This window comes from Raphanus sativus, chromosome 1, assembly GCF_000801105.2.
Source record: "Raphanus sativus cultivar WK10039 chromosome 1, ASM80110v3, whole genome shotgun sequence".
Lineage (NCBI taxonomy): Eukaryota > Viridiplantae > Streptophyta > Magnoliopsida > Brassicales > Brassicaceae > Raphanus > Raphanus sativus.
Genome location: NC_079511.1, coordinates 16447252 through 16517440, shown reverse-complemented (window position 1 = coordinate 16517440; position 70189 = coordinate 16447252). Strand labels below are relative to the sequence as shown.

The window sequence follows — 70189 nt, the reverse complement described above, 5'->3', positions numbered from 1 at the left end:
CAGTAACGGCAAGTGCAGCGAATTTGATCGGTGACGATGAAGGGGAATAGTCGGAAAAGAACAAAACTGTACACGTTAGACAATTAAAAGGCAAATTTGGGTTCAACTGGGCCATATGAAAATGTAAAAAGAGCCCAACATGAAAGATCAGTTTCGGCAGAGATGACATGGCAGTAAAATGATCTATGATTGGGTGGGATTTCTAAGCCTACGTGGACAGTCTCTTCTTTGCTCATATTCTCTTTTAATTATTGTTTGGTAACTAAATTGTCACGAACACATAAATCAAAATAATCACTCTTTTTATTTGCAATCTTTTTATGATAAATAAATCAAAACAATCATATTTACCTATTTTCATTGGTATATAGTTAAATTTAAATGATACTAACATACATATTATTATACTTTTTAATATGTTTATCTATTAAATAATAATTTATACTTATATTATTTTATGATCATTTGTATTTCTTATAACAAAAAAAATTTTAACTGCTGAAAATAAAAAAATTAAACTGCTAAAAACAAAAATTTCAAAGTGGAATTTTAATAATTTTAGTAATTTATAATCATATTTTAAAATTAATGCAAATTTCAAAATTAAAAATTAAGTTTTCAATACTTGTTAATGAAAATTTAGGAACTAAAATATTTATTTTTATAAGGTATATAGTTTAATTTAATTTATTCAGTATTATTATATATTAATATATAATTTTAATATGAATTTTATTAAATGAGAATTTTATTCGTATAACTTTATAATCATTTGTATTTTGTTATAACAAATTTATAAATTTAAAGTATTTTTTATAAATTCAAAATCTAACATAACGAAAATTTAAATTTTTATAGGGTGAATATGATAGTTTAGTTTATTTGATAATATAAAATTAAACAAAAATGATGAAGGATATAAAAATTGTTACCAAATCTTTATTATTAAAGAATAATTAATTTCAATATATATTTTAATCATATTAGGTAATTTCATAGGTTTTATTTAAGAGAAAAAAAAGAAAATATATTTTCTATATATTAATAATTAATTAATTTAATAAACACTATAAAATATGTTTAGATGAACAAACTTAATTCTCTAATGATTCTAAAAATCATTGTAATGATGACATGTGTCATAGATAAAAAGTTGTAATATTTCTCTTTTAATATATAAGGGATTATAAATTCTGCCAATGAATATATATCAATGACCAACATATAATATAATGTCAGCAGCAATATAATGAAAGTGATATTAATTCATTTCTTTTGCATACCAATATACTGAATGTTTATAAAAAATTTACCACATATTGCCTAGAAACGGTCGTTTACGGAAGTCAACAGCTTTCATATGCTGATTATTCTGTCTTACTAAATTGAGAACATAAGCTCGAGTTCAGTAGGTTATAGTTGTTGCAAAATAACTTCGTGATAGACTCATGTGGGAGTCTACTGTTTACCCTTTGCACTATATCTAAAAAATATCATGAGATTGTACTCAAGAGATTTCATATATATGTTGTTGTTAAACACCAGCTAATGCATTTGTAGAAGAGATTGGCTCATAGGGGGCTCACGTGACACTGGTTAAGTTCATATAAAAGCAAGTTTCGTAATGAATAACAGAAAATGCCTCTGGTAATTTGGTTCATTACTCCTTCCATGACACCCCTAACATGAGTTCGAGGCTTCATTATGCCTCAATTTTTAAACAAAAATTCCTTAAATTTATCTTTGTGCTGTGCTAAAGTTCATTTGATGGCTCCACCACTTTTAAATAAACATGGATCCGCCAATGGGTAGGTTTAGTATTGTATATTTAAAATTTTAATCTTTTATTTGATATTAATTTTTTGTATGTTGTATATTGTCTAAATATATAGATATACTTAAAATATATTGTATATTTCATATATTTTTCTATATGTATATAGATGTTGTATATGTATATATATTTTAACGTGTTTAATAACCTAGAATATATAAAAATTCAAATATCCCGCCAGGAATTTTCTATACCATGTTTTGTGCACTAGCTAATTCGAATTATCTATTGATATACTGGATTTTACCCGTTTTCTACCATGGTATACTAGTATTTTATTATATATTTAATCTGTTTTCTAGTCTGTTAGGTATGTTTTCAGGTTCATGAGCGTTTTGTGATAAAGTGAAGTTTTGGAGCATTTTGGAGTACAAGAGATGATACACCCGAGTTGACCATTCAAGACCAAGTCGGAAGTCAACATTGCGATAAGAATCGATCGATACTCATCCAGAGTTGTCGATCGATGTAGCTGAGAAGATTCGCGTACTAGAAGATTATAATCGATCGATGAACATCCAGTGTTGTCGATCGATATCGAGGACGAAATAGTTTAGCCGACTACTTCACCAAGACTTCACCAAATTACGAGATTGCCCCTGACGAGTTTTTAACCTAATGGAAATGCTTAAATATTCCTGCTAAGTGTTTTTGACGGCAACCTTCGAGAGAAGCAAGTTTCAAAGTTACCACAAAGCAGAGAGTGTGAGAGAGAGACTAGAGTTTTACATGTTTTGAGAGATTGGAGAGATTTGTTATCTCCATTTGTTATTCTACTTTATTCTATCTATGCAATTCTTTCATCTATCTATTGTTATGAATTGCTTAGCTATGACTGAATAGTCTACTTGTTAGATTTAGGGTTTAAATAGGTTTGTGGGATTAGCCCCAAACTATAATTGCTAAGTTGTGATATTCATCAAATAGATTGCACCCTAAGCTTGTTCTAGAGTAGCTAACTATAATATAGATCACTAGGATCTCTGATATCTTGAATTATCTGTTTGAACTAGTATCTCCTTGGAGAAGAGCTAACCGCCCTCCTTGAGATCTAGTGTTCATTATCGGCTCGCGCCTAGGCATATCTAGAAGCCGTCGATCGATATCCCGACAGGTGAATCGATCGCCGAGCGAAAGGTGTATCGATCGATATCTCTAAAGGATATTGATCGACTCTTTTTCTGTGTCAACATACGACAGTTGAGGCCAGAGATCTAGATTATTTAACCAGTGAGACATCACTAAGAGTTAAGCGACTGAGTTCTATAGTATCATGCAAACAACTTGTTAGGCATTTATAGACATTATAATCTCCATTCCTGAATAAAAACCCTAAGTCTAGCACTCTTCATTTCATTGAAACACCCATCATATTGTTAGTTAGAGCAACTACCTTGCTCATTTTAGGATTTGTTATATTCACATTTTCTTCATTAAAACCAACTTCACCTAGGATTGATTAACTGATTGGATTTAATTGGTTCCCTAACTCCTCGTGATTCGATCTCTAATTACTACAGTTGTACCTCTTATTTGAGAGAGTAAGCTCTACTGGGTAATTTGAGCACTATCATCCATCAATTATGGTTGTGTGATATATTTCACATAAAAATCTTCCACATTTGTCACAATAAATATATTCAATTATATGGCTATCCAAGTAATTCCTAGAGATTCAAATAAAATTATGATGAATATTCTATATACACCTCATAGAGATTGCATATCAAGTAATTCCTTTAATTACTCTTCAATTTGTTGCAACTTAATTAAAATTTCATATCTTTAATATACGTCACTTAAACCTATTATAAAAATTAAATATTCTGTCATTTACTACCCGCTGTAAAACTATATAATAAGTGAAATCCATATTCAATTCCTTCATACCAACACACCAGAGAAATTCTAAATATTTTCCTCTCTTGACTTTGCAAATGGCTTCTTTATTTCGCTTTCTAATGTAAAAAATCACAAAATCATACGCCTCTGGAAAAAGTATTCGGCAGCTGGTGGTTTCACTATTGAGATGATCATAATCGATTCAAAATTAGTACTTTGTGTGATTTTGTTGTTGATGTGTGTCCTATGTTTGCTATTTTTATTTTAAAGTAAATTTATGCTTTGTTTATCATCATATCAAGATGATGATTCATGATACAGTGAAAATGGATTTGGTGCATCTATATCTTAATAAGTATGTTATAACATGCATATGATTTATAATATTTTCCAAAGACTCCCATCTGCCTATTGTTCTGTGGAGACTATTTGCAATTGATGTTAATGAAGCTATTCGATTGCGGGGTGAGGGTCCAATATTATGTGTCTTAAGATTTGGCAATATAAAAAATTCTAATTCATATTCCACATTTGCCAAGATGAGGTTTGTTAATATAAAATATATGATTTGTTATTTGGATAAGAATTATTATAGAACACCCATTTCAAATTATTCTCGTTTCAGGTTACTTACAAATGAGGTTTCTTTAACAATTGTTGAATCCAAACCTATGAACCTGGCTAATAAGGATAAGTGTTTGGTGCACACTCCTAAAAAAAATCGCTTCGATGGTTGAATGTAAGCAGTTTATGCTACTTCTTTTTCTAAAGGCCTTTTATTGTTTACATCTTTGTTTGATTGAGAAGCATTATTTCAGGGTTTTTTTTAATTTGATTGTTATAGGTTGAAAAGGGTATGGGGATGGGCACAATTGCAGGAATAGATTATGATATATGATGATATTATCTTAGTGGTAAATTGTGTTCAAAGAAGGTTTAAACTGTTCAATATGAAAATCTAGATGATAAAGAAGACAAGAACGACTTTGAACACACTTACTAGTATGTAAAATGCAAAGTTACCAACCAAAACTTCTAACTAGATTTTTCACTCATTATATATAATTAGAATATCTATTTTATATATTAGAAAAATTTGACAATAACTATGGGTTTTTGTGTTATGTGCATATATTTAGGTAAAATTTCCATTTAGTTGTTCTTGATAATACATGCAATTCTAAGTGTCTCCCTTTTATAATATTGTATTCTAAATCCTTCATCAGCCCTGCATTTACATATGCTGACCGAAATGGAGTATTGAGCTATGTGGGGCGAATACGAATGCAGTTATTTACTATAATGTTTTTCAAGTTTCATAATTTTGTTCGTGTGAGATAATACTATATTAAAGTGTACTTCCTTTATATTTGTAAATTCAACAACAAGATGTCGTACCTTTTGCTCTATTCAAGATTGGTATTGCGAAGGATATTTTTTTCTACAAGTATGAGACATACAAAGAAATTATAAACAAGAAACTAAAAGTTATCATGCGGTATATATGTTATATTCAACTCCTTGTATATGATATAGTTTTCATTCTATTACATGAAATTTAATTACTTTTAGAGTACAATTGGTTCACTACATACTATATGAAGCGTCCGAGGTTAGTCTTAATTTTGGCAAATGAATGTTAGCTATTGAAGTTTATAGTCAGTTTAAGTTATAGATGTGATGCATATCTTCTGCAATTGGGTTCGCTAATTCTATCTGGAGGATCTTCACAACCAATTGAATCACCTAATTTCACTCAAACCAAACACCGAGAAATACTTGTGATAAACTTGGAGCAAGAATTTGAGCAAAATTCAATCACAAGAACCATGCACCATTAGAATCAAGAAGGAGAAGATGCAAAAAGTGGCTAACTCACGTTCTTAAGATATTGTGGCTCATAAAGGCTTTCAATTTCCACTTTATTATTTTATGTGGGTTTTAAGCTGTTTTAACTATTTTTGATGTTTGTCTGAAACTTGGACTTATGTTTTTCTATATCTCAGTCATTCTATTGAAATCTTCTATTTTATTCTTCGTTATATGGGTTATATTATTTATATTTTTTTATATTTTATGCCTAATTCCATGAGAACTGTAAAAACAATTATTTGAAGGTTACTTTTAATAGTCATGTACCTAATTTTGATGTTTCTACAATGATATATGTAGTGGCACATGTGATTATTTAACAGTTAAATTTTAGAACCAACTTGAAAGAAGATGATAGCATCAGCCTATTCTTGCAAGACAATATATGTGCTCACACACCATGTCAAAATAATAACTGAAATGATATAACATAACAAGTCTGAGTATTTACATAACGATCAACCAATTAAAAAAAGTTACATGTTTATAATATGCTCATATAAAACATTCAATATAACATGTTGATGTTATCATCTTCCGTGCATGTTGACTAAAAATAACCAAATTAATATCAGAGTCTTTGTTTACATCGACATGCCAAACCATTTTAATCATAACCATGACATCAAATAATAAATCGTTAATTTTTATTGAATCAAGCATCCAAGAAAAACCAATTATATATTACATGACCCCTAAAATATTAGACTTAGGGATCTTATTTTCATTTTCAATAAAATATAAATGATTATGATATTTCATGTTTGGAAAGAAATTAATGTTGCTAAAAATAATCAATCAAGAAATAAAATTGCACCAACAACTTGAAATACTCATACTTGTAGATTAACAAAACGGATAGAAACTTGAGACATCATGAATTAAAAAAAAACAGAAGGTTTGGAGAAGACAATTATGCAGATCATTGGTATCCTAAAAGACACAAACAAGGTGTTATAATACTCTCTTTGCTTCTCTAAAATAACTGGTTTTCTATGAGATCATATTCTGCATAAAATTTTATGTTCTTTTGTTATTGCAGATATCAATAAAAAATATCAACATATCTGTTAATCTTCAACCCATTAATATGGTTCAACACTTGACAGTGAACCAGTCCAATGTATTTGGAGACTTAACAAATAGATAAAATATACTGCAAAGAGAAGCAATAATATAAAGAATAAACATTTTATGAAACGAAAGGAAGTTCATTTGACCGCTTCTATTGACCCCAAATAAATTCAGCGGATCAACCGTTACAGAGAAAATATATTTCACAAAATAGAGCACTAATATAAGCAACACTGTCAACTCAAGGTAAGTCTATTGTCTATTCACGTAAAAGTTTTTAATTCAAAATGACCTCACAAGTTTTCTATGCATTTGATTTCTTTTAGAGAGTACAATTACAAATTTTCAACTAATTGGATTCTATCCTACTAAGAGCATCTCCAATGTACAACTCTATAGTTTCCTCGTAAAATAGAGAACTTTATTTTAGAAGTGATTTTGCTCTAATGTAGGTCTCTATAATATAGTTCTTCTATTTTGTGAAAAAAAATATAGAGAAATGTCATTTTCCTCTATATTTACAGATGAAAATAGCAATTGTACTTACTCTTGTAGGAGTCGTAACGTCCAGATTTGACAATCATATAATATTAGGTGGTTATATTGTTTTGTTAGAAACCTCTTATAATCTTTGGATTGAAAATTCATCACTAATATCTTATGATCCTACAGGGTCACACACCTAAACAAATGAGATCAATGATAACTAGAGTTATAAGGTATCTTTTATATGTATTTGTTATATGAGATATATCAAATTTCATATAGGTGTAATATCAGTGAATAATATTATATATATATGTATTGTTATATATGATAACACAAGTACACGAAGTGGAAAAATTGTTTTTACTTCTGATGAGGGCTTAGACCATTGAATGTTATGTTACATGTATCATTAAGTATAATTAATGATGAAACCAATTGGTTACGCCAAACCCTAAATACAAAGTGAGTCAAAAACAGTTTTACGTCACTTGTGAGATTTGATATCTATGGCACTAGCATCCTGTTTCGGTCTAGTTTGTGTGCATGTAGATATCGGTTAGAAGCACAACATTTGAAGTGCTAAAAAATCTTGATTTGATTTATTCATATTTCCACTGAAAATAATTAGGTATACTCAAAAATCTAAGATCTAGATTTATTTCATTATTTTCATTAGATTCTATGAAACTATATTTATTATTATTTTTATAAATCATTATAAACCGGTATGAACTTCTACAGTTGTATCAGAGCCTAATTGTTTAAAACTGAAATTGGATCTTTTTTGAACTTGATATGATAGCATGTTTATAGAAATTATAATTTGATTATGGTATACTACGGTATAAAGATATTGATATTTATAACTAGAATGGGCATGTCAGTTTAAAAAAATTAGAACATCCGAACGTCCATATGAGACATAAAATTTGGGTTGAGGTGAATTTAAAACTAATGTGCAATTCAGAATAAGATTATACAGACATTGTGATTATTGTAATCAAATACTTTTAACATGCTTTTGTTTCGTAGTGCATTTATGCATGTTTCGTATATGTAAGATACATGAATTCTATTATTTAGCAAATGTATATAGAAATAACTGATTGCTTGTGTAAATAAATACATGTATTTAAAACATCCAGATTACATCAAAGAGTTGATAATTAAAGATTTTGATATGACCGATTTGGTTAAATCAAATTTAAAGGAAAACATGTTTTGATAGTTTAGTTATATTTATATTTATATTTATATTAGATATAAATTTAAATATAAATTAAAATTGTTACTCAATTAATTTCAAATACTTTTTATGTCTACCTAATCTTATCATCTATCAAGATTCGTTTTGCTTAAGATGAGTATGCCAAAGTAAAATGCCTCAATTACATGAGTGAGGTGGATAGTAACAGTTACCATATGAAATAAGATCGGTTTACTTTGACTAAGTTATCAACAAAATTTTAGGCTTAGGTAGAGAGGTTGGATAAGACAATAAGATGTCATCTCACAACTAACAATTATATTTTATATAAATGGAAAAGTGTTATTTACCTAAATAGTTAGACATTAGTGCGTGAACCAAAACTTACTCGAATTTTGGTGAAATATAGATCTTGGATCATTATATTCAATTTGATGAAAATGTGTTGAATAAAATATAAATTTTCTTAATTGTTGAAATAACTTTGACTTGATGAGAAAATAAAATTTGAACAAAAACCTAGTGGATGCTTTTACTAAATTTAAGCTTTGATCTCTAATTCATTAATTTAAATCAGATTAATCAAAGGAGATACAAACTTTTAAAATTCTTCATACGGTAAAAGAAAAAGTAAGCTAAATATATTGCTACTTGATGCGAGAATAAAAATAAGGTGTTATTTGTGAAATAACCAAAATAAAAGTAAATTAGTTTTGTAGAAAGAAGGTAGAGAGAGAAGAGAGATAGGAAGAGAAAAGAGGAGAGAGTGTGGAATTGGTTAGTTAATTTTGAGTAATTCTTGGATTCACTCCCTAGGGTGAACCTCTAGGTTCACCCACCAATAGGAGTTCACCATTTTGTATTCAAAAAAGGAAACAAAATATTGTCATATTTTTAAAATTAAAAGATAAGAATAAATAAAAAATAATATTAGTTGGAAACAAAAAAAAAATTTTAAAATAATTTTAATGCCATCGACAAAACACTAAACCCTAAATACTAAACCCTAAATGCTATATCCTAAACCCTTGGGTAAATCTTAAACCCTTGGATAAATCTTAAATTCTAAGGTTTATGATTTATCCAAGGGTTTAAGATTTATCCAGGGGTTTAGGGTATAGTATTTAGGGCTTAGGGTTTAGGGTTTAGTGTTTTGCTGAAGGTACTAATTAAAATTATTTTTAAAAGATCAAAAATTTAGAATTTGTCCAAAGGTTTAGAGTTTACCCAATGGTTTATGGTTTATGATTTACCTAATGGTTTAGGGTTTAGGATTAATGGTTTAGGATTTAGCATTTTGCTGATGGTATTAAAAAAGTTTTTTTTTTCAACTACTATTATTTTTTATTTTAATTTTTGTGCTTTTATTTTTTAATTAAATAATAATAATATAACTTGACAATATTTTATTTTCATTTTAAAAGATATTAAATATAAAATGATGAACTCCTATTGGTGGGTGAACCTAGGTTCACCCTAGGAAGTGAACCCAAGAATTATTAACGGGTTTTTGTTTGGTTATTGAATGCAAATTCCCTAAAATATCTATGCTACTTGATGCGAGAAGAAAAAAAAACATCTTGCAGTCCGGAAAAAAACAGGCCAAAACCTTTGACTTTGCGTCAAGCATCTGATTCGGTCGTGTCATGACGCGCATTGAAAAGGCCTTACTAGTTGTAGGATAGCCCATATCGTAATAAAAAATTTCCAACAAAATTGTACAAAAATACTTGTAGATAGTTTTGCCGATATTTTTCACATACACAAGAAAAAGGATAAACGGCAGAGATTCAAGCCCTAGATGGTACGTGATAGTATTTTCCTCTGCAAGTGCATCTGTAGATGACGCTGCATGATTCGGCGACGGAACACTGAAAGCTGACCATCACGCGTTTACACGGCGAGCATGCGCCACATGCGTAGGAACAGTCCGGCAAACTCGATCCTGTCGGATACATTTCCATTTCGACCCCTCTTTTTTCCTTTATTTCCTTTTCCGCCATAAAATAATTACAGTAATAAGTTCCAAAGTCAAATAGTTAAGAGGTCAAAGAGTTTATTTTGGTTTAAATGTTAAAAAGAGATCAAAGTGTTGAGCACAAGAAAGAGGACAAAAGTATATATCTGAAATATGATATTTAAACTATTAAACCACAGATTTAATATCAAAAACTTGTGGGAACAAGCAAATAAAAATCAAAAGGAGCCATTGAGAAAAAGGCTAAAAATGTTTAAAAGTAAGATAAAAATTAAGTTTTAAAGGTCTATAATTTAAAGAAGCGTCTAAGTTCTTTAACTTTATGAAAAAAACAATTATGAATTTCAATTGACGTTTTAGAGAATTTATAGTCTGTTATTTGCTGGTTATGGCTTTAAATTTTTGGGTTTCAGGGTTTAGTTTTAGATAACTTAATTAACTTTTTAAAAACAACTATGACATATTTCGTTAAACAATCCAAAATTACATTTTGTTTTTATCATATACATGTATTTCAAGAAATGATATATTACTAGAAAAAAGTTTGAGGGTAGTCAAAGAAAAATGAGAGTAGTGCACCGTGCGAGACTTGACCAACCTTGTGGTGCGTTTGAGTTCGTCCCATCTCGGAGTTTTTATTCTCTCCGCCATTGACCGTAGTTTCTATAAAGGCATAAAATGAAGTGCTAGTTATATTATATGAGCTCTGACCCCCAAAAAGGTTACTTTATTGTAGGAACAAATTATTAACCAATAAATATATATAAAAAGAAAAGAAAAGGGTGAGATATTGATGTGACGGACTTAGTGGCGGCGTGCGAATGCAGTTAACGACCAAAGAACACGCGGCGAAGACTAGGACGAGGCCAAATACTAACGTGCGGAGAAATTTCTTCATGTTTTTTTTTGTCTCCACAAGATTGAATTTGGATAAAACAGAGGTTTTAAAGAGAATCTTCAAAAGATGAAAGCAGAAGACAGTACAACGTGCGTAGTGTAATGAAGGATGAATAATCTAAGTGCAAGTGATATATGTCTATGAAGTCTATTTATATAGTTGGGGGAAAGATGAGAAATTTTGGTATTTGTTACAGCAATAAATGAAAAGGACGTACGTGCACCTGATGGAGGTCACATGATTCTCGTCGATTTTATGATACTTTTCTACTAAAAAAAAGTTTATTCGTGTAGTAATGTCGACGAATCTGTTCGCTATCATTTGCATTCAATTTGCTTATTTGAATTTGCTTGTATCAAAGAACGTTGAAATGTAGCAAAAGTCCTGAGATATGGTTGTGCACTTATTTCATTTTATAGTATAATTAATATTACATGGTTTTAAAACCTAGAAAGATTGCAGGATCCGGTCCGAAACTTCTCGAATATCAAAAAGACTTGATGATAACTCTGAAATATTCATATTACTGCGTCGGGTGGATTTCAGAATCATATTATAAGCCATGGATGAACATGTATAATTACAAATTAGAACTTAGAAGCATTGATTGTAGGTATGCATAGAGAGATAAATTTATGCGTATAGATAAGGTATATATGACGTGGGACCAAAAAAGGAGTTACGAAGGAGAATGGTTAATAATTGCAGTCATAAGATTCACAATGGGAGAGAATGCACAGAAACAGCCAAAAGTATTCAGAGATCTTGGAAAATAACCTGTCAAGCAAGCGTGAACCGTGCCTTTGGTTTAAATGACCTTTTACCAAAGACCAGAGATGAGCTTGTTGTGTTCATATGTTTTTCATTGTCTTTTGGTAACTTAGAAGCTCTTAGAGATTTGCTAACAGGTTAAATTAGTTTCCCCTACTCATTTCTCGTTTATATCCAACACTTATGATGATTAATAATGTGCTCTTGTCAAGAAATGTTAAGAAAGCTAAAAGAAAACATAAACTAGTACTCAAGGCTATTTCCGATCTTTAAAAAAAAAATCTGTTGATAATTAAATGTGTTCGTATTAATCATTTTAGGATATTTAATGTCATCTTTTAATTATCTGTTTATATGTAGGGTCCGATTGATGTAAAATCATTTCATTAACCTATTATCATTTTATTTTAATTTTTCAAAATTTAAAGAAGATGAATAGTGCATTTTCAAATTTGATAGTATATTTGATAAACTTCATTTATTAAATATATTTATCAAATGATTTTTTTATTTCATTGACATTTTATCAATTATATTTATAAAACTTGTTTTTAAACTTACGGGATTGTGTTCATCTTTGGTTCGGACCAGTTTTTTCATATTTAATATCATTATAAATTTGCGTTGTAGAGATTGTGAGATATTGCATTGTTTTTATGTACAATGATAGTGTGGGTTTATTGTATTAATCCAAATTTTAGAACTATTAATTTTTAATGTCTAAGTTATTGTTCATTGGTATTATTCTAAATTTGAATTTAATTTTCTATATAGTACTATTTAACCAAGAGCTAACATATTTAGTTTAAATTATGAAAACAAATTTAAATTCGGTTGAGCTTTCCGTAGTTTTTAGAGACTCACAACTAAAGACTAATATATATATATAGGTGCTCTAACAATAATTAACTTTTTATAAACCATTTGATTTATGGATGTAATAACCGGCTGGTTTGGTTTAATTTAGCCGGCTTAGATGTTTTCTATATTAGTTTTGGAGTAGTTTTCATTTTTTCTTTATATTTAGGATTTGTACTATTTTCATATTATTATGACAGTGTAAATTCCTATATAAAGGGATCTTTTTTTTTTGGTCGACATAAAGGGATCTTATGTTATGAATAAAGTAATACTTTTTCCCTTTATTTTACAACACGTTATCAGCACGATAGCCTCTAGCCCTAAGCCCCACGAAATATTCTTCAATTTACCCAAAAATTATTAAACCCTAAACAAAAAAGAAATCACATTGGAACTACAAAGAGGTCGTTCTCTCAAACCGTGAGAACCCAAAAAATGATCAAGATATCAAATTGAAGCCCTCGCCGAGACAAATCCGTCAGTGCAAACCTCTTGTCGATCTGACCACCGACGGGCCCTCACGCACATATACAGTGCGCATTGATTTGCTTTGGAAACCAAATCCGATTCCCTTCGCGACCGACGATCTCAAGCTCGTTCCAGCTCGCGACTTCAGCCACAATCAACTCGCGGTTCTTCTCTTTCGGTGGTCCATTCAACCCTACTTGAGGTTAAGGTAATTCAAAATCCTAAAAGAGAACCTACATCGAATACAATTGCTTGATAAGGATTTGAACCATAAAAATCATGAATTGATAAACCCTAATCTAGGATAATAGATCAAATCCCCATTGAGTAAATCAAAGCTCATATTATTTCGATCAAACCCTAATTAATAAGGAACTAGGTTTTGGATTAGATCGATTGCTTATTTAGGTTGATAGATCAATGGTTGCTAAGTTGCTATAAGCATGAATTCTTCTTTCCTAAATCGAGATTGATTTGATCAATTAAAATCAACCCTAATCGGTTTTTGCTCAAAACCTATGATCCAATGATCATATTGTGTGCTTAAAACTCCCTTGATCTATAATCACATCAAAATCCCTAAAACATCAAACCCTAAAACCACATATATGCAATCCGCATATCATGTAAAACTGATTCTAAAACCCTAAAATAAAAAAATTGTTTTGCATCTGTTTGAAATTGTTTGATTGTTTTGATTCGGTCATATTGAAAAGATTAAGTTGATAGATTGATTGATTATCAATTGTTTAGAAACCAATTTGAATTAGAATTGATAAAATCGCATACTTGAAAATTGAAACCGATTAAATCCGATTGCTAAGATTGATATTTCGAGTTCATATTGTTTTTATAAATTCAATCAACTTGTTAAAATCTTTGAAAAGAAATCTCGATAAATCACATTATTAGGTTGATTAGAATTGATTGAGTATCTAGGATTGTTAGCATTGCTTTATACATGGTCGATAGTTATAAGGGTATGGGTCGATTGAGTTTTATGATCATTGCCTAAACTTACTTGAAAACAGAAACCTTTGATCACCCATTCGGACATATGGTCCGGATGCAAAATTCAACTAAGCCAAAATGGCTCGACCGGTCTTGTTTCTAACAACCAGACACACTCCCTAAATTACTCAATCCATCATCCGGTTCTAACCCTATCTCTTATACCCTAAGAGCCGGATGTATACCCTTATACACGTCCGGGTCCATGTTCTAAGAACCGGACACAATGCTAACCATTCGTACAAGATGTCCGGATGCACCACTCGACCATTAACCGACCTGATGAATTTCTGGACAATCTAAAACTTGTTCCTCAGAACATCTTCCAAAGATCTAACTTGTAAAAAACATGTTTTCAGATGTCGAATATAAATAATCAATATCTAACCGTTGATCCCTTAGAGCTTTGGAAAGAGCTAAATATTAGATCTGATCACCAAAGAATGGTGATGCTTCCAAAGGCTCTATATGATTGGAGGAATCTCAGAATCCATGACTATAAGTCTGTGGACGAGTATAACTCGGCCCTACCTAAGATAGTTTTTCGAAATGAAACTATGTGGTGAGGAAGTGAATGATAAAGATATGTTGGAGAAGACATTCTCCACCTTTCACTCCACCAATATGTTGTTACAACAACGATACTGTGAAAAGGGCTTCACTATTTATGCATCTCTCATATCATGTTTATTGCAAGCTGAGGAAAACGATGAGTTGCTAATAAAAGATAGTGAAATGAGATCTCCGGGATCAACTCCATTACCTAATACACACCTAGCCAAAAAGGCAATAAAGAAACCAACCATGTCCATGATAGCCAAAGAAGTTATGAACGTGGCAGATGGCATGGACAAGGCCGTGGTAGAAGAAACCATGGCCGGGGTTCAAGATGGAACCCTTATGGACGTGACCATCAGTCCAATTCTGGACTTAGAAGAGGCACATCCAAGTCAGTGTGCTATACGTGTGGAACGAGTAGCCATTGGGCTAAGACATGTAGAACTCCCAATCATCTAATTGAGCTCTATCAAGAAAGTCTAAAAGAAAAAAGGGTCATATGGTTTATAAAAATGATCTTATGGATCAAGACAAAGATGATTGGATGGATCATAAGAAAAAAAAAATGATCCAATGGAGTATGAAAAGAAAAACGATCTTATGGAGTTTGAAACTTCAGATTGCCTAATGAGTCGAGTTGATTCGACATCAAAACACTTTGTATCTTTACTTAGTTTTCATGATCTCTCGTTTTCCTTTTGAACTTGTTTCATTTCCTTGTTTGCTATCTTTGAATGAATGAAAGATTTTATCTCTAAAACAAAACGTCCATTTTTGTGAATATCATTATGGTGTATAGTGGATCAAGCCACAACATCTTAAGAAAAAATGCCACGGCCAAACTTATATCCTATGGGCTCAAAGATACACATCTAGAAATAGATGGTGCATTGTATCCTTAATAGAAGCTGTGTGCATTGTATTCACATAGAGGCCGTGTACCATCAGAGACTGTGGTACAATACTCATTTGTCTAAATAAAATAATGGATGGTTTCATATTGAAACCGTGGGCAAAAGAGAACAACGAATTTCTTTAAGAGAAATCGCCCAAAGAAATAAAAAAGTGGCAAATACAACATGTCTTGATAAAAGCTAATGAGTTCACATCCAAGCGTTCGATAAATATGATATGTCCATAGGGGTAAGTGTTAAGCACTCCATGACACATGGACATACACAATATGGATGTGTCAATGAGTCCACAAGAAATAAAGATAGACAATCCTCATCCGGATGAAACAAGAGGCAAAAGAAATATGTTACTTCAAAACGTCCAAATGACTATATGTCAAAGAGTTCACGTACCAAATGTTTAATAACCACTACATGTCCATGGGGGTAAGTATAAAAACATCCAATGGCAGAAATATGGACGTGGACATACACAAATAATGGACAAAGACAGAAGTAAACATAGATGAAACTAATGGCAAAGGAAAAGAGTTCCTTTAAATCGCCTAAAAGACTATATGTCTTGATATGTTCACATCCCAGATCATTTATTAAGTATGGTATGTCCATGGGGGTAAGTATAAAACACTCCTTGGCACATGGACATACACAAGGATCTAAGTGAACATAGATACCCCATCCCAAGTACTAACGGGTCAAGAGCCAGACATAACATATCCCATCTTAACATATATGGATGTGCCGTTTATGAATCCAATATCTCCACCACAGAGATATAAGATGGGAGGATGTGAATATATGTTGGATATGACTTAATATGATTTCCCCACGTTTCTAAGTACCTTGAGCAAACCACAGATGATTTGATTTAAAGGCCAGGTACACAGATAGTCACTTCAGTGAATCCGAACATCCAACATTAAGGGGAGAAAAGAATTAGCTGGGTAAAAGAAAATTACATGGAATCAAATATGCTTATATTGGCAAGATCCTCGGACTCTAGAGTGAGATCTAGAAGTCCAAAAAGATTATACAAAAGCTAGCTTAAACAAATTTCCAGATTCCAATGCAGACCCAAATATAATGACTAAGTCATCTATACCAGCTATGAATGTACCAAATTCGAATTGATGTTCAAGAGAACACAATCAAGTTGTACTGAGTCTAAGATATGATAGACCAATGAGTTCTGAAGATAAGATCCCTCGGATATTAAAGAAAGGTGCTAATCCGTGGATGAGGGACTCCTAGACATAACCAATCATAAGATGTACAAACTTAAAAGCCATGGCCATGAGGTTGTACCTAAGGTGCCTAGAATGATGCTTGGGACGCCTAGCATCAGAGTACTGAAGGTCATAATGAAACCTCAATAAGTTAAGTCATGTCTAGGACACAATGGAATAAAAGAGTACTCGACATCAATGATATACTAATACTATGCATGAAATGTACCACTTGAGATTATGAAATGAATGAGGATCATGAACCCACGTCTATATATGAGTGCACTCAACAATAAGAATAAGATCATATGGAAAGAAGACGTGGAGTTAAACTTATTAAGAAAAGAGAGGATTGGTCCCATAAGTTCGGACACCTCTAGATGTTAAACCAGTTGGACAGAAATAAATCTTTGTGAAAGAAATGAAAATGGCGAGATATGCTTGATATAAGGCACGACCATATGCATGATATAAGGCTGGTCATATGCACAAGGATTCTCACAAAGATCAGGAATCAATTATAAGGAGATATGCTCCTTGTGGTGGATGCAACAAACATTGAGATTCCTAGATAAGTCTGGCACATAAGAAAGAAACTTATACTTGCGGTTCATGGATGTAAAAACCGCCTACTTATATAAGTCCACTGGATAATGAATATATATATATATATATATGAAAGTCCCAGAGGGTATTGAGTTTCCAAATGCAACAAGTTCTCGAGAACTAAAAAGTACAAGTATATGTTAATGATCTAAAATATCCTAGGAACCTCTCGAGAGATATCTAAAGAAAGAATGAAAAATTCGGGACAAACAAAGTTTTGTTTAGGCTACAAATTGAACATCTTAAAAGGGATGGAATCCTTGTGCATCTAAAGGTCCTAAAATGTTTTAGCATGGACCATTAAGTAGTCCCACGTCTCATAAAGTCCCTTGGTCCGGACATAGACCCATTTGGTCGAAAGAAGGACAAGAAAGTTGTTCCATGGTCCGGACACAAACCCATTGTAAGTCCCATGGTCGTGAGGTCTTGTTGGCTTGGACTCAGACCCATCTGGTCCTAAGAAGGACATGGAAGATGTCCTTGGTCACAGATCCTTTGGTCCCAAGTAGGACAAAGAAGATGTCCTTGGTCCGGGAAAGGCCTCGCTTAAGTGCCATTAGAGCATTGCACGTCCGGACATACCTTTGTCATGTCATACACGTCTTGACATGAGTCTAGTTGTAATCCACTGTCTAAAGTTCAGTTTAATCCGACCATGAGGCACTAGAATGATGTTAAAACACATCCTATGTTACCTTCAAAAGGAACTAAATGTTTGAGATTGATTTATACTAACCAAACCCAAAAAGAAGTTTGTTTGGTTTTGATAAATAATGCAGGTTATAACATTTGATCCATACAAGATCTCAAACAAGTTATACACGTTTGGAAAATGATGAATAAGCTCAAAGTACTACAAGTTCAGTCATATGATATGTCAGCCGACTTTTTCACCATGTCTACACCAACTCCACGTCCATGAAACTTATATATCAGTTTGGGACGTGCCAATTAAAGGACCAATTCAAGACTTGGCGCCCATGAAGCTAAACTATCAGATCGTCCATACGCCAACTTGAAGAACATGCACGGAGGTACAAATCAGGGGGAGTGATACATGTTGTACTCTTTTTCCATCACCTGGTTTTGTCCCAATTGAGTTTTACTGGTAATGTTTTAATGAGGCAACACTAATATTGGTAAAATGTATAGCTCTAGATAGTTATGACATCCAAGAGAGAGTGTTATAAACCATTTGATTTATGGATGTAATAACCGGCTGGTTTGGTTTAGTCTAGCCGGCTTAGATGTTTTCCATATTAGTCTTGGAGTAGTTTTCTTTTTTCCTTTATACTTAGAATTTGTACTATTTCTATATTACTATGACAGTGTAATTGCCTATATAAAGGGATCTTATGTTATGAATAAAATAATCCTTTTCCCCTTTATTTTACAACATAACTCTTAGTTTGTCTAATGTTTATCGAAGTCCAATTAGGTGTCGAATACAAATTCTCTTTTATATACCACTAGGTAGTAACCTGCGCTGTGCGCAGAATGAAATAGTGGGATTGTTTGTTTCTCCATACAAATGAGCCATTTGGATGGAAATAAGAGTTTTGTTCATTTAGACGGAAAAAATACAACTCATTCAAATGGATCAGTTGGATGACTTTTGAAAATTTAGGTTTAATTTTAAAAACCAGTCGACTGAGCCGAACCGAATCATCTGGCTGGAGCAGGTTCAGTTAAAATGATAAAATGTCGATATTACCTTTTATGGTTTTCAAATATTACAAACCTAAATCATCTGGCTGGAGCAACTCTCTCGATCTTTGTGTCACTCTCGAAACTCATTTCTCTCTCGCCATGAAAGGAGCTTGAAGCTCTCCCTCGCCGTATCTCTCGCCGTCTCTTCCTCATCGTCTCTCTCGCCCTGAAATGAGCTTGAAGCTCTCTCTCACCGTATCGCCCTCGCCGTCTCATCTATAAATCTCTGATTCACTTGGGTTTATGCTTGTATTCATCTCTGATCTTTTCTAGAATTGTTAAGCTTTGTTTCTTAAATAATTGCTTGAGGAGTCAAATGTAACATCCCTATCCCTGATCCAAATTTTTCTTATGAGAATGGGCTTCTCTACGGCCCGTTTGTGAAAAACCTAGGACTCTCTGCAGTTTCTTATAAATAGAACTACAGCCCCCTTCTCTTCTCCCCATCAGAAATAGAAGCGAAGCTCTGCAGAGATTCCCGGAGACTGGAAGCCCTAGCCGTCAAGCTCTCTCCCCCTGCGCCGCCATCTCTCTCTTCTCTCCTCTCTCTCTCTCCCTCTCTTCGCGATCTCTTCTCTCTCTCACCTTGGCGCTCTCTCTCCTTGCCGGCGGCGGATTGGTGGTGGTGGTGGTGATCGCCGTGTGGTGTGGTGGTGTGGTGGTGACCGGATCAGATCTCGGTTCCCCTTTTGCCTCTTGTTCCAGATCCATATACAGATCTAGGTTAAGGTGAGGTGATCCGAACCCAGTCTCTCTCAAGTTCTTTATATTTTTGTTGGATCTTGAGAAAGTTGTATGATGTTTTCAAAAACCACCCACTATATCTATACTTCTATTATGGTTCTTATCGGATCTTTACTTGCAGGATGTCTTCGCCAGCCAGTGGTGACCATGGTGACAGCCGTGAGCGTAGTGGACAAGAAAAGCCGACCCAGTTCGACCCCTGGACTCTGCGCATCGTAGCGGGAAGAATGGTACCTAGGTGGGGGCCTCCAATGCGGACGTTCGAGCGCCGGACTCTGCAGTGTGAATGGGTGGAGGATCTGATGCGTGGGGATATTCGGTATGCTCGAGCATCGACTGAGTACCAGTCGGGGGAAATTTCGGGTAAGCGAGGACGGGGTCGGCCAAGGAAAGAAAAACCAGTGTCAGATATGGAGTGGGTTCCTGAGCCGCTTGTTGAGGAGCCTTCTAAGAAGAAGCGGGGACATCCGCGCAAGTTCTCAGCCCCGAAGAGAGACGCCTTCGAAGAAAGTCAGGAACCTGGTAGTTGTGATGTACCAGTCCAGATGGAAAAGAAACCACGCACTGTAAGAAATTACCTGAAGGAGTTCATGGATACGGCCAAGAAGTGCAAGTCGAAGCCAGCCGAGGAGTGGTGCCAGTTGTTCATGGCAGGGCTCCGTAAGGACATTTGGGACGAGGTTGAGGGTGCCATGACCCCGTTAGAACTCGCACTAGTAAAAAATGGTAGCAGGGCAAGCAATAGCCGCAGAGGAGTGCTTCGCAAAGATGGGCAAAGAGGACCAAAGTACACGCTTCTTCGAGTCAGATGAGGACGCATAGACGGACGACGACCCTGTGCCTGCAGCTAGGAGTGCCAGCGCGGTTGGTCCTGGATCCGAGGCCGACCGTGCTTCTCACATCATGGTGGCTTGCTGAGGCCATTTGATCATTTCGTAGGAGTAGGACTCGCGGTTTTGTTTGATTGAGTTATTTGTTATTGTTGGCTTTGGTGTTTTCCATTTCTATGGGCATTCTGTATTTGTACAGATGCCTTGAGCTTTCCTACACTATTGTAGTCCTACTCCATTCCATTTATCAAATTCGTTCTTAGGTTTTACAGACCCTGAGCTAAGTGTTAGTGACTGGTTTGTTTTCCGGGGGTGATGTGTGATTATGTGGGTGTATTCCTGATCCGGACGAATGAGTTTAAGCCTGGAATTCGACCAGTCATGGGGAAACAAGGTGTTACCTTTAGTGTTCTGATGTAGATTCTGAGTTGAAGCATGTTAGTCGAGGACGATTTTATTAGTGAATCTGTATGGAGTTGCCACAAAAGTTATATGTACCATATGGAAATGGAATTGTCAAGACGGACGGACCGACCTGAGTAGCAAGCTTATTTGCTGGAATAGGAAGAAGGTGGAGGGTACATATACCGCTGAGGAATGCTTGCGCAATCTTACAACCTATTGGACTTCTGGAGGTACTTGTACAAGGAACATATGAGAGATCGTTTAAGAACCTTGTATGCTTGATCGAAGTGGGGGAGAACTAAAGACAAAGCAAAGAAGACCTATGAAACCTTCGAAGCAAGTAGTTACGCCTGAAGCGACCTGGGAGTAGTATAAAGACGCAGCGAGATAGTACCGAGGGATATCGTGGATTGCAGAAACCGTTGGAAGATAACGTTGCGTAGTTTACCACTTGGGTAAAGGATGTTAAGAAATGGGAGACCCGCACGCGGAATTCAAGGACGAATTCCATTTAAGTGGGGGAGTTTGTAACATCCCTATCCCTGACCCAAATTTTTCTTATGAGAATGGGCTTCTCTACGGCCCGTTTGTGAAAAACCTAGGGTTCTCTGCAGTTTCTTATAAATAGAACTGCAGCCCCCTTCTCTTCTCCCCATCAGAAACAGAAGCGAAGCTCTGCAGAGACTCCCCTGCGCCACCGTCTCTCTCTTCTCTCCTCTCTCTCTCCCTCTCTTCGTGATCTCACCTCTCTCTCACTTCGGCGCTCTCTCTCTCTCCTTGCCGGCGGCGGATTGGTGGTGGTGGTGGTGGTGATCGCCGTGTGGTGTGGTGATGTGGTGGGGACCGGATCAGATCTCGTTTCCCCCTTTGCCTCTTGTTCCAAATCCAGATACAGATCTAGGTTAAGGTGAGGTGATCCGAACCCAACCTCTCTCAAGTTCTTTATATTCTTGTTGGATCTAGATCTGGATAGTCCTTGTTTGTGAGTTAAGTTAGTAGATCATGATAGATACTAGGTTGTTAGATGCATGAATCATATTGCATAAGAACCTTCACACTGCTTAAAAGGGACATTAATGGACTGCCTTGTGTTGATGTGGCTATTATTGTGATGACTGAGTGTATGCTTGTTTGGTCCCATGTGTTGGTATTGATTCCTTAGCATTTTGTCTAGTGGTTGTTCATATTACTCTTGTGCTAAGTGACTTGTGTGGGACATCGATAACGGGTGGCTTCTTGAGTAAGAGTAAGAGTCTCAGTGTAAGTGAATGTATAAGTGAAAGAGGAAGTGTAAGTATGAGTAAGAGAATGAGAAAGAGAAAGTGGAAGTGTCAATGAACCTTATCTGTAGTCCCGCTTGGACCACCGAGAACGGGTGGGCGTCTAGAGTCTAGGATGTGATGCGTTGCGAAGTGAAACGTACCGCGCGAGGGCAGAATATAAATAAGCAAGAAAGGTACCGTGCGAGGGCGGGATATAAATAAGCAAGTAAGTTTAGAGGCGCCTTAGGATCGAGTCAAGCCGAGTAGTGGTTGTGCAAGGCTATGAATGGCCGGGGGGCAAATAGAGCCGGTAGGCACCCGTGCTGCAATCCGGGTAGCCTCTAGGAAGCTGGGCGGCACGGATGCTCGAAAGAGGCGCCGCCCAAGATAAGCCGGAACGCGTAGGGACATCCGTAAACGGTCATAGGTCCATTTCTTGAGGGTGAGTCAGTTATGTTTGTCGAGTCGGTCTAATCTATTATTGAGTGCTGTGTAGCAGTGACTGCGTTCATTGTATTGATTGAACGCTAGGTTGCTAGAAATGATGTTGTTATGAAATGATTATGATGAATTGTTTGATTGTAGTGGCTAGTCAGTCCTGGTTCCCGCATAGAGTAATGTAGAGTGTCTTGCGGGCAGGCTCGTCTTGAGTCACTTCACTGAGTAACCCAATACTCAGACCCTCCTTTTTCATTTTTCCTGTGCGCAAGACTGTAAGTAGAAGTGTATGGATACGGGTGGATCGGAATTTCAAAGAAAGCAACGCGATCGTCGATTCTTTGGACCAGTAACAGACACGGCGGGTTGCCTATAAGGATATACGCGTGTCTATAACTCCCTTTCGATAACCCCGGTCGGAATCGGGGGAAAGCGGATGTTACATCAAAGCTCAAGCAAGCGCATATAATCAAGTCTTCGTTACTTGTGGTCTGTTCATATTAGTTTCTGTTGATTGCCTTTTAGTATCTCTGTTTAGTTTGTACATTCTTATATCTCTTTACAACTGATAGATCCTTATTGCTGACGTGGACAAGAATTAAAGGGGAGAGTCTCTGGTTGATATGGAAGCTTTGCAGTTGGGATAGCTGAAGCAAATAGAAGTATAAATACAGAGTTTGATCGAAGAAGAAAGGTATGCTTTGTATGTTGTTGTTCGTAGACGCCATGGGTCTCGGCACGGTCGCCATGAGATCGTCGTGATCAGTCATCTTCGCCATGAGAAGGTGATTGTGATCGGAATCTGCAAAGCTATCTTCTATTTCATCTTGTAGTCTCTGTTATATCTTGTACTTGGTGTATTGAGTGATCAATAAGAAGAGTTCATAGAGTTCCACATATCAATACTCTATCATTGGTGCGGTGATACTGGTTTGGATTTATCGCGACGTTGCGGAATGGAGGAAACGATGATCGGAGGTGGATCGGAGCTGACGCCGAGCTCGGGGAGTAATTACGAGGCAACGGCGAAGCAATTCGATTTTGTGGCGACGCAGATCGTGACGATCGGAATGGCAGAGAAACTGGAGGATTCAAGTCCCGTCAATGGAATCATTACGGTTCCAGTGTTTCCGGATGTAGGCTTGAGGCAGTGGATTTCGTGGATGGAGCATTACTTTGCTCGGAAAGGACTCACTGACTTTGAGAAGTTATACATGGCGTATGGATTCATGTGGATGAACCTGAGAGGTACATCAATGATATCGATTCATTGATGCCTATTAGAAGCTGGCAAGATATGAAGGAAACGTTGCTGCTGAGGTTTGGTGCTGATGATGATCCAGAGAAGATTATACTGAAAGCTCGGTATGCTAGAAGCCACGAAGCTTTCTTGACTTGGGAAGCAGAGAAGCGTCGAGATTCCGACTTGTGTTCAGAATTGGTGAAGAAGAAGATCATATCACCAGTTGTGGTAGAGGTTAATGAAGAAAAAGTAGAGATTCAGAAGGACTCACTGCCGGATAGGGAGCAACAAGATGGTGTTCCATGTGAGATATCAGTCAGTTCTTGTGTGAAACAGACTGTAAAAGTTGCAGACGTTTCTAGGCGCTTTGAAACAATGCTCAAGAAAGATGTACTTGCTGAGACTGTTCTAGAGACGGACGTAAGTTGTGAAATAGCGTCAAGTCATCATTTGGAGAAGAATGATTTGTTCAAGACAGAAGAGTATAGGAAAGAAGTGGCTCTTGAAATTATGCAAAAGACTGCAGTATTACTTCAAGACTCACTATCTGCGAATGATCAAGAGCCAGAGTTGCATTGTGAGACTAGTCTTATTGCGGGTTGTTCTGCTTTAACAGTGCATTTAAAAGTGGAATCAACTTGGAGCAATGGAGTTGTTCTTGAGACAGCAGTGGTGAAAAATACTGCATCACAAACTGTGGAGGAAGTTCCTGTGTGCTTTGGTGACTGTCGAGCCCTTGGTTGCTCTTCACCAGAGCTACTGCTCAATCAAGATTTATTTCTTACTGCTGTTCAAGAACGTGAAGTAATACACCAGCATGACTCACTTCATAAGTATGATCAAAAGACTAGTTTGAGATGTCATATTGCAGCCATTGAGGGTGTTCCAAGCGGTTCTTTGATTGAAGAGAATTTGATAGAGGGATTGAATTCAAGCAGAGAATCTGTTTCTGAGACAGAGTTGGTGCAGGAATCAATTTTACAATCTCATGATGTGCACCAAACGTTTGCTCAGTGTCCTGTGTTTAAAAGAATGACAGGTACGTTGAAGAAAGACAAGTATCCTAAAGCTTGGAGGTTTAAGTTCAAAGACAGGAACTCTATGAGACTCATGCTTAGAAGATTGGTCGACATAAAACCAGTTTCAGATGATCTGTTTGATGAGGTTTTCAGAGATTCAGAGCATCAGTCGTCGAGCTTAAGACTTTTCCAATCTACAACTGCAGTTGTAGTGTCACGAAGCTTGATACAAATTCTTCTTGGTGATGTCAATTTTCATCTGAAGCACAACTGGCCATTTATATCGGTTTCGGTTTTGGCGTGTGTGTTGGAGCATGTGCTTGTAGAGAAATTTTCTGCAGTATCTGATGTTAACAAGGAGTTCACGTCAATGAGGGATCCTGATATCTTACATATTTGCATGATTCTAGCCATTCATTCTTGTACATTTTGATCATATAGATTAAGAATTAGGCATCTTTAGAGTCCATATTGCATTCATTGTCCTTATTAGGTGTTGGAGTGTACCATGGAGTGATTTGAGATGTTTGGGAGCTTTGTGATCCGAATTGGGGTGAAGAATGGAGTCTAGTCAAGCCACACATGAAGTTGGATGAGTCGGACCCGGGTAGAATGACCCGGGGTAGCTTACCCGGGTGCATGCCTCACCAAAGGAGATGACGCGGGTTGCTCGTGCAGGGGATGGAGTACCCGGGCGCCTGGAGCAACGTCGCAAGGAAACTGACGCGGGTTGGAGTGCTCGGGGTACCTTACCCGGGCGCTTGGAGCTGGCCGAGAAAGACCAAACTGACGCGGGTTGGATGACCCGGGTTGTCGACCATGATTCCTACCCGGGTCAAGTCATTTACATGCTCGAATTTAAACACTTTAAAAGGGTATTTTAGACATTTTAAAAGGGAACCATTAGGTTTTCTTTGATTCATATTGATACTTTTGTAATCAAAAGGGAGAATCATCTTTTGTCACTTGGTAAACATCATTCTATTGGGAGATTTCATCTTTTTGGATCATTGATTCTCTTGTTCTTATTTTATTTCTTATTGATTTCTGTTATTTTCATCTCTGTTTATGATCAATCTGAAATTATATATGGGTTTAAGAATGATCATGAACCTTAGTGAGTAATCCACCATTGAATTCATGGGTTAGGAAGATTTAGGGTGATTAAGTTAGTTCTAGGATGTTTTAGTATAAATCAAACCTTATTCCTTGCCTAGGAGAGTGTTCATAATGCATCTATTGAGTTGGCCTCTCAAAAGTTGATCTTTAGACATCTCCCACCCACAATGTGTTCGATGATATGTCTGAGTCAACTCTCCTAAGATCTTAACACACTTTACCAAAGACATTTGTTGTTAAGGGTGTTAAGATAGCCAATAGACTTGTTGTTAATGATTGCTTTTATATTATTCAGCCAAAGACATTTGATGTCTGAAATGTGTTAGCAAATGAGCATTCATCTAGACATAGAGTTTGTTTAGGATTGTGTCTAAGCTTAAGGTTGATTAGTTTGATTGATTGTTTTGTCATCCTTAGTTCGAAGCTTGATCACCCAAGGTCTAAATTCCTATACCCATTAGTTCTCCTTTCTCATAAAAGAAAGTTCATTGATTTACTGTTTTTATTATTTAGTTATTGCATTCTAGGTTCTAGAAATCTTCAAATCATCGATTGCACTTAGATTAAGGAAGTACTTGCATTCTTGGTGCTTTGAATCCCTTGGAATTGGTTCGACATTTCACTCATATTACAACATTTGTTTTAGGAGCCTTGAAACTCCTAGCATCAAATTGGCGCCGTTGCCAAATTCCGAGTTGATTTAAACATTGAGATTTAGTCGCTTGCTTGAGACTAAGTCATTTTTCTTTTTCTGTTTACTGATTCTACATTTTCATCCCTCTTTTAATTTCAGGTGTATGAACTTGAGGAGCAAGGGCACATCAGACCTAGTTCCACTTGTACCTGACATCAGAGCACTTGAAAGGGGTATATCAAGACAGAGAAGAGCTCAGCAGGATATCGATATGGATCCACCTGCAAACGGTCAAGGGGTCAACCCTCAGCACCCTCCGCGACCTGCTCGACCGATTGGTACCTATGACCGTCCCAACATCAATGGTCATAGGCTTGGCATCAGAGCCCCAGCTGTGGAGGCTAACAACTTTGAGGTCAAACCAGGACTCCTAAACGTGATCGAGAACAACAAGTATCATGGCTTGGCTGTAGAAGACCCATTCGATCACTTGGACAAGTTTGACAGCTACTGTGGTTTGTCAAAGACCAATGGTGTGTCCGAGGATGCCTTCAAACTCAAGCTATTCCCTTTCTCTCTGGGAGATAAGGCACGTCAGTGGGAGAAGTCTCTACCTAGCGACTCAATCACCACCTGGGATGACTGCAAGAGAGCATTCTTGGAGAAGTTTTTCTCTACTTCAAGAACTGCTAAGCTAAGAAACGAGATATCCAGTTTCCAGCAGAAGAACTTGGAAGGCTTCAGTGAAGCTTGGGAGAGATTCAAGGGCTACCAAGCTCAGTGTCCACACTATGGTTTCTCCAAAGAGAGCTTGCTGAGCACCTTCTACAGGGGTGCACTTCCTAAGTACAGATCCAGATTGGATACTGCAAGTAATGGGTTCTTCTTGGGGAGAACTGAAGCAGATGCAGAGGAGCTGGTTGACAACATGGTGAAGAGTGACGCATTCTACAGTGGAGACCATGACAGAGGAGATAGAACTGATGACAAGCAGACGAGGAAAGAGTTAAAGGCTTTACAGGATAAGATCGACATTCTGATTGCTGATAAGGCTACACAAGAGCAGCTGAACTTCGTTGGTAACCCAGCACAAGAAGCACCTCCTGGTGCTAATGAAGTTGATGGTTTGGAGGGTCAAGAAGAGCTATGTTTCATCAACAACAATGGCAGTTGGTACAAGAAGGATCCCAATTTTCAGTACAACAACTACCAACAGCGATCTTACCCAAACAACCAGCAGAATGGTTACCAGCCTAGGAGCAACCAGCAAGGCAACTCTCAGCCTCAGCAGAATCCTCCTCTAGGTTTTCCCAACAAAGGAAACTCATCTTCTCAGCAGCAAGCTCATCCTTCTAGTTCTGCTCCTCCAGCCAGCAGCACAGATATTCTACTGAAACAAATCTTGGACTCTCAAACTAGAAGTGAAAAGCATGTTGGCTATGAACTCAAGAATCTCCACAACAAGATTGATGGTAGCTACAATGAGCTCAACAACAAGTTCAAGGCCTTGGAGAACCAGTTTGCTTCCTTGACTACTCACCAAAATCGCCAGCAAGGTTCTCTACCTGGAAAACCTGAGCAAAACCCCAAAGAAACAATGAAGGCTGTTACCCTTAGGAGTGGCAAGCAGTTGCGTCCTCCAACTCTCACCAAGGATGTTGAGAAACAAGGTGGGGGGGGGGGTAGCCATCAACATTGATGATGAGGTCGTGATTGTGGATGAGAAGATCAATGATGAGATCTTAGAGAAGATTGTGGAAGCCAAAGGCAAAGGAAAGGTGGGAGAAGAGAAGCAAACAGTGAAAGATGGTCAAGCTGCTGCTCCAGCAACTGAGAATCCTTTTGTTCCCCCTCCTTATGAGCCCAAACTTCCATTCCCTGGAAGGTTCAAGAAGCAGCTGCTGGAGAAGTACAAAGCCTTGTTTGAAAAGCAGATGAGTGAAGTTCAGATCACAATGCCCATCATAGATGCTTTCATGTTGGTTCCTCAATACAGTAAGTTCCTAAAAGATGCTGTAGCTGCAAAGAAGAAGGAGATGCAAGGTATGATGATCCTCACTCATGAGTGTAATGCCATCATTCAGAGACTTGATGTTCCAAAGAAACTAGAGGACCCAGGATGCTTCACACTGCCTTGTGCTCTTGGACCTATGGTTTTTGAGAGATGTCTCTGCGATTTGGGAGCTAGTGTCAGCTTGATGCCTTTGTCAGTTGCAAAGAAACTTGGTTTCACTCAGTACAAGAAGTGTAGACTCTCATTGGTGTTGGCTGATCGTTCAGTGAAGTACCCTGTTGGCATCTTGGAAGACCTTCCTCTTATGGTCAGAAACTGTGAAATCCCTACAGATTTTGTAGTACTTGAGATGGGTGAAGAAGCTCAAGATCCCTTAATCCTTGGGAGACCTTTCTTAGCTACAGCTGGAGCTATTGTGAATGTGAAATAAGGCAAGATTGATCTCCACTTGGGTAAGAGACACATTCTCCACTTTGACATCAAGGAGGTTATGAAGAAACCAACTGTGCAAGGACAAATCTTCTACATTGAAGAGATGGATGCTCTGGCTGATGAACTCCTTGAAGAGCTGTCTCTAGAAGATCCTCTACAGCTGGCTTTGATAGTGGAGAAAGGGGCTGAAGTCATTGAGAACCTGGAGAGTACAGCCTATGGGATGATGCTGGATTCACACAAGGGGTTTGAGAGTAAGGATCAGTACGAAGAGCTGCCACAAGTGGTCCATCAAGTAGCTTCAGTGACTCAACAAGAGAACACCCAGCAAGATGACTGGAGCGAGCTTAAGGCACCCAAGGTGGAGCTCAAACCACTCCCCCATGGTGTAAGGTATGCATTCCTTGGCCCTAATGAGACCTATCCTGTCATTGTGAGTAGTGAACTTACTGAACCTGAGCTTGCTGAACTTTTGAAAACACTTAAAAGGTTTAGAAAAGCAATAGGTTACTCCCTTGATGATATCAAAGGGATCTCACCCACTTTGTGCATGCATAGGATACATCTTGAGGATGAATCAATGACTTCTATCGAGCATCAAAGAAGGTTAAATCCTAACCTGAAGGATGTTGTAAAGAAGGAGATTCTTAAACTCTTAGATGCTGGTGTGATTTACCCTATTTCAGATTCTAAATGGGTATCTCCTGTGCATGTGGTTCCAAAGAAGGGTGGGATCACTGTGGTGAAAAATGATAAGGATGAACTAATACCCACAAGAACCATCACAGGACATAGAACGTGCATTGATTACCGAAAACTGAACTCTGCATCTAGAAAGGATCATTTTCCATTGCCATTTATTGATCAGATGCTTGAGAGACTTGCAAATCATCCATTCTATTGTTTTCTTGACGGGTATTCAGGGTTCTTCCAAATACCCATACATCCCAATGATCAAGAGAAAACGACATTCACATGCCCCTATGGTATCTTTGCTTATCGAAGGATGCCATTTGGGCTGTGCAATGCTCCAGCCACCTTTCAAAGGTGCATGATGTCGATTTTCTCTGATCTTATTGAAGATGTTGTCGAGGTGTTTATGGATGACTTCTCTGTCTACGGATCTTCGTTTTCTGCTTGTTTGTCTAATTTGTGCAGGGTCCTATAGAGATGTGAAGACACCAACCTTGTGCTCAACTGGGAGAAGTGTCACTTCATGGTTAAAGAAGGGATTGTTCTTGGACACAAGATATCAGAGAAGGGGATTGAGGTGGACAAAGCAAAGATTGATGTGATGGTCAGTTTGGCTCCACCAAAGACAGTGAAAGACATCAGGAGCTTCTTGGGGCATGCTGGTTTCTATAGAAGGTTCATTCAGGACTTCTCCAAGATCGCCAGGCCACTCACTAGACTGTTATGCAAGGAAGAGATCTTTCTCTTTGGTAAGGAATGTCTAGAAGCTTTCAAGAAGTTGAAGAATGAGCTTGTAAATGCTCCCATTTTCCAGCCACCAGATTGGAGTCTACCCTTTGAGATCATGTGTGATGCTAGTGACTATGTTGTGGGAGCTGTTTTGGGCCAGAAGAAAGATGGCAAGACTCATGTGATCTACTATGCGAGCCAAACCTTGAATGATGCTCAGATGAAGTATGCCACAACAGAGAAGGAGATGCTAGCCATTGTATTTGCATTTGAGAAGTTCAGGACCTATTTGGTGGGGTCTAAAGTCATTGTCTACACAGATCATGCAGCTCTGAGACACCTTTTGGCCAAGAAGGATGCAAAACCGAGGCTTCTGAGATGGATCCTTTTGCTCCAAGAGTTTGATTTGGAGATTAGAGACAAGCCTGGAGTTGAAAATTTTGTAGCTGATCACTTGTCTAGACTGAAAATAGAATGTGGTGTTCCTATTGATGAGGGACTTCCAGAAGAGCAGATCATGGCTATTGGAGCAGTGATGGCAGCTTGTGAGACTGGTAGAAAGCTTGAAGATGTTAAAGCTACTGAAGAGAAGGAACCTTGGTATACTGATTTGGTGAACTACTTAGCCACAGGAAAAGAACCTTTGAATCTTGTGGGCTATGCCAAGAAGAAGTTCTTCAAGGATGTGAAGAGATACTATTGGGACGAGCCTTACCTCTACATTCTCTGCAAGGATCAGCTCTACAGAAGAGTGGTTGCCAATGAAGAAGTTGAAGGGATCCTTACACACTGTCATGGATCATCTTATGGAGGTCACTTTGCCACCTTCAAGACTGTTGCAAAAGTGCTACAAGCAGGGTTCTGGTGGCCACACATGTTCAAGGATACACAAGATTTTGTTTTGAGGTGTGATTCATGCCAAAGAAGAGGAAACATTACCAAGAGGAATGAGATGCCTCAAAACCCTATCCTTGAAGTTGAAGTGTTTGACGTGTGGGGTATTGACTTCATGGGACCATTCCCATCATCTCATGGCAACAAATACATCCTTGTGGCTGTTGATTATGTTTCAAAATGGGTGGAAGCCATAGCAAGTCCCACCAATGATGCTAAGGTGGTAACCAAGATGTTCAAGAGTGTCATCTTTCCAAGGTTTGGAGTCCCAAGGGTTGTGATCAGTGATGGAGGCTCCCACTTCACTAACAAACTGATTGAAGGGCTTCTCAAGAAGAAGGGTGTGAAGCACAAGGTAGCAACTCCTTACCATCCTCAGACAAGTGGTCAGGTTGAGGTTTCTAACAGAGAGATCAAGTCCATTTTGGAGAAGATTGTGGGGATTACAAGGAAGGATTGGTCTACTAAACTTGATGATGCACTTTGGGCTTATAGGACAGCTTACAAGACACCCTTGGGAACCACACCTTTCAACCTTGTCTATGGGAAGTCTTGTCATTTGCCAGTGGAGCTTGAGTACAAGGCACTATGGGCAGTAAAGTTGCTGAACTTTGACATCAAGAGTGCCAAGGAAAAGAGACTTTTTCAACTCCATGAACTTGATGAGATAAGGATGGATGCTTTGAGAATTCAAGGATCTACAAGGAAAAGACCAAGGCTTTCCATGACAAGAGCATTCTGAAGAGAGAGTTCAAGGAAGGAGACCAAGTTCTTCTTTACAACTCTAGGCTGAAGTTGTTTCCAGGAAAGCTCAAGTCAAGGTGGTCCGGTCCATTCAAGGTCAAAGAGATCAGACCTTATGGGGCTATTGTTTTGTGGGGTACTGATGGAAGAGACTTCACAGTCAACGGGCAAAGAGTTAAGCTCTACATGGCCACAGCACCAAAGGAAGATGGAGTCTCAACTCCACTTTCTGATCCCACCCCGGCCTAACCCCGAAGGAGGTAAAGTCAAGCTAGAGACTTTAAACAAGCTCACTTGGGAGGAAGTCCCATGTCTATCCTTGCACATATTGCATTTATATTTTCATTTTAATACTTTTCACTTTGTTTTCTGAAAAAAAAAAAAAAAAAAAAAAAAAAACGCCACAGTGACCCGGGTTGTATAACCCGGGTAGCATTACCCGATCGCATGAAGAGTCACTGTGGGACATGATCAGCGCGGGTAGCTGGACTCGGGGAGCATCACCCGAGCGCGCTTGGAGAGACATCAACAAGGGTTTGACGCGGGTTGCTTCACGCGGGACGCGGTACCCGGGCGCACGAACAGGCCGAGAAAACATATCCGACGCGGGTAGACTGACCCGGAGAGGATCACCCGCGCGCAGAAGCCCGACCCGATTCGCGCCCAGGTAAGTCTTCTCTCCTCTGACCCGACCCGGTTCGCTGCCCCCTTCTTTTTCCTAAACCTACGACATCTCTCCCTCTCTTTTCACGCTCTCTCTTTCACAAACTCTCAACCTTCCCTCACTTAAAACTCCATATCTCACTCAATTCTCCACCAAATCAATCCATTCTTTTTCCTAAATCAAAGCTTTCGCCTCTACAGTCGATTTTCTCGCATCATCTCACTTCTTCCTTTCATCCAAAGCAAGGTATGGTATCTTAAAGATCAAATTCGTAAGCCTCATGAACCCTAGAATTTTCATCTTGAAATTTGACCATTCTCTTGCTAGATTCTTGTGAAATAGACTAGGGGAAGCTTATATATCATGTGGGATTGTTGATTTCTTGGTGAATTTGAGCTGATTTAAATTTTGAAAAGTTAGGGTTCATGAGATTTGTGGATTTTTCAAAAGTTGCTTAATTGAGAATGATTAGGGCTTGGCTTGGTTAGTCAAAGTGCTTTAGAGTTTTCTTAAGAAGTCTTCTCATTTTATAACTCATTGATGCTTGAATTTTGCTTAGTTGAAAATTTCTCTCTACTCTCAGATACTTACTCTTTTCCAAGTTTGAACTTTTCAGGTTCAAATGGGAAGAACAAATGAGGCATCACTCGCAGCTGAGAGAGAAGAGGCTGCACAAAGAGAGACCGCTCAGCTTGGGAAGCCTTTAGGCTCCATGCCAGAATCAGAGAAAGATCGTCTTAGGCAGCGAGCTTTAGATGTGAAAGAGGCAAGGGAGAGAACAAAAAGAGCTAAAACGCAAAGAGACAAGGGTGTAGCACCTCCTACTGTGGAGGAAAGTGAGGACATCATTGAAGAAGAAGAAGCTCCCCTCAAGAAAGCCAAGATGTCTAAGGGAAAAGAAGTTGCTGTTGAGAGGGATACGAGCAAGAAACCCACTGAATCTGAACTTTTTGCACACTTGAAGAATGGTGTGGCTTGGCCTGCAACTAGATTTAATGATGTCAAGATGATGGAAGAGTTACAGATGGAGGACGACATCAAGCTAATGTTAGAGCACATGAACATGCAAAGCTTTTACTCCATGGCATACCCAACCTACAAGGAGGTCTCATGTCAGTTCTTGTCATCATTAGAGGCCACATTTCACTCCTCTAAGCATGTGAAGCAAGGATGGGGCAGGATAAAGTTCAAAGTCAATGGGAGATTCTACTCCATGGGCTTCAAAGACATTGGGGAAGTGCTTGGTCTTAAGGACTTGAAAGAGTCCTCCATTCCCACACTTGCTGCTACCTCCAAGGAGGAAAAGCTTACCAACCTGGTTTGGAAGCTACTAGCGGGCAAGGATCGAAAGGCCAGCAGAGATAAAAACGCTTCCATTCGACATCCTACAGTGCGTTATCTCCACAGGTTGATAGTCCACACCATCTTCCCAAGAAAGGAACCAAGCAATGTCCCTGATGAGGATTTGGAATTCCTTCACCAAACAGTCCAACACTTTGCTTCACCTCCTCAGCTGCCTCCTGTAAGCACTGATTTCTACAAGAACTTTGGCATGGTGGGATTCTTTGTGAAGCGTCACATGTACTATAAAGACTGGGCTTGGACAACTCCTGACTCTGACCCACAGATTGGAATTGGTGGCTTGATAACTCCATTGCTTGAACACAAAGGGATCGACTTGGGAAAGGATGCAACTGGCCCCTCTTTCTTGGATGGAAACTACTTGAAGAAAGCTCAGTACTTCAGTGGAAGGTTCCATGGAATTTGTGTCTACTCTTACCTTCAGTCTACAAAGACAGTGGAAGTGCTTCTCCCAAACTGGGAGCTAACAAGTTTGACGGAGCCAGGAGCGATCAGCTTTGACATTGGGGAAGAACATTTCCTTGGATCCCATGGCCCTCTAGGCCTCATGAGCTCTCCCAAGAAGAAGAAGTCTGCAGACAAATGCAATGTGTTTCAGCCAGACCATACAAGCAAGAACAAGGAGTTTCTGTTTGGCCCTCCTCGTTACCACTTCTAGCAGCGCACATGTGCTCTAGCAGATGGACCTCTTCGCCATGCTCATGAGCATATTGGAACTCTCCAGAGATGGAACAAGGCTCAGGACAGAACCATCTTCAAGCTCAAAAACAAGTGCAAAAAGCTGAGTAAGACTGTGAAGAGGCAAGCTGAGGCTTCAGCTCAATTCATGAGGAAGGTGACTGATATCTTAACTAGAGGGGCTGTAGCCGGATGCACTGCAGAAGAATTTGGTGACATCTTTGCTCCACAGCCTCAGCCCCCACATGATCCTTTGGCACTCAGTTTTCCTCTTACAAAGAAGCAGTTCCTCCGCCAGAAGAGAAACCCACCAGCTCTATCCTCTACTTCAGGCAACAAGTCACCTTCACTAGCCTCAACTGATGAGGAAGAAAACTCCGAGGGCGAGGCATCAGCCTCTTCCCATGCTCCATAGAGGTACTCCTTCACTCTATCCTTGTATATACCATTTTTTTTCTTGCTTTTTGTTTTCTTTTGGGTATCTCTCACTACTTGATAACACAGAGACTGTGTGACTTAAGTGTGGGGGAGGTACCAAGTTGCTGATCTTTTATATGTTTTGGTGTTTTTAATCGAGTCTTACATTTAGCATAATATAAAAAAAAAAAAACATTTGAAAAATTTGAAAAAAAAAAAAAATCATTTAGTTTGTATCATTTGCACTTTTAGGAGAGTCTAGAGCATATAGGTTGCATTCATTTGCATTGGGAGCAATGATTTAAATCGCCTTGTAGAGAGCACTGTCTAGCCTCGTATAGTTCATGCACCTCTCTTGAAAACCTTATAAGCTTCGTGCCTTGAAAACTCTCCCTGAAACTCAATCTCTTAAGCCAACTACAACCTTGAATGAACTGAATGAACCTAATTTCTTGCTCATGGTCCCTTGTGTGCTAAGTCATGGATATACACACTAGAATTGTCGCGCCTTTTATGCCGATCTTTTTGACAATCTCTAGTGGCACTCCACTCCCTAAAACCTTCTCCTCCTTTTAAGCCTTAATTGATTGTTGAGTGAGGCCTTTTTCGGAAAGTCTTACATGTGCATAATCTTGAGAGTATTGGGAACGACAATGCTCAGTCTTCATTCTTGCTAGATTGGATACCATATTGTCTAGCCATATGTGGGGGGTGAGTGTTGTAAAGTTTGACTAGGGAACTTGAAAGTTGAAAGGAAATGAATGAACTCTTGTGCTTAATTGTCTTATTGGGAATTGTATAAACCTCTAGCTCAAAGTTGTGAAAGTCTTGGCCTCCAAATAAAAAAAAAAAAAAAAGTAACCAAAAAATAATAAAAAAAAAAAAAAAAAAAAAGATAAAGGGGGCTAGCAAAGTGAGAATGAGCTAAGAGGTTGTGTATTAAAAGTTTAAGTCTTTCCCTTGATTGAAGAGTTTATAGAGGTGTTCTTGAGATTTTTGGGTGAGAGATATGAGATGGGTGTAACTTGGGGAATAATTGTGTCACTTGTATGTTTGAAAAAGGGTAGAACAATGAAGATTGAGCATTGTATGCATTAGTTGATCCCTTTCTTAGATATATTATGTGCAATGTCAAGGCTACTTGTTTTGAGAGTGAAGCCTTGAAGATAATGAGTTGTGAGCCCCTTGATCACTAGAATGAAAAAAAAGCCTTCCCTTACCCAAATGACTTGGACCAATTGACCATTTGCATAGAGCTCACTTGTTGTATTGCTTAATGAATGTGAGAGTTGGCTGAATTGAATGTGTGAATGCATAATGTTGAGTTGAGATAGGCCTAGAGAAGCTAGAGGATAATAAGAGAGAGTGTGCTCATGTTGAATCAGATGTTGAAACGAGTGCTTTATGTGTTTCTCTTGGCTATGAGCTCCCGCCTTCAAACCTCTTCCCCTATTAGTTCTTGAAAGTTTACTTGTGGACAAGTAAATGACTAGTGTAGGGGAGTTGATATCTTACATATTTGCATGATTCTAGCCATTCATTCTTGTACATTTTGATCATATAGATTAAGAATTAGGCATCTTTAGAGTCCATATTGCATTCATTGTCCTTATTAGGTGTTGGAATGTACCATGGAGTGATTTGAGATGTTTGGGAGCTTTGTGATCCGAATTGGGGTGAAGAATGGAGTCTAGTCAAGCCACACATGAAGTTGGATGAGTCGGACCCGGGTAGAATGACCCGGGGTAGCTTACCCGGGTGCATGCCTCACCAAAGGAGATGACGCGGGTTGCTCGTGCAGGGGATGGAGTACCCGGGCGCCTGGAGCAACGTCGCAAGGAAACTGACGCGGGTTGGAGTGCTCGGGGTACCTTACCCGGGCGCTTGGAGCTGGCCGAGAAAGACCAAACTGACGCGGGTTGGATGACCCGGGTTGTCGACCATGATTCCTACCCGGGTCAAGTCATTTACTTGCTCGAATTTAAACACTTTAAAAGGGTATTTTAGACATTTTAAAAGGGAACCATTAGGTTTTCTTTGATTCATATTGATACTTTTGTAATCAAAAGGGAGAATCATCTTTTGTCACTTGGTAAACATCATTCTATTGGGAGATTTCATCTTTTTGGATCATTGATTCTCTTGTTCTTATTTTATTTCTTATTGATTTCTGTTATTTTCATCTCTGTTTATGATCAATCTGAAATTCAATATGGGTTTAAGAATGATCATGAACCGTAGTGAGTAATCCACCATTGAATTCATGGGTTAGGAAGATTTAGGGTGATTAAGTTAGTTCTAGGATGTTTTAGTATAAATCAAACCTTATTCCTTGCCTAGGAGAGTGTTCATAATGCATCTATTGAGTTGGCCTCTCAAAAGTTGATCTTTAGACATCTCCCACCCACAAGGTGTTCGATGATATGTCTGAGTCAACTCTCCTAAGATCTTAACACACTTTACCAAAGACATTTGTTGTTAAGGGTGTTAAGATAGCCAATAGACTTGTTGTTAATGATTGCTTTTATATTATTCAGCCAAAGACATTTGATGTCTGAAATGTGTTAGCAAATGAGCATTCATCTAGACATAGAGTTTGTTTAGGATTGTGTCTAAGCTTAAGGTTGATTAGTTTGATTGATTGTTGTCATCCTTAGTTCGAAGCTTGATCACCCAAGGTCTAAATTCCTATACCCATGAGTTCTCCTTTCTCATAAAAGAAAGTTCATTGATTTACTGTTTTTATTGTTTAGTTATTGCATTCTAGGTTCTAGAAATCTTCAAATCATCGATTGCACTTAGATTAAGGAAGTACTTGCATTCTTGGTGCTTTGAATCCCTTGGAATTGGTTCGACATTTCACTCATATTACAACATTTGTTTTAGGAGCCTTGAAACTCCTAGCATCAGATCCCAATCATTTCAGTGTGTTGCTGGAACAGAGGGGAGTTGAATGGCTATGGGGTTGCTCAGCTTTCTCAAGGGCAGTGGCAGATACAACACTAGAATGGCAGCGATCCCTTATCATTTTCTTCGGTTCAAGCTTGAGGTCAAGCTTATTTTCAAAGGCGGGAGTGTATGAGAGCATGCTTATCTGCTTGTGGATAGTGGCTGTGCTGATTTGGAGAGATGATAGAGATGCAAAGAAGGAATCTGAGCTGTTGATACAAGAACGGTTACAAATCAGAGTCTCATCATTTCTGAATTGTCTTTTACCTGAAGAAAAGGACGTGCTGTTAATGCATCACGAGCTTAATCTGATACGAGTTCGAGTACAACAGAGTTATAAGAAGAAGAAGTCTCTGAAGACATATATGTTTAAGTACAAAGCAAGGGTCAGTAAAGTAGATGCTTGGCCAGAAATACAGCAGCTTAATGTACAAAAAGCTTACATATATGTTACAAGACGAGAAGCGGGCACTATACAGAGTCGTAACAATGGAAGATTGTGGAGTGTTTGGTATTTTCACAGTGGCAAGGTGATGCAACAAAGGCGGAGAAGTAAAATGGCCAAGCCTTGGATGTTCAAGTATAAAGAGAAGGTTCATATATTCAGTTTGGCCAATTGTTGAAGTATTGGAGTTTTCAGCAGGGGAAAAGAGACCAACATGATCAGGATTCAGGTGTTCGATGATTTCTTGACTTACAAGCTTGTGGGCAAGCTTGTTTTCATGGGGAAAGTATTGATAGATCCTTATTGCTGACGTGGACAAGAATTAAAGGGGAGAGTCTCTGGTTGATATGGAAGCTTTGCAGTTGGGATAGCTGAAGCAAATAGAAGTATAAATACAGAGTTTGATTGAAGAAGAAAGGTATGCTTTGTATGTTGTTGTTCGTAGACGCCATGAGTCTCGGCACGGTCGCCATGAGATCGTCGTGATCAGTCATCTTCGCCATGAGAAGGTGATTGTGATCGGAATCTGCAAAGCTATCTTCTATTTCATCTTGTAGTCTCTGTTCTATCTTGTACTTGGTGTATTGAGTGATCAATAAGAAGAGTTCATAGAGTTCCACATATCAATACTCTATCAACAACATTAACGTTTAGTATCGCTTGTTAGTATACTGATTTTGTTCATTAAGTGTTAACTCCATTCTCAATCTTCTTTTCCTGTAATATCTGCAGGTTGAAGTGGAAAGAATCTTGGTTTGAAGTGAGAGAACTCAGGTTAGCAGTTTGTTCCATCTATACTCTCGTTAACTTTTTTTTTGTTTGTTTCTTGCATCAAATGTACTGACATGTCTTGGCTGGTCATGTGTTTTTGATATTAGCTTCAAGTTTCATTATGCTTTTGTTATGTGGGTTTTAATACCTTTTCTGTTATGTGACTTGTAGATAATTGTTGCAATGACCTCTGTCCCTGATACTGATGTAAGTACATTTTTAACTGAATGCTTTTCTTAGTTAGTTTAGTTTGATTCACGTATTGAATATTTGTATGATAAATATTCAAAGACTCTTGCTGGAATAAACAGAGAATCTGAGTGCTTTGTTTGCTATGTGTCTAAGATGGTTACTATGTTTGCTACGAGTTTACTTTCCATCCAGATAATTTTGCTTTGCTATGAGTGAGTTCTTTGTTTGTTATGAGCTCTTTAGTGATGGTATCATTTGCTTTTATATGAATTTAAAAGTTTAATTAGTCTCTGTTTAGTCATGTCTTTTGCAGTCACTGTTTTTGTCTTCGTATTGGTTTAATCATGCTCATATCTGGTCAAGAATGTGAAGATTCAAGATGATTATCTGTTGGAGACATCTTTTAAATTTCAGTTTTATAAAATTTGATTTTCTACTTTGAGTTGTTTAAAAGTTTATTAAAAGATAATTAAAATTTGAGTCTCTACTTTAAAATTTCAGTTTTATAAAATTTGAGTTTCTACTTTAGTTGCTTGGAAGTTTATTCAAATTTAAGTTTCTACTTTGAGTTTTATTAGAAGCTATAGTTGTTGTTAAATTCTAATGCAAATTTAAATAAAAATAAATAAATTTATATGAAATAAATTTTTATAAATGTCAAAATTCTAATTTTAAAATAGTTTCTGTATAAATATATTTTAGACTAAATAATAAAAACTAGTATAGTTAAAATTAATATCAAACATATGATTAAATAAAACAAAGGTATATTTGTAATTTCCTTACTACATTTTTCTGGATGGAAACGAAAAATAAAGAAACGAACATAAAACTCATCCAAATGGCTCATCTAAATGGTTCATCTGAATAGAAAAACAAACAGCTCCTAAAATCTGGATGGATCATTTGGATGGATCACATAGATGAAGCAGCTGAATGGAGATGAGAAATGGAGAAACGAACAGCTCCAGTATATTCATAGAACATTTGACTACTCTATAGATATGTGATATTCCATCTTTGGTGTTGTTATGTAAAATAAATTTGTATTTCTCTAATGTAATGGCCTCAAAATTGCATTTAGCAAGACATCGTTTAATTTGTTATACACGTATGAACTGATCATTAGAGCACCCGCAATGCGGGGTACTTAGCTCTCATTCCTAAAAAAATATATGAAAATATTGGTTGGGTTTGGTAACAGTGGCATTACTGGGCCGAAAAATCCTAACATAAGGACTGATCTTTGTTGTGTTTCCTTACTGTGTCGCGGGCCTCACGACACGTGAAGGCCCACGATTAGCTTATTTTCAATTTTTTTAATGAGACGAAAAAAACTAATAAAATAATCAAATTTTAAAATTGGAAATCGAGCCTGGGCAATACACGATTGAAGGTGCTCTTAGTGTGTATTGTATATGTTGATGTTATTGTAGACTTAGTTTCTGTCGAAGCACTTGCTAGTGTAGTATAACCATACTAAACCATATTGAACTAACAAAGTATTTTATTATTATTAAAAATACTCTTTTCTTTTAATATGTGTGAATTTTAACAAACTTCTTATAAAAATACAATATTAACTCATTTGTTTATATAGATAAAATTTTAAATTGTATTTTTATTTTAAAGTTTAATCCGGTGTGAATCCAGTTTTAATACCAAACTGAACAAAATCCAATATGACATCAATTAAACAGAGAAAAAACTAAAACTAATTACAAATGGTTTCACACTTTATTTTATTTATCTACTAAATTGATAGAATAAAAAATCATTAAATCACGTCTAAAACGAAATAACTTTATATGATTAACGTTTAAAATAACTTTTTTTTGTCTGGTTGATTATGCTATTACAAATCATGAGAAACATTAAATAGACGATATTACAGCCGGCAATACTACATGTCTTGTGAAGATTCACGCCTGACTGCATCACCCTGAGTCACCCTGTGAGATCCATTCCTGACGGTACTCCTTGCGCCATGCTGAAGATCTCTTGTAAGCCTTTTCTCTAATTTTCTGCATAATCCGCCTTCTCCGGGAACTGAAACCCATACCTCCTCCTGTAGAAATTGCGTTGCCTGAGATTCGAACCCCAGACCTAGGTGTAGAAGTCTTTAAACCTTGACCTTTAGGCCACGGTGTTTCCACAACGTTTAAAATGATTATGTCAACATAAGAGATATGCAATGCTGAATTGGCCCTCTAAGAAAAGACCGCATTTTGTTTTATTGTTACAAATATATTGATTATGTTTTTATTAATAATTAGCTAGATCTTGTATTAAATATGAATATTTATCATTTTATAAATATAATGTATTTAAAATTATTTACTTTTGTATAATAAAATGTTGACATATTATTATACTACACATCTAGGTTGAATTTAAAATTTATTATATTTATAGTAGTATAACTAAATTTATTTGTTATGTTATTTTAAATAAGTTATGATGTATTCTAGGTATATGATTTGAAAATAATAAGTCACTTGATGTATATATTTTTTAAAAATTGATGGTCATGTTTTTTAGGCGTTTAGTAAGTGTAGATCCTAAAACGTACACTAACTATTTGATAGTGTTTGTGACGTAAACTGGGGAATGAAAAGGATGTGAGCAACGATATTCTTATAACACAACGATGTAATCGGAAATCGGTCGACAAAAATAGACTTTATTGAGTAAGGGATCGGTTACGATGAGTGAAATGAGATTCAATACTACAAAAGAAATCGATGAAAGAATATATCTAAAGTGGTGTCCAATGAAGTCAATCTCTAGGGTTTTGCCCGTGTCCAGCTTCTCGATCTCTCCCCTTCTTTTATAGTTGTATCACTCCATCCTCTTCGTAACCTCTCCCGCGATCTCCGGATTCTCGAAGACTTCGTCTCGAGCTCGCATGCTTGCTATGGGCTCTTATCTATGCCGCCCATATTCTCGATCCCGGCCCATTAAAGAAACTGACCAAAATTGGATCTAATATTTGTCCCTCAGCCCTTTTGGTTTATTTTGAGAAACCGAGAGGACGATAACCTCTTATCTGGTCCCGTCACGAATTTTGAGAGATAGGGCACCACACATGTCAGCTTGATTTGACTGTTCGGCCACTCCTTAAATCGTGTGGCTTGTATCGATTGTTCGTGGCCGGTTATGATTAACCACCTCGGGAGCCATTTTTCTTTGGGATTTATATATTTATTTTTGTCGATTGAATCGTCTTCTTCGCTACAACGATCTAGTTTTCTCTCTCATTACTTTTTTCAAAACTTTCTTCTATTATCTCAAACTCATGGCGAATGAAATGTTTTGCCCGTATCTCCCAACAATTTTCAAAGAGAAGGACATCGAAGAAATCTACGAGCTCTGGGGAGTCAGCTACTCCGTTGAGCTTGAACTTCCCGATGGTGAAACTCTCGAAGCCGTGAGGCCGGGATATTATGGGGCTTCTATGTCCAATTTTAAAGATGGCGGTTTGTCATTTCTTCTTTCTCATTTCCTTTTAGAGGCATTGGCGGAACTTGAGATGGCTTTTACTCAAATGAGTCCCAATTTTGTTCCGATATTTCTTGACCTCGTGGATTCGAGCTAGAGAGGAGGGTTTAGAGTTTGGTTTGACGGAGCTGAACAGTTGTTCACCCTCAAGCGGAAAATGGCTTCCCAAGTACGATGATTATGGCTCCGTAATCCGTTGAGCTTGAACTTCCCGATGGTGAAACTCCCGAAGCCGTGAGGCCGGGATATTGTGGGGCTTATATGTCCAATTTTAAAGATGGCGGTTTATCATTTCCTCTTTCTCATTTCCTTTTAGAGGCATTGGCGGAACTTGAGATGGCTTTTACTCAAATGAGTCCCAATTTTGTTCCGATATTTCTTGACATCGTGGATTCGAGCTAGAGAGGAGGGTTTAGAGTTTGGTTTGACGGAGCTGAAGCAGTTGTTCACCCTCAAGCGGAAAATGGCTTCCCAAGTACGATGATTCTGGCTCCGTGCAAGGGTCGTTCCATCGTCAGTGGTATTCCCAACAAAGATGACCGGTGGAGGGAGAAATTATTTGTTTTCAAGATTAATCCGGCGTCGGTTGACGATTTCGGTTTCACTCGGATTCCTAGGGAATGGTCTTATGAAATTGGTAAGCGATTTCTTTATTTGATTTTCAACGTCTCTTGTGCCCTGATCCTTTGTTTATTTGCAGAACACTTTGGTCTTGCACCTATGACTCCGGAACTTCATGGGTTAATTACATCATTGCGTCAAAGTAGCCATTGATGGCTTTTTTTACCCCGCAGCGAATTCGAGCTGCCTATGCTCTTCCACCCAGGCAGAATCGTGTTGCTCCTATTGAGCTAGAGGCTCCAGTTCGACCAGAGAGGGGTCGTAAAGGTAAAAGTAAGTCGATCCTATGAATTCCTGTAATCCTCCGATTAGTCATTGATTTTTATTAGCTAAAATTTTATTTGGTTTAGGGGCGAGAGCGCAGGAAGCTTCAGCCGATCTCTCTGATGCATCTTCTGATGTCGGGCCATCGAAGCGGATACGGGGGACTCCGGAGGGACGAGTGCTTAGGTCGAGATCCCAAGTTCAATCTCCCGGTCTTTTGGTTAGACCAGTGTCAGTTGCTATTCCTGCTGGTGGGAATCAAACAGTGCTGAACTTCTCAGCCGGTTTGGTTGCGGATGAAGATGACGTCGATTCTGAGACTCATCGAACTTGACATTAGGTTCCGGAAGAGATCGTTTCTGCGGATCTCAGTTTGTCGAGCTCTAGGCTCCCTTTTCCAGTGCGAGTTTCTGGAGAAGGTACTTCTCGGTTCGATCCAGTCAATCGCCTTCAGTCAACCGGGGGTTTTCTTCGCTGGCATTTTTCGTATGACAACGATGGTTCGATTCTAGAGAATTTGAAGCGCCTTGCATCGGTCTGGGTAAGATCAGAGCTCGGGGGTGCGAGATTCCTTCTTTGGAGCGAGTGCGGGGACGTGACGCCTATGTTCAGATGGCGGTTGCTAATGCGAAGGTAAGCTATTTTGCGAGCGCTTCTGGGTCCTGGTCGAAATGGTTAGTAATTTTTCTCTTTTTTTTTAGGATATGAAGGCGAGTAATGAGTACGCTGCCTTAATGGAAGCATGTCTGGCTGATTTCCCGAGCAGAGAGGAGATCGGAGGTCATCTTCTTACAATTCAGCAACTCCGGGCTGAGCTGGGGGCGGCTCGGGTGAAGGAGCGACAACATGAGGAGGAAGTTAAAGATCTTAAGGAAATATTAGCAGCCGATGAGGTGGAGAAGGTCGCGATTCGAGGCGATCTCGACTTGATGAAAGAGAATTTTAAACGGGAGACCGAAGGTCGCGATAGGGCAGCCCGCAGGGAGCGATGTCTTGCTCGTCGCTCTATTGCTCGTGAGTATGATCCAGTTTTGGACGTGGTTAGGGCTAATCTCCAGAAGAGGAAGGGGGAGAAGGAGGCGGAGGTTTGTTTGCAGGAGGTTCGAGCTCGAATCGAGGCCTTGACTGAATATAACGAGGGTGGCTTCGAGCTGGAAGAAGAAGTGGAGCACCTTAAGCGTCAGGAGACCTCACTCGAGATTGACTACGGCTTGGCTGCTGTGTCTGACTCTTCTCTTAGGCGTCTCGATCACCCTCAAGTTTCCAAAGATTTGATCAACCAAGATCGAACTGAGGATTGAATGCCTTGATTTGTTTGATGTCTGTTATTTGAAACTTTGAGGTTTGTGTGTTATTACTACTTTTTTTTTATGTTTGTGTTTTGTTGTCGAAGAACATCTATATATATTTTCAATGGATTAGCGGATTAATACCTTTAATCATATGTTTTCTTTTTGGTTGAACATGCGTTTTTTATCTTTCTAGATGTTTGTAGAACAGAGACTGATCATGAATCTGTTTTATGGACGTTCACGTGGTTAAACGATTTGGTTGTTTGCTTGGGCTGTGCTGCCCGTGTTTTATTTTTGGAGATATTTATTTGATTGTTTGGGCTGCGCTCGGTATCGAGCTGCCTACGTACGCTTTTCGAGGGATCAAGCATGTTCGTAGTTCTGATGTTCGTTTTATTATATTGTTTGTGGCCCCGAGCTCTATGTTCGATTGAGGATTGGACGTCAAGGTTTTTAATTGTAATACTTCTTGAGGTTGTAGGCATTCCAGGGTCTCATTTCGGGGCAACCCGTTTTGCACTTTTCCAGTTCGTAGACGCCGTCGCGTACTTACTTTGTTACCTTATAAGGTCCTTCCCATCTCGTACCTAGTTTTCCTACTCCTTTTTCTTTTGTTCCATTGAACATTTTTCGTAGATATAGGTCGCCGATTGAGAAGCTGCGGTTTCTTATGTTTGAATCATAGTAGCGAGCAGCGTCTTGCTGGTAGTTTTGTATGCGTACTGCTGTTTTTTCTCGTCGTTCTTCGATCATATCTAAATGGTCGATTAGTAGCTCCTCATTGAGTTTGGAGTTTTCGGGGCATACTCTTTGTCGTCGGGTCGGGACCTCGATTAGTAGCTCCTAAAACGACAATTAAAATGAAACATGAGTTTATTTGTGATTTTAAAATGATTAGGTATCCTAGACCCGCTTTGTAACTCTAACTTGTAAATGAGTAAATATCAAACCAACCTTCATGCTTTCAGAAATTATTGTTGAAGGTAGATGCCATATAAACAAACATGTCTCACAATGGGCTATTCACAAGTTCGGACAACCAAAAACACATGTCAAACCTCAAAGCATTCATGCCATGCATAGATGGATTTTATTTGATTATAGCATAAATACTAGACTGATGATTTCAAACAAATTGCTTCTCTGATCTATTGGTTTAACCCATATTCTAAACTGCGGTTGGTGATCGTGTAGTTGACGGTTAAGTATTGATCGGTGAAAGACCACGACGATTGACCTCAATTTTTCTCAAAAACTCAGAATCTTGACAAACATCAGAAAACACCGTTTGATGAAATATGACAATAAGGATTATATAAGTGACATTTTTAATAATTCTCATTCATAAAAAAAAGAATTTTTTTTTAGGGTCTCTCCCCATAATACCTTTAAGCTAGCTTCCACAACCTAATCTCAACCACCACAGTCGCCAGATGCCTCTGCTCCGGTCTCCACCCCCACCAGTTCGTTCGTTTTCCCAGCCTTATCCCTTAGCCTCATACTCCTAAACTCCTCCTCCTTGTCCGGTGTTATGGATATTCGTCGATCTAGGTGAATCTAATCGGAGCTACTCACGTGTTTGGTATCTCTTGAGCGCCAACGTGGAGCGGTTTTGTCGGGGAGCCTAAGGAGCCTCGATTGCTGCCTCTTTTTTTTCAACTAGAGCAGATCTGGTTCAGATCTGACCTCTCCCTGCCAGAGTGGATGATCTAGCGTCGTTGCCTCATCCTTGCCTTCTCGGCTTGCTTGTACCCATGCAATTTTGTGAGATTGGCATTTCAAGGTCTCTGTTGAGCTTCTCCTCTCCGTTTTGGAGAGTTGGCGGTGTCAAGGCTCTCCTTCTCTGAGGACCTCTGTTTGTAGTTCAATTGACGACAGCCTGGTATCCCAGCGGTGTTTCTTCGAGGTCCCTCCTCTCGCTTCCTGATATTTTTTTCATATGGTTCTGAGGACGAAACGCCTTGACAGTGTCTTCTGCTAGATGAAGGTATCATTGTTTTCATGTGGTGTCGCCTATTGTAAAGAAGATTCTCGATAACCTTTTGTACTTTAATCCTCGATTCATTAGCTCCGACGAAGCACTGTGTCGTCTATCCTTGATGTCTCTCTTACTATAATGTGTCGGGTGGCCGGATGAGGAGCATGTAATTTTGCCTACACTTGACTCGTATTGGTTTTTCATTTCAGCAAAGAAATGTCGTGTCTGCACTTTGTCTTGACACTGAGAAAGTTGGGGGTTCTTTGCTCGGCGTTCTCCTCCTAAGGTGTACTGTAGTGTTTGCCTGCCGTTTCTGTCGAAGCCGCTTGGAGCCACTTTCGGTTTGTGTTCATGCGATTTCTACGTAGCTTAACTCTTGTTTCCTCTCGCAACTGAGACTTCAAGAAGTGTTTAAAATTAAAATTATATGCTACTGCTTGTTCTAAGTTATTATTAGCTTCAAGATCACCATACATGATTGTCTTGCTTTTAACTTAAGTGTTTTTTTAGAGTTTAAAAAAAAAAATTGCGGTTTCTTAGAACATAATGGCTACAGAGAAATATTCATTCACATATTCCCATGAATGATATTTAGAGTTTAGCAAAACAAAACAAAACAGATGAAAAATGAAAATTTAACAAAACACACACAATTCTCACTTCGAACTTATAACAATCATAAGAACAACTTCATCAGGAAAATATCTCACAAAGGAGTTCTTGACAAATAATATTTATAGTTAAATGTAATGAAATTATTGAATTATATTTTGTTACTTTCAGAAAATTGAACCATTTAGAAAGATAAATGTGGCATGAAAAGTTTTGGTGGGTATGTAAAAACATATGCTAGATAGTTTGTATCTCTCTCCTTTTTTTTTGAATTTTTATTTTCTAGATGCTATATGAAGTTTTCTTGTTGGAGGTGTTCTATGGCTTTGAATGATAAAATCAGTTTAAACGATGAAAATTAAGTACATTATGCAGATCAAGCAGATCAAGTAGATTATGCAGATCAGCGGATCAAGTAGATTTTGCAGATCAAGTGGATCAAGTAGATTATGAAAATCAAGCGGATCAAGTAGATTATGCAGGCAAGCAAATCAAGTGTAGATCATGTGGAAAAATACAAATCAAGCAGAACAAATGGTTTATTATAGTCAATGTTTCGAGAACCGAACTACACATCAACTTGACACTATAATTGAGTCAATGGTCGGACCTATCCAATCGATATTTTAATTTAATTTAAATTAAATACATAATATATATATATATCGAAATATAAGTATAAAATTGTTTTGATACAATTTTATATCCAGATCTAAAATAATGTGAAACTAAAATTAAAAAATAAAATATAAATCATATAAAAGTATGCTGAAAATTAATTAATTTAGATAGATACTAGAAAACAGTATGAAAGTTTCTGATTCTTTTTTTTAAATTGCATTTTTTAATTTCAATGCTTGAATTTAAGAAAATCAAAATTTAATATTGAAATGGATCACTAGTTTTAACAAGTTTGACTGACTTGATGGGTTTGCCGGTTTTACACAAATCTGGTTCTTAACACAACCGTAACCGGTTAGAAGAGCGAGTCACGGTCCAACCAATTTGTCCAGTCAGTCCGATCTGATTTTCAAAACATTGATCTCCTTTTATAGTGCTAATTTTTTAAAAAATATATTATTTATTTAAATAACAAAAATTGAAAGAAAAAATACATAGCAATTTTCTAGGGAAACTCGTTTTACTAATATATATACATATATTAAATTGTTTTGCTAGAGAAACCCGTTTTGCTAATATATATATATATATTAAATTGGAAGTTAAAACAATCAATAATACCAAAATCAGATGAAATGAAGTAAAATTAAGTTAACTATAAATATACGAACCAGTTTTAAATAAAGCGTGAAATTAGTTAACATAACCAACACGAGACCTCACCTTCTTTTTTTTGTTGAAGTATATAAATAATAATTAATTATATTTATACATGATAAATAAATAATTTTGGAATTCATTTAAATTTAGAGAAAACTATCTATGGTTAATGGTTTAAAGGTGAACTGGAACAACTGAACATCATTAAACGACTAGACCATACTACGTTTTAGAAATATTTATAGTTTATACACTAATATAATTTTTGTTCAATTTACGAGGAAATCCAGTTTTTCTCGCTTATCAGCATTTCCAAAACAAATTCTATAACTTCAAAAAAAAAATATGAATATATATCATCAAATTTGAAGTTTTAAATAGTGAAACTACTCCAAATTTCATATCTAAAGATTCATCTTTGAATTTGCATTTTGACCTTTATAGTTACACATCACATTTATGATTATAATTTTTTTTTCATTTAATATTTTAATTATTAATAATTTTATACCTCTTAAATTTTTCAAATTAATTTTTATAAAATTACCTTGTAATCTACAAATAAAAAGTAGAAAAATAAATTAACTCGTAATGTCTAAATAAAAAGTAGAAAAATATTTCTTACTTCGTGCATTAATTGATTATATATTGAAACATTACAGAAATAATTTTATGGAATAATATGGTATTTTGTTTGTGGTTTAATATTTAGTTATGTATGTTTATTTACAATTTTATATTTTAATGTACAATTTTATTAATTAATATTGCTATAATAGTTTTATATATGTGTTAGTTATTTCTAAATATTTTATGAATTTACATTAACCTTAACCATATTAAATATAAGGACTATAGTGTAAAATATAAGTAATTTTGAAGTTAGATTTGAATTTTTTTTTATAATAACAATTATAAACGTTAAATATAGAATTGTGAAAACTTCAAAATAAAGATTTTTAAAAAAATATTCATAGGTAGTGTTGGCAATTGGGTTGTACCGCTCTGCCGCGGCACACGTTGAATGCACGTCTTTGCGGTAGAGGCCCACGCAAGATGTGGTCCCTAGAAGTGCTGCCCAATGCCGACCCGTAACTTTCACAAGCCTTGGCGGTACAGGCCCATGGGACTCCGGTCTTCACATGTCACCTGAAAGGCTGCAACAAGAAGAGACCAAGAGAGATGAAATTACAACATAAGTCAGTTCTATAAGAAAATGGAACATTACTTGCATCTTGCAACATGAACGCTCATCTATCTGTAATTATGTAGTTTTGTATAATTATGTAAGCTTCATATTTTAGATTTGAAAACACTTCTCTGGTTGATTATAGTCTCATGAATGGAGAAGATAGAACAAGACAAGCTTACACAGAAACATACAAACAATAACCAGAAACAAAACAAACATCACCTGAGCTTACACGTTAAAACGATCTCTACGTTGTCAAGTTAGTTGTCAAGTTTATTTTCAAGGCTCATCAATATCATCTGCTGACAGTTTCTTCTATCTATTAGGACCACAGTGGTACACTGATTATATGTCAAGAGACGAGTATTATTATATGAACCAAATATACCTTAAAATTAATAAAGATATTAAGACAATGCCACCCCACAACAACATACAAAGGAATCTAAAGAACTTTTAGCTTGTGAAACAATACTATGTTGGATGCAGGAGGTCTGAATTCAAATTCAGTGGACTTATGCTCGGTGAAGGTGTTGTGATGGAATGTTCTTCCTGTATAAGAACTTGAGTTAGCATGCATTGGTCGAGGCTTGAACAAAGAACTTGTAGTAGGGGAAGGTTCTGGCTGAAAGTAAAACAAAGTTTGCAATATCTTATCAGTGGCATGAATAAGAATACATGACCAAAAGACTCCAAAATCGGATTATGTGAAACCTGAACCTGATCTATAATCAATGAAGATGATGAAGAATATATAAACTGAATGAAATGACCACTCGTCTGGAAACAAAAGAAGTAACAAATTCTTGTTTAATCAAGAGATGTAATTAAGCATGGCATCATCACTTATAGTATTATATTATTTCATCACGTTGACATGATCTGAGAGCATAACTTAAGTTAATTGCACACAAAACGATGACTGTGAAGCTATACATTGGTGAACAAAGGTATTTTTTTTTCTCACCCATGGAATCATTCAATATCTAATATAAGCAAATGAAATTTCTATAAGGCTAACAGAAAAACAGTTAACAAAGAGTGGGAAAGAAAAAAAACAAGAGCAGTGCCAAAGACAGATGGACAATGTGAAGAAAAGAAGAAGATGAAGTGAAAATGTATATATATATATGTATAACAGTTATAGAACATAATGACAACACAAGTTACAATCAACAAACAAATGTCCTTATCAAACAACTCAGCAAGTTAGACTCGAAAGTTAACACAAATCTTCAATATAATTAAAATGAAATACAAACTTCTGAACATGCACCATCTGAGCTTCTCTCCTGCTGATTGATGACGTATGGAAGAGTGTAAGCACCACCTGAGCTCGAATCGCCTTCAAGGATCTCTATTAGTTTTGTTGGTGTCGCCAAAGTTCATCTCTTTAGCTGGCGAAGCTCCACGGGTGCATATGGAAGATTGAAGGAAGACAAGACAAACTGTCAAACGGCGAAGCGTTACCGCAAGAGCCTCTTCCCTTTTGTCGGTGAAGATCACCATGAAAATCGCCATTCACACTCGATCGTTGTTTGGACATCTGAAGAGATGAAATGAAAATACATTCATGGGACCCCATAATCCTGCATGAAAAATTAGGCATAAACCGCAAATTAGCCCAATTCCGCACAAGTTCAGACCGCAAATTGGCTCAATTCCGCACAGGTTCAGACCGGAAAGCTCGCTAAAATTCTGGTTTGGATCTAGCTTACCAATCCCGACCCGCAACAATCCCTTTCGACCAAGCCCGCTGGCAATCCTTCAAATTGCCATCTCTATTCATAGAGGTCATTTATATCCTCCTCAACTCTGACCTAAACGCAGTGTATCAGTCGACTATTTTCCTGGGAAAGGAAAAAGAAAAAGAACATATCTATGCAATCAATCTTCTTCGTTTTTACCTGCCCTGTATCCGATGCTTTACGAAGTTTAACCGTTGTAACAAGAGTGATTGGATCATGTCGATGCTCGATTCATTCTTCAATAAAGGCTTCAAAGCTGCAAAATGGTAATTACGAATCTGAAAACAAAATAAGATTCTCTCACTAGATTAGTTTTGTAAATTTTGAAAACTTTTTTTTACCAGCAAGAAGATTCTCTGATAAAGCTAATCAGGAACAGAAGAGAAGCGCAAATTAATAAAATGCGCCGTGAAATTGCAAAGCTTCTCGAGACTGGTCAAGAAGCCACTGCTCGTATCGTGTTGTGTGGGACCTAGATTTCTCTAAATGTTTCTTTTATTAGGTTGAACACATTATAAGGGAAGAAAAGATGATGGCTGTTCAAGAGATCCTTGAGCTCTTCTCTGGCTCATTGCTGTTCGTCTTCCTATTATTGAGTCTCAAAGGTTATCACTCTTTTCTTGACGAAGTTCTCAAGTGCATGTTTTTCTGCGCCAAGGTGCTCTGACTTGACATAGCTGCATCAGGTTCAGATGCTATCCGCTTCCAAATATGGAAAGGAGTTCGTTGCTGCTGCATCCAAGCTCAAGCCCGATTCTGGTGTCAACTGTAAGGTAAAATTGGTAGAGTGAGACAAGGATGCTGAAAAACAATCATTGACTTTAGTATCTGCTACTCTAAGTCCTTAGGATGAACTAAACTAGTATTCTTGAATTATACTACTGACATTTATCATGTGTAGATAACAAAGAAAATTGTTTGTGTTTCTGATATTTTTCTAAATCAATTTTTACAGTTGATGGAATTGCTGTCTGTGTTGCACCTTCCGCGGAATCTAAACCTAAACTTTTCAAGGAAATTGCACAAGAACATGAACTTGATTGGGACCCTGCTTCTAAAGAAACTGATCTCTTTAAATCGCATGAAGATATTCTTGTCAGTACTTCTCTCTTCCTTTATCTCTTTTCTGCCTACATCTAGTAATTGTATTCCTTCTTTACAGGACGGACCAAAGCACTTTGGTGGGGGATCTAAGTTGCCTTTACAGGAGGAGGAGCAAGATAAAGGGATACGTTTGACAATGTTACCTCTTCCACGTCCAGAGGATCAATCTGATTCTGATGAAAGTTTGGACTTTCTCGAGGTTCCCAATGTCTTGATGCGGTCGACTCCTGAAAATGCACCAGAGGCTGTGAAACCTGCCACATATGAACATACCTCTCTCAACATGCCCTTTGATTCATAGAATTCAGGAGACGAAAAGCTGGGTTTTCTTAGGATATTGTGGGAACCGAAATTCGCACCATCAATATTTCGTATAAATAAGGAAACTAGCAAAACCCTAATTTCTCAGAAGGTCCCGGATTTCTGAGAAACCACACGTCAAGCAATCAGAACACGATAATAATGGAAAAAAAATCGTAAAAAGAGAGCAAGAAGGATTTTATTATGAATCTGCGTATGAGCGTGACAACAACAAGGTAACGTGTTTCGGCTACGAGAGCTGTCGGTGAGATCCTAGTTCTAATACCCGAAGGTGGCTAAATCTAATTGAGTCGCAGCTCGAAAAAAGAAAAACGGAAAGTTGCCTAAATTACTCTAAGTGCTAAGTTGCTCTGGAAAAGTGATCATTCTATGCCTCTCGCCTTGAACTCCTTATATACTCACTCCAAGGTCGGTTTACGCTTCTCTCTTTTGCCTTTAAGCCGTCATAGTCGAAAAAATGGGAATATTCCATTTTTTCGATCTTCATGATTATCTGCGGAAAGTTTCCATTTTTTCCGTGGAAATTGATGCTTATCCCCAAGCATAAACCGTCATAAGGTTTATGGGTTTTTAAGAAATCGTAAGTGGGCCTCGAATCAAGTTTAGGACCCCTTTGGGCCGTATTTTTGATTCGAGACGTTTTTACGATTTCTCCGATAAGGTTAAGTTTCCGCGGTTTTATCGTAAATCAAACGGACGATTCCATTTGATAGAGAGATCAAGAAACGGAAAGTCGTGAGTCGCGGAGAACGGCTATACGGATAGTCGAGAATGCATAGTTTTACGTCGTATCGTCGTTTCGGAACACTTCGGACGTTTCGGAGAATGATCGATGCACGAACGCTTGATCGCTATAGCAACCGAGCTCTTGTTCGTGACCCGATTGCCATCGCGATCGGGTTTATGCCGTGGTCTGAGGTCCGTTATCCAAGTGTTTGAACCTATCGCAAAGCTACGATTATCTTAGGATGCATGTTTGCGGAGGTTTGGTCCTTTGATAACAAAGTTCCGTTTGATTTTAAGAAATCGTTACTTTCTTAAATCGTTGATTTCTCAAGTCGTTGATTTAAGAAATCGTTGATTTCTTAATTCGTTGATTAAGAAATCGTTGTTTTTTAAGAAATCGTTGATTTCTTAAATCGTTGATTAGGAAATCGTCGTTAACCTCTAGCAAACCTTCTTTGACAACCAGATTAATAATGTGCATTGCACACCGAAGATGCAGATAAACGACTTCCTAAAACCAATGCATCAGCTCAATTTTCCATGAAACCTTCCTTAAACTTTCTCCACGCTGAACCGTTAGCAGTGGCATTGTAAACAGTAATGATGAACACTCTCTTGATGCCCTATTCTTCTAAGCATTCAAGAAGAGCCTTAGAGATTGTTGCTCCTTTGTGGTCACACACATTCTTGAATCCTATAATCAGCTTCTTTAACTGCCACCAGGAGTCAATGAAGTGGGCTGTAATGACCATGTAACTAGCACCAGTATGAGGAGAAACCCACATATCAGTAGTCAGAGAGAGTCGTTGCTTGTTCTCCTCGAGTAACTTCTTCATGGCCTTTTTTTTGCTGCATAAATCTCAACAATTTTGCGTGTTGCAGTTCTCCAAAAATGAGGATTTCTGAGTTTAACCTTATCAATGAAATGTTTCCAAGCCAAACCCTCTATCCAGGCTAAAGGTAATTCTCCTATGAGAATCATCTCGTTTGTAGCTTCCCTAATAACACTGTCTGATACCTTACACATGTTGACATTACCACTGTCATCTTCAGGACCATCCTTCTTAAATTTGTTATTTGTTCGCAGGTAGCCACACATGGTAACCCTTGTTGCGGGAAAGATTCAAATGCTTCTTCATGTTAGAGTTCCAGATTTGGTTGGACATGACATTTCATTGCCACAGTGGTTGTAACAAGCTCTGTCGTAGTCGTCTTTCTTTCTGGTGAAATGGTTCCAAACCCATGATGTCGTTTTACTCTTCTTTCTTGACTTTGAACTACTGCCACCTTGCAGCAACTCGTTCAGCTGCAAGTCTTGTGCAACTCAGGATCAGTGAGCTCACCAATAAGACAGTTGACCAGTATCCAAAAAGTCTGACCGAGAACCCTTTCCATTCAAACCAACCACCACATACAAGGGAAAACCGCAGTTTGATCATCAGAATTCTTCTGTCACCAGCAGCATGGAGATCTTGCAGCTGAACGAGTTGCACAAGGTGGCAGTGGTTCAAAGTCAAGAAAGAAGAGTAAAACGACATCTTGAGTTTGGAACCATTTCACCAGAAATAAAGACGACTACGACAGAGCTTGTTACAACCACTGTGGCAATGAAATGTCATGTCCAACCAAATCTGGAACTCTAACATTAAGAAGCATTTGAATCTTTCCCGCAACAAGGGTTACCATGTGTGGCTACCTGCGAACAAATAACAAATTTAAGAAGGATGGTCCTGAAGATGACAGTGGTAATGTCAACATGTGTAAGGTATCAGACAGTGTTATTAGGGAAGCTACAAACGAGATGATTCTCATAGGAGAATTACCTTTAGCCTTGATAGAGGGTTTGGCTTGGAAACATTTCATTGATAAGGTTAAACTCAGAAATCCTCATTTTTGGAGAACTGCAACACGCGACATTGTTGAGATTTATGCAGCAAAAAAAGAGGCCATGAAGAAGTTACTCGAGGAGAACAAGCAACGACTCTCTCTGACTACTGATATGTGGGTTTCTCCTCACACTGGTGCTAGTTACATGGTCATTACAGCCCACTTCATTGACTCCTGGTGGCAGTTAAAGAAGCTGATTATAGGATTCAAGAATGTGTGTGACCACAAAGGAGCAACAATCTCTAAGGCTCTTCTTGAATGCTTAGAAGAATAGGGCATCAAGAGAGTGTTCAGCATTACTGTTTACAATGCCACTGCTAACGATTCAGCATTGAGAAAGTTTAAGGAAGGTTTCATGGAAAATTGAGCTAATGCATTGGTTTTAGGAAGTCGTTTATCTGCATCTTCGGTGTGCAACGCACATTATTAATCTGGTTGTCAAAGAAGACTCCCGTGACTTCTTCTCCTGATTGCAATCAGGATGAAGAACTCCTCGTCCCGAAAGCCGAGTTCGAATTTCCTCTGAATACGGCGGAATGTGATGCGTATTGGAAAGCAAGCAGTGATCATATCAAACGTCCCGGAGAAGAAAAGTTTTCGATATGCCGATCTCGGAGAGGGGTAGCCGACCTACCGAATAAGACCACCGATCTTTTACTCGAGACGCTTCGGAAATTTGCCGGAGTCCCGGACGCGGTTGAGTTCCAGATTCCTAAAGTCGGAGAAAGCGCCGACCATCCTCCAGAAAAGCTACTTCACGTGTTACGAGGCCGTTCTGACGCGTTGCCGTATTTGGTTTCCGATTCCCAAGATTATTGTCCGCGCACTGGACCGTTTTCAGGTTTCGTTAAACCAGCTGAGCCCTACGAGTTTCGAGATCCTTATCGGTCTCGTGATTCTGAGTTACGAGCGCGGCCTATCCCTCACTACCAACCACTTTGAGGCACTTCTGAGGCTGCAATCCAACAAGGAGTCCGTCTCCTAGCGATTGACTTCTCGTCCCATAATGCTGGTAGTAAGGGGAACTGTTTCCAATTTTAATAATTGGAGACAATTCTTCTTCTATGTCCGGCTTAACGCTGCGTCTGTCGCGGAAGAGTTTATTCCGATGTTCCGGACGGTTCCAAATCTCCTTCTGCACATTAGCGTGGTCCATCCTTGGCCTACGGACATTATGGAGGTGAGAGACGCGCTTAGGAGCGGTGATCATTGGTGGACCAGTTTTACCCGTCAGCGGGTTCGGAAGGCGATCCGAATGGTCCACTCCGACTTCGAGGCGGAAGGTGAGATTGATTTTGCTCCTGTCGAGCATCTCCCAGAGTGTGTTCCAGTCGAGAGATCGCCTGAGGTACCGCGAAAAGATAAAGACATTGAGGTCGAGGATCACGACTTTCCTGCCGACGATTCTCCACTTCCAGGATGGGATCCGTCTCGTGGCTTTGGTGATGGGAGTGGTTCGAGTGATGCGCTGATTCCCAATTTTGACGACTTCTTTTCTGGTCTTCCTGATCATCCTAATCCGTATACCTTTGTAGAAGAAACGGAGAGGCCTGAAGTATTGGCTGAGACTTCTCGCGTGGTTAACGAGGCCAGTCTTTACTTCTTCTCGTATTTTCCTTATTATTCGATCGGATTTTTTTTTTTTTTTTTTTGTGAAAAAAATTCTGTTTCTTAAATTTTGCAGGCGATGAACAATCTTGGCTCGGCGTTGGTGGATAGCCAGAGAGAGTCGAGGATTTGGCGCTTCAAAGCGGAGAAGAATGCGAATGATTTGGCGCGACTCCAGGAGGAGACCTCAGAACGGATTTTAAGGGCGGAGGTCAACCATGCTAGAGTGATTCGCCGAGCGAGGAGGCAGGCCAAGCGGGAGATGGCCGCCGAGATGCAGAATCGGGCGACGCGATTTCAGGAGGAGTATTACAATCTCCGGGCAGCCGATGCTGCGGTGGGTGATTTTCGCGAGTGTCGCGGATCGGTTGGAGCTCTCGCGAGGACTCAGTAGAGGGATTATGTTTACAAAGAGGAGTTGAGTCTTATGCAGGGTGGCATGAAGGACAATGTTCACGCTGAGTCGCTTGTTCCCCCTATCGAAGAAAGGATCTGGGGACTCTGGGAGCCGATCCCAATTTCTCCTGACACTGTGGAGGTTGCGACCGACGCGGAGGAGGTGATGATGAGGTAACTTATCCGACGGAGTTCGGAACTTCGTCGTCGGACGACTTTATCCTCTACTGAATTTATCGGGAAACTGTTCTTCCCTTATCTTTGTATTTCCGTAGCCAAATGTGGCCCTTTTTTATGCCGCGACCGTAGTAGGTTGCGTAATTCTATGCATTTCGGGACTTTCCTTTCTAGGCTTCGAATCCCTGCCGCCTTCGTGTGGCTTTTATATAAATATGAAGTAAATTTTCGGTGATTTGCGTTTTATGATCTGATTTTCTGTCATTTCGTATTCTAACTCTTAATTTGTCGCTTGGTCCGTATGCTACTTTTTAGCGAGCGTTTTAGGTATGAGCGATAAGAGACATATTTTGGGATCTCGTATTTGATACTATGTCCGTGAGATGTTAAGTGCCAGCAAGATTGGGCTAAGGGCAAGACCTAGGTCTACTCACAGCTTCAAGGCTATGCGATGACTGATCGGCTTCCGTTTTGCATGTTTGTGATTTCGACCTGATTCGTACCGTTTTAAAATCCGCGAAGTGTTATCGGCTTATATGATTTGTCTAGGTACGAATCGAGCTACTTCCTTTGCGAAGTGCTGGATGAAATTTCGATTTTCTTGTATAACGCGCTATGGTATCCTGGTCAGATGTAAGAGGATCTTACGAAAAGATCTGACTACGAATTTGTTTAAGTGAAACGTTTCTGTATTTGCCCGTCGGGGCCAATCGACGAGTTTGTTTTTGTTTTTAAAGTCGCGGACGGACTATTTTGACGGATGATACGAACTAAATATCTTCAGTAAAACTTGCGACGTCTCGCGTTTTCTTGAGGATACGTTTTTTCGTTTTCCAGAGTGTTTATGTGTTAGGAATCGACAGATTGAGAAAGTGAATTTTATTGAAAAAATTTCGAAAATTTCGAATACAAATGCGGAGTTTTTTTTTTGGGAGTATACGAGTATACGCACCCACTCCCCCCTCCTTTTTGGCGAGGGGGATAGATGAACTCGCCGGGTTTCGATGGGCTGCCTACGTACCTCTTTCGAGGATCAAGCCATCTCGTAGTTCTGTTTATGCCACGAGTGTGTTTACTCGTCGGTTGGTTTTTTGTCGACCGCTTTAGTTGCGGGGTGACGTTCACCTCGGGATTTTTCTCTTCCCGCTGAGTTTTGACGTTGTCTTCGGAGTTGGGGATGGTTCCGATCTCCGTATCTGTTTCCGCGGGAGATGTCTCTGTGCCCTTTGTTAGGGCATCCTCGGCGGAAGGCTGAGTTCGCTTGCGTTTAACCGTGGAGGTCGTCGTGATCTGCCTCAACTTATGCTCCGCTAAGAAACAAAGTCGCGACTGTTTTTGACAACTCCAGATTGCGGTGATTCCAGTCCTGGTTGGGAATTTGACGCCCAAGTGATAAGTCGAGGGAACGGCCTTGATGGCGTTTAGCCATGGAGTTCCCATGATCGCGTTGTAGATAGCCGGGCTATATACCACTGCGAAGTCAACTATTTTGGTAACGTTTTTTGCTATGACGGGTAGGTGAATCGATCCCAGGGTTATGGACGTTTGTCCGGAGAAACCTGTGAGCGGTTTTGGTACCGGGGTGACTTCTCCGAGCTCGACGCCCATCCTTCTCAAGATATCGCGGAAGATTAAGTTTACCGTACTTCCGGTGTCGATGTGTATCCTTGCGACTTCGAGATCTCTTATCACGAGATCGACGACCAAGGGGTCGCAGTGAGGCTGATCGATTCCGCAATCCTCTTCTTCAGTGAATGTGATCGAGGTGTTCCGTCCGTCTCGAGGGGGCGACCGTGGAGGATACTTCACAGTCGACTCGGCTTTCCGTTGGTAGGCCTTGATGGCCGAGACCGAGTCCTTGCAGTATTGGGATCCTCCCATGATCATGTTGACCCTCCTTTGGGAGGTATCGTTTCCCCTATCCTCCGGTCTTCTCTCGCGCTTATCCCCCACCTGATTTCTTGGCGACGAGTTCTCCGCGGGAGGATTCTTGTTGGTTTTTGGCGGACGGTCGGAGTCGAGGATTAGATCCTTGACGCTGGTTACTCCAGAGAGTTCTCCAGCAAGCAGCTTCACGGCCAGCCTTGCCCCTACGACTTTGTAGTTAGCCGTGGAGTGACCTTCGGTCTGATGGAACTCGCAGTATACATTTTTGTCGTAACTCTGGTTACGGTTCCACGTATTTCCCGAAGTCATGCCCTGCTCCGGATTGATCGCATAGTTGTGCGCGCCGTGGAGTTCTTCCCACTCGTCATGGACGTTCTTGTCGTTACGAGAGGTTTTCTTCTTTGATTTCGGATCCGCGTCTTTCGAAGAGTTCTTCGTCGGCTTATGTTTTTGCGACAGGACTTTCTTCTCCTCTTCGATCATTATGTAATCTGAGGTCTTTGTGGAGGGCATCCTGGATCGTGCGAGGTTTTTCGAGCGTTATCCACTTTTTAAACTTCGATTTGTACCAGAGCGCCTTCCTAAGCACATCGATGGCGACTTTGTCGCTGATTCTGCTGACCTTCGCCATGATCAGTTTGAAACGACTTATAAACTCTCGGAGGGTCTCGCCCTCTTCTTGGGTCAAGCTCCAGAGATCGACATCGGAAGTTTCTCTATCGATGAACATAGAATACTTGAGGAGGAATTCCGATGCGAGTTGGCAAAAGCTTCCGATGGAGTTTCGCTTCAACCGGGAGAACCATTCAAGCTCCGCACCTTAGAGATTTTCGACGAATAGGCGGCAATGACCAGCGTCTTTCTCGCTTTCTCTAAGCCTGACTCTTCCCATAGTGATGTGGAACGCCTGGAGATGTGCCTTTGGGTCGGTAGTACCGTTATACATCGGTATCTAGAGCTTTCCCGGATTGGACACCTTAGTCTCGGAGATTCGCGCGGTGAAGGGCGTTTTACGAGCCACCTCGAGCAGCCTATCGATTTCTGGGGCAGCACTCGTGGCGTGGTGGATCTGTGATTTCACGGCCCTTACTTCCACAGCGGTCTTGGTGATGTAATCGCGGAGATCGCGTATATCGGGATCCTCTCCAGCGGTTTTCCGAGCTTGCCGGCGTTCGTGGCGAGTAATCTCGGTTTGCCTTTCGGCAAGTTCCTCCTGTTCGATCCAGTAGAGGTTTTCCTCTTCTTCCGTCATGGGTTTGTCGAACGGAGAACTTTCCCGAGCTGAACGGCTACGGGTTCTTCTTGGATGGACGTCGGCGTCTTCGTCGGAGTCATCGCTGGGCTCCAAGTCGATACGCTCGATTTCGTCCTCTTGTGTGTCCTTTTCGGATGTCGGAGGTTTTTCCGAGTTGCCCTTGGTGACAGGGGACGTTTCGCTAGGGTTTTGTCTGGAAGGACGTTCCTGCGAAGTTCCAGGCCTATCGTGTGGGGTTGCGAACTCGAGCCTCCGTCCGCAGAGTTTTGTGGCTCCGCGAGGGAGAACTGCGCGAGACCTTGCCGTTAAGGTTTGAACCTGTTTGGTCAGGGTTCCCACGAGTTTATCATGCTCTTCCGACCTCTTTTCGTAGGCGGAAAGCACCTTTTTGAACTCGTCGAGCGACGCGGCGTTAGCAGGTGCATCGGCAGCGGAAACATCCGATGCGGGAGTGTTCAAGGCGTCCTTGGGTGCTCTGTTTAGAGGAGTTTGCAAGTTCGCTGAATCGTCGTTAGTCATGTCTGGTTGAGCGTGAGCTGGTCATGAGTAAGATTGATCCGTACCCCCCCCCCTCCTTCTAGCGCCAAACTGTGGGAACCGAAATTCGCACCGTCAATATTTCGTATAAATAAGGAAACTAGGAAAACCCTAATATCCCAGAAGGTCCCGGATTTCTGAGAAACCACACGTCAAGCAATCATAACACGATAATAACGGAAAATAAAAAAAATAAAAATCGTAAAAAGAGAGCAAGAAGGATTTTATTTCGAATCTGCGTATGAGCGTGACAACAATAAGGTAACGTGTTTCGGCTACGAGAGCTGTCGGTGAGATCCTAGTTCTAATACCCGAAGGTGGCTAAACCTAATTGAGTCGCAGCTCAAGAAAAGAAAAACGGAAAGTTGACTAAATTTCTCTAAGTGCTAAGTTGCTCTGCAAAAGTGATCATTCTATGCCTCTCGCCTTGAACTCCTTATATACTCCCTCCAAGGTCGGTTTACGCTTCCCCCTTTTGCCCTTAAGCCGTCATAGTCGAAAAAATGAGAATATTCCATTTTTTCCGATCTTCATGATTATCTGCGGAAAGTTTCCATTTTTTCCGCGGAAACTGATGCTTATCCCCCAAGCATAAACCGTCATAAGGTTTATGGGTTTTTAAGAAATCGTAAGTGGGCCTCGAATCAAGTTTAGGATCCCTCTGGGCCGTATTTTTTATTCGAGACGTTTTTACGATTTCTCCGATAAGGTTAAGTTTCCGCGGTTTTATAGTAAACCAAACGGACGATTCCATTTGATCGAGAGATCAAGAAACGGAAAGTCGTGAGTCGCTGAGAACGGCTATACGGATAGTCGAGAATGCATAGTTTTATGTCGTATCGTCGTTTCGGAAGACTTCGGACGTTTCGGAGAATGATCGATGCACGAACGCTCGATCGCTATAGCGACCGAGCTCTGTTCTGTCGCGTGGTGTTGTGATCCGTTCGCTATAGAAACTGAGCTCTTGTTCGTGACCCGATTGCCATCGCGATCGGGTTTATGCAGTGGTCTGAGGTCCGTTATCCAAGTGTTTGAACCTATCGCAAAGCTACGATTCTCTTAGGATGCATGTTTGAGGAGGTTTGGTCATTTGATAACAAAGTTCCGTTTGATTTTAAGAAATCGTTACTTTCTTAAATCGTTGATTTCTCAAGTCGTTGATTTAAGAAATCGTTGATCTCTTAATTCGTTGATTAAGAAATCTTGTTTTTTAAGAAATCGTTGATTTCTTAAATCGTTGATTAGGAAATCGTCGTTTTAAAGAACCGTTGTCTTAAAACAAGATTTTTCTGCAAATTTTTCGTACAGGTTTTTCTTTTTCGAAAAACCGTAAAAAAGTTCTTAAGTAAATATTTTTAAACGGAAATTTTGGAACCCAACTTTGCCATGTCCGATTTCGACCCCAACAGATATGAACATCTTGCACAATCAAGTACCACTGTCGTTGAAGGCCAACAGTATGCTGGTGTAGTAGGATCCTTATCTACAGAAGAGAGTGGTGCTTCAAAGAAAATATCCGACATGGACATGCAGGATGTCATAACGGCTGCTCAAGCTGCTGCTGACTCTACAGAATGTGCAGCAGCAGCAACTCGTTCAGCTGCAAGTCTTGTGCAACTCAGGATCAGTGGGCTCACCAATAAGACAGCTGACCAGTATCCAAAAAGTCTGACCGAGAACCCTTTCCATTCAAACCAACCACCACATACAAGGGAAAACCGCAGTTTGATCATCAGAATTCTTCTACCAGCAGCTATGGAGATCTTATAGACTTCCTAATGGGCGAATCTTTCAGTCATAATGAGCGGAACAACTGCCAAGCAGAGAGACTCCCTTCGATGGAAAAGCCACGGTTTGATCATCAGAAATCATCAATCAGCAGTTATGACGATCTTTCAAAGCTCCAAAGATCATAGACCTCATCATTTAACCAGAACCACCAGCAAATGAGACTACCTTCCATGGAAGATGATCCCTATTACTCATACCCGAACCTCTTCACATCGCAGAATCCTAGCCGTTCATCTGCCTCTCCTTCATCTTCAAAATGTTTCTTGAAGAGCTTAGTCCCCTTTATTTAGAGGAAGATATGTGTAATTAATAGAAAAACTTCAAATAAGGGCTACTTGGTTTGCTAAAAAAAAGAATTAGGAACGCTGCTGTCTAATGCCGCGTGTCAGATTGATGTTATATAAACAAATAAAAAAGATAATTTAAAGATGAAGAAGATTTAGTAGAAAAATAAGCATTTCACGGGACAATTTAGGCCTGGCATTTTACCCGGACCGGAGGACCCGACCTGGAACCGATCCGAAAAAGAAGATTTGGGCCCGGAACAAGAACCGAGTATTTTACCCTATTAGGTTTAGAGTTAGAGGACCCGTGTGTAGCAAGCATGGGTCTAGAACCGACCCGGGACTCGGTCGGGTATTTTAGGAATCGAGACATTAATAGACTTAATGAGTCCTTTACACTTCTCCACCGTCGAACATTTACCGTTTACATCCCCCAAAAAACACACTGGGAAAGGAAACCTGGGTTTATTAACCATAAATTCGAAAATCAACCAGATATCAAACTGGAATCAGAGAATCCAGTGTATTCTCCTCCATCAGAGGCGTCTATAAATCGATCTCGGGTAACCCTAATCCTTTTTTATTTATTTATTGTGTAGAATTTAATCTATTTGATTTTGGGTTTAACTTTATCTTGATTTCGGGTTTGACTTGAACTTCAACTTGATGTGTATATATGTATGTTATTCGATTTGATTTAGACTTTAGAGTAACTATCAAACCCGAGAATGATTTGATATGTTTGAGTAATCGTGTGGGCTTGAACTTGATTTTGAGTTTGACTTGAAACTTGAAAACTTGAAAGCTTTGTATTTTGTAGTTTGTACTTTGTTCTTTGCTTAATTGTTTTTGATATTTTCAGTCTTGTTTGACATGCTATGATATGAACTTCTAGTGTGGCTTTTGTTTTGTATAGTAGATAGCGTCTTGTGATAATTCAGTGGGAATAGATGAACATAATTGTGGTAGTGATGATTCAGATAGTTCAACTGAAGATGAAGCTCAGACTTAGACTACAAGAACTTGTACTAAAGGGAAACATAAAGAAACAGAAGGTGGCAGTGGTTCAAAGTCAAGAAAGAAGAGTAAAATGACATCATGGGTTTGGAACCATTTCACCAGAAAGAAAGACGACTACGACAGAGCTTGTTACAACCACTGTGGCAATGAAATGTCATGTCCAACCAAATCTGGAACTCTAACATGAAGAAGCATTTGAATCTTTCCCGCAACAAGGGTTACCATGTGTGGCTACCTGCGAACAAATAACAAATTTAAGAAGGATGGTCCTGAAGATGACAGTGGTAATGTCAACATGTGTAAGGTATCATACAGTGTTTTTAGGGAAGCTACAAACGAGATGATTCTCATAGGAGAATTACCTTTAGCCTGGATAGAGGGTTTGGCTTGGAAACATTTCATTGATAAGGTTAAACTCAGAAATCCTCATTTTTGGAGAACTGCAACACGCGACATTGTTGAGATTTATGCAGCAAAAAAAGAGGCCATGAAGAAGTTACTCTAGGAGAACAAGCAACGTCTCTCTCTGACTACTGATATGTGGGTTTCTCCTCATACTGGTGCTAGTTACATGGTCATTACAGCCCACTTCATTGACTCCTGGTGGCAGTTAAAGAAGCTGATTATAGAATTCAAGAATGTGTGTGACCACAAAGGAGCAACAATCTCTAAGGCTCTTCTTGAATGCTTAGAAGAATAGGGCATCAAGAGAGTGTTCAGCATTACTGTTTACAATGCCACTGCTAACGGTTCAGCATTGAGAAGGTTTAAGGAAGGTTTCATGGAAAATTGAGCTGATGCATTGGTTTTAGGAAGTCGTTTATCTGCATCTTCGGTGTGCAACGCACATTATTAATCTGGTTGTCAAAGAAGGTTTGCTAGAGGTTAACAACAATATAAGTGCCATTAGAAATGGTATTTACTTTGTGTGGTCTTCTACACAGAAGCAAATATCATTCGCACAGCGTGTTGAGTCAGGAAAGATGCAAAGAGGAAGCTTACCGTTAGATGTGAGAACAAGATGGAACTCCACATATCTGATGCTTGAACAGGCGATGAAGTTCAGGGTGGCCTTTGACAAGATGGAAGCTGAAGACAAGTCCTACAACAACTACTTCAGTGAAATAGTAGATGGAAAAACACATTGGACCACCAGCAAAAGAAGATTGAGAAGCTGTTAATAGACTAGTGCAGTTTTTAATCATCTTTTACAAAGATACATTAGTTTTGTCAGCTTCAAATACAGTCTGTGCGTATAAACTATATCATGAAATCTAGACTGTCACAAGGAACATTAGTTTATTAAGCAACACTACAGGCCCTAATGAGATATTAAGGTCTAAAGCTGCTGCTATGAATCTGAAAATTAGGAAAGTATTTGTCTCCATTTGGTGATAATGTTGAGATGAATAAGATGATCATTGTCGCTGGTATTCTTGATCCAAGCAATAAGATAATGTTTGCAATTAAGTGTTTCGAGAAATTGTATGGAGAAGGTAGTGTTGAGGTTACACTTCTGACTAATGAGACACAAGACCTCTTGAGAAATTTGTTTGATGATTATAACAGCTATGTGATCAACAATGTGGCTGGTGGTGGTCAGGCTGGTAATAGTCAGTTGTCTCAGTCTCATGGAACCTCATTTCAGTCTCAAGAACAATTTGTAGAAGTATTTCAGCAAACCGTACTTTGGAATGGACTGGCATAAAAAAGCATGAGTGACATCTACATTGAGCTGTCGAATGAAGCAGGGGTTCAAGAAAAAATAGATGAGCTGGATTTGTATTTGAAATAGAGTATGAAGTATCCAAATATAATTGATGGTACTGAGTATGATGTACTCTCATGGTGAAAGGTTAACAGTCCAATGTTTCCAGTTCTATCAACAGTAGCCAGAGATGTACTTGCAATGCAAGTGTCTTCAGTAGCTTCCGAATCAGCCTTCATCACAAGTGGTCGTGTCTTAGACCCAAGCAGAAGCTGCTTGACATATTTTATGATAGAAGTCTTGATGTGTACCGAGCAGTGGCTCAAATATGAGATTAAATTCAATGGAAAAGGAGTTATAAGGAAGGAACAAATGCTTTCTGAGTTTGAGAATCAAGATGAGTTTATGAGAGGTAATCAAGTGTAATAGCTTTATTTACATTATGCACTTTACTTTGGATTACTAACCTTGATTTCTTCCATTTTTATTTTCTAGAATTTGAACCTATTTTCAAGCAGGTCTAGTAAGTGTTTTGTGCTGGTATTTTCTCAAATTTTAACCTATTTGTGGTCTCGAGAAGCATTCTCTTATACATGATGTATTTTTAAAGTTCATATGATCTGATGACGTTGTACTTGGTCCACTTGGAGATGCAGTTAGTATGATGGAACTTCAGTTGCAAGCCAGATTTTTATTTTTATGTTTTTGAATTGAAGATTTCTTCTCTGTTGTTTTATATTTGATAGTTTGATACTTTGATACTTTCAAACTTAAGAATTAAGAGTATGGTCTCTCTTTTTTTGTCTTTTTGAATGGCAACTTGATCAAATTTTATGTTTATTAGTTATGGACTTATGGTTATGGTTATTGCACTACTGCAGGTTTTCAAATTAGTTTTTTTTTTTTGTTATGGTTATTGCTGCTGGTTTTTAAAATTACAGGTTTGATGTTCGGGTAAAATCGCAGGTTCATGGGTACAAGTAAATCCGAAACACATATTTTACACCCGAAAATACATGGACCCGACCGGGAATATCAGGATCCGACCCGAAAATGTAACATTTACCCAAAAATGGACCCGGAATACCTGTATCCGACTTGATACATTAAAGAACCGAAAAAATTGGGTATTAACGGGTATAATAAAAAGGGATCTGAACCGAACTGGACCCGACAAGATTCGACCCATAACCGACCCGGATTTTTAAAAGGACCTATGTGCCAAATCTCCATGTCCCGAAGGACTCAGACCCGACAATATCCGACAAATCCAAACCGAAGAACCGGATGCCCATGTCTCGGGGAGTTGCATCGTCTGATTTCTTTCTTATTTAGAATAAAAGTAATATTGTTAGAATAATTCAAAGTCACGTGACATTTATACAGCGACTGGAATGCAAACTAATTTTGATCCGCGCTTTGAAAGCGCAGGATAACATTTCAGTTATAATTTTCAAAATGAAGTTACTTTCATTTTTTATTTAAATTTTCATATTTATGTTTTAAAATCTATAATTGAGAGTAATTATCTTGACGGCTAATAATGTTGAGAATTCGTGTTTTCGATTCGAATTATTCGGTTTTTGGGTTACTTGGGTTAGAATGTTTAAGACCCGCTAAGGAATCAGACATTTTTGGCTCAAATCGATTCAGGCAATGTCGAATTTAGGTCATGTTTTTATTTTCTTATAAACATGTAAGGGAAGCGAATTAGTAAAAGATTGAGTTTAATTCGAGGTTTAAAGGAAAAAATTCAAAAAATGCTTAAAATCAGAATTCAATTCGGAAAACCACAAAAAATCAGGTAATTAGAGTAATTCAGTTATTTTGAATATTTTTATTTAAATTATAAATATATATATATATATATATATATATATATATTAAAAATAATTTATTTTATTATATTTTGAATATTCAGGTACCCGTTCGTCCTTTTGGTTTGGTTTCAGGTTTTTAGGTTTTCAAAAAATAAAAACTTTTTGTTTTTTTTATAATTTTGGTCCGATTTCAGTTGTGATTTTTATTCATTCGGGTATAGTTTTGGCAATGTTTTGAAACTCGATCTGAACCCATGGTTGAACCTGTAACCCGGTGACCCAAGATAAATTCGGTTTAGGTTTTGTGAAAACAAATATATTTAAAACCCAATATAACCTCCAAAAACTCACTAAAACCCAGAACTCAATTACCGATTAAACCGCTGGTTGAACCAATAAATAACTTTTATATTTTCTTTAGTTTTTAATTATGTTTTTATCTGTTTTGTATCCTAACTTTAATTAAAAGTTAGGTTTTACTATGTTCTAAGTTCTCGCTTATACTATGATTTACATGTTCTAAGTTCTAGTATGTTTTCCATTCTTTGTCGTGAATAGCATGAGTTTATTTTTATCCTTTTTACATGTTTCGAACTAAATATGTTTTGTCTTGAAAGTCACAGATTACTGATTTTTTTCTAATTGTTTATGCAAAACCATATGATTTGAATCATGTTTTGCAGTGATTTTTTCACATTTGATATTTAAATATTTATGAATTTTAAGTCTTGATATACTTTTGTTAGATGTCATAACTCTTAAGTTTATTTTTGATATTTTGTATTTCAAATTAAAATAAAAATTTAGCTTTTTCTAAATGTTTTCTAAAACATAAAATATAAATATCCAAACTATTATTTTTACGTTTTAAAAATATTTAGGTGATACAAAATTTAATTTTTATATTTTTTAATTTTCATAGCTAATATATTATTATTTAATGAAATTAATTTATTTATTAACACACGATTCATTCGTGGTTGATCCAGTGACCCAGTAATCCGAAAGGTTCTCCGGTTCGGTGTTCAAAAATATTGGGTTTTGAGTTTCAGATAATATGTCAAAGACTAACGTTTCATTAGTTTTCTTATCGCTGTTTTAATATATATCTGACGAAAACATGATTATTATTCTTCTTATTATTATCCTTAGAATATCGTATAATATTATTTTTATTTTAGG

At 38.4% G+C, this 70189-nt stretch overlaps 4 protein-coding genes, 1 long non-coding RNA gene and 1 other non-coding gene across 8 annotated transcripts; 2 read left to right on the top strand and 4 right to left on the bottom strand.

Moving 5' to 3' along the window:
- Positions 1 to 9914: 9914 nt before the first annotated feature.
- Positions 9915 to 11303, bottom strand: LOC108856135 (protein EPIDERMAL PATTERNING FACTOR 2). Its single transcript, XM_018629880.2, has 3 exons — positions 11101 to 11303; positions 10895 to 10959; positions 9915 to 10309 (listed from the first exon to the last, which is right to left on the bottom strand). The coding sequence occupies exons 1-3, from the start codon at positions 11192 to 11194 to the stop codon at positions 10109 to 10111; spliced, it is 360 nt and encodes a 119-aa protein (XP_018485382.1). The 5' UTR covers positions 11195 to 11303; the 3' UTR covers positions 9915 to 10108.
- A 14613-nt stretch (positions 11304 to 25916) lies between these two features.
- Positions 25917 to 29457, top strand: LOC108846717 (uncharacterized). The gene is made up of 6 exons (XM_056990048.1): positions 25917 to 26099; positions 26207 to 26229; positions 27173 to 27548; positions 27612 to 28683; positions 28760 to 29239; positions 29294 to 29457. The coding sequence occupies exons 1-6, from the start codon at positions 25917 to 25919 to the stop codon at positions 29455 to 29457; spliced, it is 2298 nt and encodes a 765-aa protein (XP_056846028.1).
- On the bottom strand, positions 27705 to 27811 carry LOC130497927 (small nucleolar RNA R71). The gene has a single exon (XR_008936972.1). It is a non-coding gene; the product is annotated as a small nucleolar RNA R71 (small nucleolar RNA).
- Positions 29458 to 51844: 22387 nt separating the features above from the next.
- Positions 51845 to 52953, bottom strand: LOC108853965 (uncharacterized). 3 transcript variants are annotated; one of them, XR_001949806.2, is made up of 4 exons: positions 52828 to 52953; positions 52646 to 52742; positions 52457 to 52558; positions 51845 to 52327 (listed from the first exon to the last, which is right to left on the bottom strand). It is a non-coding gene; the product is annotated as an uncharacterized LOC108853965 (long non-coding RNA). The 3 variants fall into 3 exon arrangements; XR_001949804.2 differs by having other exon boundaries at positions 52646 to 52764; positions 52828 to 52948; XR_001949803.1 differs by lacking the exon at positions 52828 to 52953 and having other exon boundaries at positions 52646 to 52821.
- Positions 52954 to 53127: 174 nt separating this feature from the next.
- Positions 53128 to 54427, top strand: LOC108846706 (uncharacterized). Its single transcript, XM_056986790.1, has 3 exons — positions 53128 to 53259; positions 53442 to 53581; positions 53649 to 54427. Exons 1-3 carry the CDS (start codon positions 53179 to 53181, stop codon positions 53722 to 53724), a joined length of 297 nt encoding a protein of 98 aa, XP_056842770.1. The 5' UTR covers positions 53128 to 53178; the 3' UTR covers positions 53725 to 54427.
- Positions 54428 to 59738: 5311 nt separating this feature from the next.
- LOC130497098 (uncharacterized) lies at positions 59739 to 61538 on the bottom strand. The gene is made up of 4 exons (XM_056990042.1): positions 61445 to 61538; positions 61162 to 61411; positions 59831 to 61106; positions 59739 to 59756 (listed from the first exon to the last, which is right to left on the bottom strand). Exons 1-4 carry the CDS (start codon positions 61536 to 61538, stop codon positions 59739 to 59741), a joined length of 1638 nt encoding a protein of 545 aa, XP_056846022.1.
- Between the last annotated feature and the right edge of the window lie 8651 nt (positions 61539 to 70189).

What these genes read in the sequence shown, in the direction of transcription:
- LOC130497098 (XM_056990042.1), bottom strand. Translation starts at nt 61,538, where the DNA reads ATGTATAACGGTACTACCGACCCAAAGGCACATCTCCAGGCGTTCCAC. An exon ending in AGAAAGCGAGAAAGACGCTG is followed by an intron (nt 61,412 to 61,444) that starts GTCATTGCCGCC and finishes AAAATCTCTAAG; the next exon opens with GTGCGGAGCTTGAATGGTTC. An exon ending in GTGCTTAGGAAGGCGCTCTG is followed by an intron (nt 61,107 to 61,161) that starts GTACAAATCGAA and finishes CGCACGATCCAG; the next exon opens with GATGCCCTCCACAAAGACCT.
- LOC108846717 (XM_056990048.1), top strand. Translation starts at nt 25,917, where the DNA reads ATGACGCGGGTTGCTCGTGCAGGGGATGGAGTACCCGGGCGCCTGGAG. An exon ending in ATGATTCCTACCCGGGTCAA is followed by an intron (nt 26,100 to 26,206) that starts GTCATTTACATG and finishes TGTAATCAAAAG; the next exon opens with GGAGAATCATCTTTTGTCAC. An exon ending in GTCAGTTGCAAAGAAACTTG is followed by an intron (nt 29,240 to 29,293) that starts GTTTCACTCAGT and finishes CTGATCGTTCAG; the next exon opens with TGAAGTACCCTGTTGGCATC.
- LOC108856135 (XM_018629880.2), bottom strand. Translation starts at nt 11,194, where the DNA reads ATGAAGAAATTTCTCCGCACGTTAGTATTTGGCCTCGTCCTAGTCTTC. An exon ending in CATTCGCACGCCGCCACTAA is followed by an intron (nt 10,960 to 11,100) that starts GTCCGTCACATC and finishes ATGCCTTTATAG; the next exon opens with AAACTACGGTCAATGGCGGA. An exon ending in GAACTCAAACGCACCACAAG is followed by an intron (nt 10,310 to 10,894) that starts GTTGGTCAAGTC and finishes ATGGCGGAAAAG; the next exon opens with GAAATAAAGGAAAAAAGAGG.
- LOC108846706 (XM_056986790.1), top strand. Translation starts at nt 53,179, where the DNA reads ATGCTATCCGCTTCCAAATATGGAAAGGAGTTCGTTGCTGCTGCATCC. An exon ending in ATTCTGGTGTCAACTGTAAG is followed by an intron (nt 53,260 to 53,441) that starts GTAAAATTGGTA and finishes CAATTTTTACAG; the next exon opens with TTGATGGAATTGCTGTCTGT. An exon ending in AATCGCATGAAGATATTCTT is followed by an intron (nt 53,582 to 53,648) that starts GTCAGTACTTCT and finishes CCTTCTTTACAG; the next exon opens with GACGGACCAAAGCACTTTGG.